This window comes from Zingiber officinale, chromosome 3B (assembly GCF_018446385.1).
Source record: "Zingiber officinale cultivar Zhangliang chromosome 3B, Zo_v1.1, whole genome shotgun sequence".
Taxonomy (NCBI): Eukaryota; Viridiplantae; Streptophyta; class Magnoliopsida; order Zingiberales; family Zingiberaceae; genus Zingiber; species Zingiber officinale.
The window spans coordinates 48,030,274-48,102,362 of NC_055991.1; the positions used below are offsets into that span (position 1 = coordinate 48,030,274).

Sequence of the window (72,089 nt, forward strand, 5' to 3'; positions counted from 1 at the left end):
CAAGAGTAGAGGATTGGTTTCGAAGATCACTCATCGTATTGAGATAAGCATTCCTTTCTATTCTTCTTCTTGATTTGGATCAGAATGTGTTGGATCTTCTTGTCTTCGATTCTTTCCTCATTCTCTATGAAGTAGATCCTTTGTTCTAGGAACGAGGGAGTATTTGTAATGTAAATTGATGTAAGATTCATGGATTTGCCTTCTTCTTGATTCAAGGATATTGTTATGTTTTGTATCGATCAATTTTATATGGATTGTTATGTTTTGTGCCTAATTACCATTCTTGATTGGTTGCTTGTATTTCTTGTGGAATCTTGCCGAGGAATTCGCTAAATCGTATGACTAAGGGGCGTCGTGACAAGGCTGCCCCGCTAATGGACCTTTTAGGGAATCACATTAGGGATAAAGCAAGAGCATACAAAGAAGTAGGATGGATTGATATGCTTAATTCTATATCTTAAGGTGAATTCATTAGTGATGCGTTTCTATGTCATATGATCGAGGGGCGTCGTGATAGGGCTGCCCCGCTAACGGACTTCTTAAGGATCATAACTCTTAGATTACTTAAGGTTTAGATTTGAGTCCTTGACCGGTGTTTTCTGCAGAAGATAACCGGTGACTTCTTACGAATACATTACAATTGAGGACAAGGTTTGTTAGATAGCATTACATTGATGGATATCACAAAGAAATTGATGTGCGTAAATATTATGATCGTTTATGCATCTTTTAACGCACATTCACTTGCTTTATACATATATATTCTTTGCATAATCATCTCTTTTATCGTATACTCATCATATATATTCTATTGTTCAGATATCTACTCTTTGTTTGATTTTGTGTTGACAGGGATAACTTTCGGAGCAAAAACAGTGATTGTAGACGCACCGGAACGATCTAGAGAACACGGCCGTGCAACCTCACATGGTCGTGTGGCCAAACAGCAGAAGAGAAGTGCATGGTCGTGTAACTCTTGTACGGTTATGCTGCGAACTAGAGATAGATCTTTGCATGTCCATGCAATCCTGCACGGTCGTGCCCCCCACGACTAGTAGCCAAGAAATTAACAACCATACAATCCTGCACGGTCATGCCACAGGAGCCGAGCCCCAGATCCACATGGTCGTGCCAATTGGCATGACCATGCAGCACAGCCAGAAGTAGAAGAAGGCACGACCGTGCCGCCGCAACCATACCCTAGCCTATAAATAGGGTTTTTAACCCTTCTCCAAGGGGGGAGAGCCGAGAAGTGAGCCGTCCGTAGGAGAATCACCTTGGTGTCATTCCACGCCATCCAGGACCTCTGTCCAGCGATCTTTCATCACTACATCAACTCTAGAAGCAAAGGATTGGATCCGAAGATCACTCGTCGTCGTTGGATAAGCATACTTCTTCTTTCTCTCTTCTTGTTTGAGGATTATATGCTTAATGACATTATGTCTTCGGGTTTTTCTCGGACTTCTATGGAGTAGATTCCTTGTTCTAGGATTAGGGAGTAGTTATGGATTGGTTTAGATGTAAGACTCACATTTATGCCATTATTCATTGGATGATTTCACTTGCTTTGTTTCAACTATTATCCAAGCTTGTTGCGTATTAATTGATTGTATAGGAATTGCTAATCTCATAGAGAGAGTATCTTAGATCGTACATCCGAGGGGTCTTAGTGATAGGAGTAACCCGTTCACGGACATCTAGGGTACTTCCTTGAAAGGAGAGGCAACTTCTCCTCAAGGAAGTAAGAGACCAAACTAAGCTCCTTATTTCTATCCTTAATGACACCAATTAGAGTTGTGTTCTTATGATCTACCAAGGCGCCCTAGTGACGGGGGTTGACCGTAATAGTATTTCATAGGGATCCTCATTATTTGGCATTTAAGGATAGATGCTTCAACTTTCGGTGAATGCATGTTGATGGATAATGAGTAAAGGATAGGATGTGATACATCAGTACCACCACAATGAAACCGAACTCCTAAAACTATTCATAAACCAAGTTAATTACTTCTTCTTTGCTAGTTCTCGTTTCTGCTTCTCAATATCTTTTCTTTAGATAACTTACAACCATCGGTAGTTTAGCTAATCCTAAGTGGACCATTGCTAGTGCATATAACTAGTTCTCATGGAATCGATAATCTTTATTACTGACGACGAATCCGTGCACTTACGGAATCGTAACAAGTTTTTGGCACCGTTGCCAGGGACCGCGTCTATAACATTAGCGAAAGTCATATTGGATTAGACTATACTTAGTTTCTTTTTCCTTTATCTTTCCTTTTTCTAATATTTTACATTTTAGAGATAAATAATTTTATTTTTTACTTTTCTTTATTTTCTGTATTTTTTTATTAAATATAATATTATTTCACACTCTTCTTTACTATATTCGGTATCTTGTTTTTGCATGCGAAGAGCTAATCTTTCAAAACAACTTCTATCGTTCGATCCAGAGATTGATAAAACTTTCCTGAGAAGAAGAAACCTACAAAAAGTATTTCAAACCGCACAAAAATCTTCAGAAATGGCCAACAAATTGTTGAAGGATTATGCAACACCTTATGCACGAGGGGTTCGATCTAGCATCACTCAACCACCAATCGAAGCCAACAATTTTGAAATCAAGCCTGCAGTGATCCACATGGTTCAGCAGAATCAATTTGGAGGACCGTACGATGATCAAAACCATCACTTAGAGCTTTTCTATGAGATTTACGGTACTATAAAAGTGAATGGGGTCCCTCTAGAATCAGTAAGGCTACTTCTCTTTGGATTCTCCCTGAAAGACAGAGCCAAGCAGTGGCAAAATTCCCTTCCAGCAAATAGCATAACATCTTGGGAGCAGTGTGAGCAAAAATTTCTGGACAAATTCTACCCATCAAGCAAAACTGCCCACATGAGGAATTTGATCGCAAGCTTCAAACATATAGAGTCAGAATCATTATTTGAAGCTTGGGACAAGTTCAAAAGTATGCTGAGACAGTGCCCCCATCATGGCCTTGAGAAATAGTTGGTTCTACACACATTCTACAATGGAATCAACTATCACACGAAGGTATCCCTCAATTCTGCAGCAGGAGGAGCACTAATGAACAAGAGCTTTGATGAAGCTGAAGAGATCATAGAGAATGTGGCACAGAACCACAATCAGTGGGAAACCGAAAGATCTGGTGGTTCTTTCTCAAGGAATCCAATAAAGGCATCAGGAAAATTTGACGTAGATGCAGTCACGCTCATGTCTGCAAAGCTGGACGCTCTAACCAAGAAGCTTGAGGCCATGGGAAACAACATAAACAATGCAATAGTTTGTGTTTGCGAAACTTGTGGAAGTACTAATCACACTCAAGATACTTGCCCCCTAGGGCCAATACAAGCTCAGATAAACCAACTTGAGCAATGCGATGTGATAGTTAATTACAACCAAAAGCAAAACAATCCGTACTCCAACACATACAACCCTAGATGGAGGAACCACCCAAATTTCTCATATCGGGATAATCAGGACCAAGGACCAGCAAAATAAAGTTATCAACCTGGGCAACAGAGCTACCCATCTGGACAATAGACTTATCAACAACAATAACCTTCACAACTATCCAGAATCGAAAAGATGCTTGAAGAAACTCTCTCAGAGCAAAAAGAGATGAAGAATGAGATCAAGCAATTGACTCAAAGACTGGAAAATTTAGTAAAACATCATAAGATGCAAGACAGCCAGATAGCCCAGATAGCTCAGTCTTTCTCAAGAGCGCAGGGAACATTTCCAGGAAAGCCTGATATAAACCCAGTAGAACACTGCAACCGCATCGAGCTGAGGAGCAGACGAACTTTGGGGGACCCCCAGACCACTACTCAGAAAGGACCTGACTCAGAGGTAGAGCACTCTCCCCTGATGCCCAATCAGATCTAGAACAGGGATAGAGAGGAGATCACCAAGAAAGTTGAAGGAACTCTTCAAATTCCTACACAAAGTCAGACAGTTCCTTTCCCTTAGAAACTAATAACAACCCAAAAGGATGAAGAGTTCAATCGATTCCTGAAGAAGATTAAGGAAATTTGCATAGAAGTACTAATGATAGATGCACTGCACCAAATGCTGAAGTTCATAAAATTTTTAAAAGGTATTTTATCTAACAGGAGGCAGAAGGGCGACTTCGAGACTGTACCATTAACAAAAAATTGCAGCACTCTACTTATGGTAAATATTCCACCGAAACTTCAGGATCTAGGGAGTTTTTCCATATCTTGTAAAATTGGGTCTGAACTTATACAGAAAGCTTTCTACGACTTGGGAGCTAGCGTTAGCCTACTTCCGTACTCATTATGTAAGAAGTCGGGACTCCAGAACATTAAACTAACTACTATGGCATTGCAATTAGCTGACCATTCATGTAGATACCTAATGGGAATAGTGGAAGATGTGTCAGTAGATGTAGGCGGATGCGTCATCCCCTCATATTTCATTATCCTAGATATGGAGGAGGATCCCAAGATACCAATCATCCTTGGAAGACCATTCCTTGCCACAGTTGGGGCCCTCATTGATGTGAAAAGTCACAAGTTATCCTTGGAGATCGGTAAAGAAAGGATTGAATTTGATTTATCTGATTCTTCTATCTGTGACCCCTCTTCTCAGGGAAATTCTAGCAAGATGAACATACACAAAGTCAAGGAGTGCAGATTCCAAGAGAGGTCCCCTCCAGTGAGCAATAAGAAGTATATTTGTCCTGCACGAGCAAAATTAAAGTTGTAGACTGGAGCATTAACCCTAGGAGGAGAGCCGTGCTTCCATGGGTTTAGTCCACACTAACTGAAACGGGGTCGAGCTAAAGACCTAAAACAAGCGCTTCTTGGGAGGCAACCCAAGGGTTTTTCATTTTTGTTCATCATTCCATTTATTTTTGAGTACTTGTATTATTTTTGGGTATTAATTTTCAGGATGTGCAGAGTCTCCACAAGCTGGCCGTGAGCATTTCATGGGCATGGAGGCTTCAGAGGAACCAAAATGGTGAAAGACAAGTCACCGTGCGCTTAAAGGAGTCGGTCGTGTGACTCCACACGGTTGTGCGAAGCCGACAGAGGGATAAAGGCCACGGGCCATGCAACTTTGCATGATCGTGTAGCTTGTACAGAGAAGAGAAAGACACCGGCCATGCCAATTGACACGGCCGTGCAAGAGGACCAGTGGAGAAAGAGACACCAGCCGTGCCAATTGGCACGGCCGTGCGATCAATGCAGAGAAGAAGAAGGCACGGGTTGTGCCAATCGGCACGGGCCGTGCAACTTTGGCCGAAGGGAGAAGAGAGGGGACCGTGCCAATTAGCACGGCTGTGCAGAAACCATACCTAACCCGGTCGTGTCTATAAGACACGGTCATGCCCCTACCCATGTGCACCGCCCACCTCTCCAAAAAGCCCTATTTCCATCTTCTTCTCTCCCAAAAGTTTTCTCCTCCCCACTACACCTCATCAAACCCTAATCCCCACCTCTAGAGTTCATCTTTGCTTAGATCTACAACTAGATCTAACACTTCTTCAAGCCACAAATCCGGAAAGAGAGAAGCAACTCCCCTATTTTCCTTCCTTCTCCTCCTCTCCCATCTTCAAGATCCATCTCCACAAGAAATTCCTCAATGCCTTGGACCTCATGTTGTAGATTCTGATGAGACTTTGTCGAGGAAGCGGTGGATCTGGTGAAGGAGATGCGCCGGGAGGTGACAAAGGCAAAGGGAAGGCTTCTTCTTCAAAAGGCAAAGGAAAAAAGGGTGGCACGTGACGAAGGTAACGAAAATGAATTTAATATTTTTTTTAGAAATCATGAACACAAAGCTAGATATGATATCCTTGTCGCTAGAAAAATTATATGCACTAGATACATGGATCCCACTACTTTGGATATGTTAGGAATTAGGGATGACGTAGATTGGATGATTAGTTCTTTAGACTGGAATGATATTATGTATGCTCATTTACCGACTTACCCCCGCCTAGCCCTTGAATTTTTTAGCTCAATTGATGTTAAATTTTCATCTGAGGATGACTTTATAGGGGTCATAACTTTTAGGATCATGAATAAAGAAGTTCGGTGGACTATCAGTGATTTTAATAATTATTTTGGTTTACCTACTGGTGGTGCCCGTAGATTTGATGATGAGATTAAATGGAATAAATTTTGGACTTCAATAACCGGATCAAAGGAACCTTACGAACCCTCTAGAGCTAAGGCATCCCACATGCAAAACCATACATTTAGATACCTCCATCGAGTGATGAGCAAAACGATATTTGGTCGAGGAGAGAGTGATGGGGTGGTTAGAAAGGTAGAGCTTTATTCTTTTTGGGCGATGTTGAACAAAGTGGATTTTGATTCCGGAATTTATTTTTTACATAATTTGTTGAGAGCAGCGAAAGTATTTTTGGGGATGATAGTGTTTGGTGGATTGATCACCCAAATTACATTCAATCTGGGTTGTGAGCTTGATAGATTAGAGGTCATTCATGGTAATGACAAGATCAACATCGATTCTTGTCTTGCAATGAAGATGATTTGTCGGGATGGGAATGAGTTTACCTTCCCTAGGAACAATGGTTTTCCATTACCTCTTCCTTGCCCCGAGCGCACTTCAGTTCGCAACCCCTCGAACTAGGTGATTACTGACTTAATCCTTGAAACTGTCCCCTCCATTATAGAAGAAACTGAGAACCACCAGGAGCCCTCGTCATCAGGATTTCCACACCCTTCCAGATATCCAGAACCTCCTTGGCACTCTTTTGCCTATGGTATGAGACCTTTTAGATTTGATTTGTTTGACTTCCGTGCCTCCTTAGACTCCCTTCATGAGAAGTAAAATACCCAACAACGATTGTTGGAGGGTCGTTTCAAGTTATCTGATGACTAGTTTAGGGAGGTACAGGATTATTTTCAGTTCACTAGGGACTTCCATAGTTAGGTGACAGGGTTCGTTCAGGACTATGAGGTTGACCAAGAAAGAATGAGGAATTTTATGGATGATATGGATATTACTAGACAATAAGTAGATGCCCTTTATCAATATCATCAACACATTGGTCATATTCCTGGTATGCCTAGATTTCCCCCGGCACACATCTGGGACCCCCTTATCCCCCACCTCCGCCACCGTATTGATTTCATCGGGACGTTGAAAAGTCTAAGTCTGGGGGGGTGTTGTGCCTGCACAACTTGAGTCGAGTCGAATTTTCTTTTCTTTCTGCATATTTTATTTTTCTGTTTTACATATTTTATTAGCCTGCTTTGTTTATTCACATTTTATTAGTTTCATATTTCTATTTGCATCTTATTTTATTAGTTTCATAGTTTTGAGGCATATTTGAGAACATCAAACCTTCTACTTTTTTTGCTACTTGTCCGTTAGCAAAATGACTAGCATTTTCTTAGTTCATGTGTTGTCAGGATAGTGTTAGTATGTTTGGTGTATCTCCTTTATCTATCTTTAGTAGCATGAAATAAGCTAAGGATTGTATGGAATTTGGTATAAGTTTCGGCCTAACCTTAAGGATCTTATTTTCACAACACTTAAGTACTTAAGCTTTAAAGTAGAAATTATAGGATTTTTCGGGCCGCAAAAACCGCTTTTTGCGTTGCGGAAACCCTGAAACCCCGCCACCAGATCCGTGCGAAGAAATAAAATTTTCGTAAAACTTCGAGTACGAGTTTCTAACCTAGATCTAAACTAGTTCTACAAAGGAGAAGAGCTTTATGTTAGCTAGAGCCCTAGAGCCAATCATTTGATGATTGTATTTTGGACATATTCTATATAAATAAAGGCATTTGGTTTTTGGTTATTATACTTACTTGTATTAGTGCCAAATAAACTAAGTATAATAACGTCCTTGAGTAGAAGGTTCTTACCTATATCAATCGGTTAGCTGAACCGATAGTGAGATGATATAGGGAACACTACTCTTAATCATTCCTAGTCGAGTATTAACATTTAGGGACAATATTAATGCAATAAGACTAGCATGTAGGTGAACTCGATGACTTGATCTCACAAGTCATGGATATAGAGATATCAAGTTGACACATGGGTATGCATTAGAGAATGTATACTGAATGACCCGCCATAAGAAAGTATCATGGATCGTTATATGAGTGTCATATACTTTCTCATGTGGCTATTAGTATGACTACTAGTCCTTAGACCTGAAATCACCATGGTTCCCTACATAAGGAGTTATGTACTTTCGTTTCGTCAAACGTCACCCGTAACTGGGTGGACTATAAAGGCGATTACTGGGTATGTAACAAATTATGCGGAGGGATGTGAGTGATGTAGATGGGATCTATCCCTCCTATATGACGGGAGAGACATCGGTATTCTTGATAGAGTGAGACCACGAAGTGCATGGCTATGCCCAAATGAGTCAATATGAGATATTGAGCTCATTTGATTTAGTGAGTCTACTTGGAGTTCAAGATTTAGGTTGATCAAAGGATGACACGGTCTATGCCTCACATTGATCAATCTAGATGTCTAGGATAGAAGGACACTTGTCATATATTGTGAGGAGTCACAATTAGTAATCACAAGGTAATGTTGGATCTCAACATTCTTGTAACTTGGGTAGTAATGATGTATTGCTAGATATCGCTCATTACTTATGCATCTAAATGAGTTTAGGGGCATTGCCAATGTTACAAGAACCTATTGGGTCACACACAAAGAATAAGTGGATGGAGATTAGGTTCATATGATGAACCAAGAGGATTAGATTCATGTGATGAATCAAATTGGATTAAGAGTAATCCTAATTGGGCTAATTGAGTTGGACTCAAGTTGATTCATGTGTTCAATGAGTCTAATTTAGATTATGACTCATTGAATAAATTTAATTAAATGAATTAGATTCATTATATTAAATTGGCTTGAATTAAATGGTTGGATTAGATCAACCATGAGAGATTAAGTCAAGTTTGACTTGACTTGAGAGGAAGAGGAAGAGTCAAGTTTGACTTGACTTTATGCCACATCATTTGTGACTTGGCATTAGGAGAACTAATGATGATGTGCCACATCATCACATGTGCCACCTCATGGAGGTTACAACTATTCTCTTTAATGGCCTCCACATTAATTGTGATTAATGTGAAGGGGGTTACACCACTTGATGGAAAAAAGAGAAGTTTTCTTTTAGTGAGTAACTCTTATTCACTTGATCTTCCTCCTCCTAAGCTCTCTTCTTGCTCCTTCTCTTCTCTTGGTCGTGGGTTTCAAGCAAGGGAGAAGAAAGTAGAGTGAATCTAATCCAAGAAGAAAGGTTAGTGAAAGTCACATAGAGATTTTAGAGGAGTGTGTTCTCTTCTTTTCCTTTCTTCTTCTTCCAATCCCATCCGAGAGCATCAAGAAGTGATAGCACACTTGTGGTGTTCTCTTCTCCATCCTTGTGTGTTAGAGAACACATCTTGTTCGTGTGGATACTTCTAGAGAGTTGTCTACTTTGACAACTAGAGATCCGGCATCTCCTTGGACAAGCGGGACTCGCGAAGGGCACGCATCGAAGGTATAAGATTTTCTCCATGTAGATCTAAGTGTAGATCTAGGTAAACTCATACTCGTAATTTCGAATGTTTTTTCTTTGCACGGATCCGTTGGCTAGGGAGTTTCGGGGTTTCCGCGACGCGAAAAAATGGTTTTCGCGGCCCGAAAAACCCAACAGTGGTATCAGAGCCACGCGCGAAGACGAATACGAGTTTATTTTGTTTTTTATGAAAAATAAACATTCTGTGAATTTCTGTAATTTTAAGTTTTTAATGGTTTTTATGAGTATTTTTCTCGTAGAAGGGAAGCACAAGTGTTTCGACACTTGTAGGCTTCGACTACCAAGAAGAATTTTCAAAAACGGCATAGTTTCGCCCCAAAATTTTTTGGGACAGCGGGCTAAGGCACTGTTGGAACACAAAGGAACCCTCGCGATGGTTAGATCGCGGGTAGGGGCACTGCCCCTGGCCCCGCAAGGGGATTCATTCCGCGATTGCGCCCGAAATCGCTAATTGGGACCGCCGAGAAAATTTTACTCATAAAAATTTGTAAAAATTATGAAAAATTACAAAAAAATTATGAAAATATATAATTTAGAATTATATATTATTTTTGTGATAGTAATGGCCCAAAAAGACCCAATATGATTGGATTTGTGTTATAATTTATAATACGGCCTGCGTGCCGTCATGTGTTTGTGTGTGCTGTATTTGATACGCGACCTGCGCGTCGTGCCTCCCTATTTATATTCTGGTTGTAAATTAGATTTAGACTCGAATGTAACTTGAGTTTCAAAATGTAATGTAAATTTTGAAGCGGTGGAAGGTCCACTCAAGACGGAGTTACGAGGAAGGCGCGAGCAACACAAGGTGGTCAAAAGGAAGGCGCTTGTGAAGCAGTTGACCTTAGGTTGACCATCCGATCTTCTCATTGGCTTGAGAAGATCGTAGTAGGGCCATGACTTAATCACAAAATTATTTAATTAATTGCTTTTGTGTGTATGTGATGCATGCTAGTTAATTAAGTAATTAATTAGTGGCTAACGATTAGATTAGATCTAAGTCGTGCACATGATGCACCCTTTGATTAGATAAGATCTATCGAGTATATGATATGCATCATCGTTTAGATTAGATCTAAATCACGACAACTCGTAATGCCTACCATGCCGTGATACCTACCACTACCTCGATCGCATGTTGTTGTTGAATTTGCCAAAGCAGAGCAACACATACTATCTTAGTAGGGTACGGAGGGACAATCTTGGTCCCTCCTATCAACGCATGGGTGAGTACAACTCAATTAGATTGAGTAACTAGTTAACTCAATTGGATCGAGTTTAACTATAGGCATTATCCAATGGTTGGTAGATCGGTCAAAATCACGTTTATATTAACTCTTGGGCATATTAGCCAAAGCTAACTCGAGTTTTAATATAAATGCGGATTTTTGATCCTATAAACAAGAGTTGCATAGAGATGTAATTGGTAATCGTTACCTACCGATCATACTAAGTCTTGGGCGTATTAGCCAAAGCTAACTCAAGGGTTATTATGATGTGGATCTTGTCCCACATGAATTATAGAATTCAGTGTGAGCATCATTTAGTTAAAGGCCTAATTAAATGATTAAAAGAATATGATATTTATTTTCTATATTTTTCTGTTGTAGATAACCATGATGTCAAATACGAACACTTTCTCTTTGCGATCTGTTCTTGAGAAGGACAAGCTCAACGGAGCAAATTTCCTGGACTGGTACAGGAACCTGAGAATAGTTCTCACCCAAGAACGTAAACAGTACATTCTGGAGCAGCCCATTCCGGAGGCTCCTCCTGCCACTGCCACGCGAGCAGACTGAGATGCTTACAAGAAGCATCAAGATGACGCATTAGATGTGTCCTGTCTTATTCTCGCGACCATGAACTCTGAGCTTCAGAAGCAACATGAGTTGATGGGTGCTTACGATATAGTTGAACATCTTTTTCACCTATATCAAGGACAAGCAAGGCACTGGAAGAGGAACTCCAAAGAATACCTGGAAGATCTTAAGAAGAAGAGAAATAAGATTTCTACTTCAGGTATACATGTTATAGAAGTCAACCTCTCTGTTTCTTCATCGTGGGTATTAGATACCGGATGTGCTTCGCACATTTGTACTAATGTACAAGCGCTGAGAAATAGCAGGGCATTGACGAAGGGTGAGGTAGACCTACGAGTAGGCAATGGAGCACGGGTTGCTGCTTTTGCTGTAGGAACTTACTATCTATCTCTACCCTCTAGGCTTGTACTAGAATTAGATGATTGTTGTTATGTGCCTGCCTTGACTAAGAACATAATTTCAGTTTCTTGTTTGGACAAGAAAGGATTTTCATTTACAATAAAGAACAAATGTTGTTCTGTCTATTTAAACGATATGTTCTATTGTAGTGCACCTCTGATGAACGGACTCTATATTCTAGACCTTGAGAGCCCTATCTATAACATAAATACCTAGAGATTCAAGTCAAATAACATGAACCAAACCTACCTCTGGCACTGTCGCTTAGGTCATATAAATGACAAGCGCTTATCCCAGCTCCATAAGGATGGTTTGCTTGACTCATTTGATTTTGAATCATATGAGATATGCGAGTCATGCCTACGAGGCAAGATGACCAAGACTCCCTTTAGTGGGCACAGTGAGAGAGCGACCGATTTGTTAGGACTTATACATAGTGATGTATGTGGCCCTTTCAATGTCGCTACTAGAGGCGGTTAAAGGTACTTCATCACATTTACTGATGACTTCAGTAGATATGGTTATGTGTACTTGATGACACATAAGTCAGAATCCTTTGAAAAGTTCAAAGAATTCAAGAATGAAGTATAGAACCAGCTTGGCAAGAGTATTAAGATACTTCGATCAAATCGAGGTGGAGAATACCTTAGCCATGAGTTTCGTGACTATCTAGCTGAGTGTGGGATTCTATCCCAACTCACTCCTCCTGGAACACCACAATGGAATGGTGTATCCGAAAGGAGGAATCGTACCCTATTAGATATGGTACGATTTATGATGAGTCACACAGATCTTCCGACATACCTTTGGGGTTATGCTCTAGACACGACAACTTTTATACTCAACCGAGTTCCATCCAAGGCCGTGATAAAGACACCATATAGGATATGGACTGGGAGAGATGCCCAGGTGTCTTTCATGAGGATTTGGGGTTGTGAGGCTTACGTTAGACGTCAAGTCTCAGACAAATTAGGACCCAAATCTGACAAGTGCTATTTCATTGGATATCCCAAGGAAACTAAGGGATATTACTTCTACATTTCCAGTCAGCACAAGATAGTTATGGCAAAGACTGGAGTCTTTCTAGAAAGGGACTTTGTTTCTAGAAAGACTAGTGGGAGTACATTCGATCTTGAAGAAGTTCAAGATGCGGATCCTAGCACTGAAGCCTCGATGGAAGTTGAACTGGAACCACAAAGTGTTGTGGATGATGTTGTTCCACAAAGAGTTGAGGAAGAACAACCAGTTCAAGTAGACATACCTCTTCGCAGGTCTGATAGGGTACATCGTCAGCCTGAGAGATACTCATTTCTCTTGTCTGACCATGATGATGTTGTGCTCATAGAGGATGAGCCTACCACCTATCAGGAAGCTGTGATGAGACCAGATTCTGAGAAATGGCTAGAAGCCATGAGATCCGAAATGGAATCCATGTACACCAACCAAGTATGGACTTTGGTTGATCCACCTGAAGGGGTAAAACCCATAGGGTGTAAGTGGGTCTTTAAGAGAAAGACTGACATGGATTGACTTATCTATAAGGGTCGCTTGGTAGCTAAAGGTTTCAAGCAGATTCATAGTATTGACTATGATGAAACCTCTTCACCAGTAGCGATGTTTAAGTCCATTCGGATCATGCTTGCTATTGCAGCTTTCCACGATTACGAGATCTGACAGATGGATGTCAAAACCGCGTTTCTGAATGGAAACCTACTCGAGGATGTGTACATGACACAACCTGAGGGTTTTGTAGATCCAAAGCATACTAGCCGAGTATGCAAGATGCATAAGTCCATTTATGGACTAAAGCAAGCTTCTCGAAGCTGGAATATTCGATTCGATGATGCAATCAAACAGTTTGGTTTCATCAAGAATGAAGATGAACCTTGTGTCTACAAGAAGGTTGTAGGGGATATAGTTGTCTTCCTCATATTGTATGTGGATGACATACTACTCATTGGGAAGGACATCCCTATGCTTCAGTCTGTCAAGACCTGGCTAGGGTGTTGCTTCTCAATGAAGGACTTAGGTGAGGCATCTCGCATCCTAGGGATACAGATCTATAGAGATAGATCTAAGAGATTGCTTGGCCTAAGTCAGAGTACATATATTGACAAGGTACTCCTTCGGTTTGCCATGTAGAACTCCAAGAAGGGATTTCTACCGATGTCACATGGCGTGAGTCTTTCGAAGACTTAGGGTCCCTCTTCTAGAGAGGAGAGAGACCGCATGGATCAGATCCCTTATGCTTCAGCCATAGGATCGATCATGTATGCTGATCCTGTCTGAGAAGCTGGACAAGATGGAGAGCCGGGAGAAGAAACCCACTGCTAATGGAGAATAGTGCTGCTAGCGAAGAATAATGCCTAGAGAATACTGATTCGAGAAACCCAAAGCAGATCGGGAAGAATAGAGTCACCAAATGCCTCCTTCTTACAAAGATCCCATGCCGAGAAAGAAATCCAATTGAAGAACAACCCCGCTCCAGAGCTTCCAGGACCTCCTGCGCACAAGAGATCAGCCAACACTATCGTCAGTGACCTAAGACCGAGGTGGGAATCCCTAGCTAAGCCCTCTGACGCTCAAGTCAGTGATCTCTCTTAGTGTGGAAGAAAGAGGGAGACGATGAACAGTAGCTGGAAATTAGGGTTATGAATATGTGCAATGATGTGAACTTGTGAACTTACCTAGCCAACGGAGAGGATTCCCCCTTTTATACCACTTCATATAACCTCCGTAGTCATGAAGTGGACCCCGGTTTGTTAGAGTTTGTTATGAGATGACGTCAGCTGTGTACTTGTGGTGAATCACTTTTAAGGAATCTTTTTTGTACCCCAGATGTACCATCCTTTGTCGTTTAGCACCTGCAAAATAATATGAAAACACATTTCCCTCCAAAATATATATTTTCTGTCATATAGTTATATACTATAAATATCTCCATTAATCATCATTTCACCCCTCTTATTGTAATTAATTCTATCTATCAATGTTCCTTATATCAATCGAAGTCACTATATTCTTTCAAGTGTCTTTCCCAATCATGGGTCAATCGACCGATCTTGACTTCTCCTGGAAGGCAGGTCCCGACCGATATTAGCCTAACTTCCCCTGGGAGGTATGTCCCGGCCGGTATTATCCTACCTCCTTTGAGGTATATGTCAGTTAATGCAAATCTTACTCTTGAGAAGTATGTTTCGGCCGATATACACCTGATTCCTCCTAGAGGCATGTCTCGGCCGATATTAGCCTAACTCTGCCTGGGGAGTATGTTTAGGCTGATATTAACCTAACTTTATCTGAGAGGTATGTCTCGGTCGATACAGACCTAACTCCGCCTGGGAGGTATGTCTTGGCAGATATTAACCTAACTCCGCCTGGAAGGCAGGTCCCGACCGATATTAGCCTAACTCTGCCTGGGGAGTATGTCTTGGCCGATATTAACATAACTCTGCCTGGAAGGCAGGTCCCGACCGATATTAGCCTAACTCTGCCTGGGAAGTATGTTTCGGCCGATATTAACCTAACTTTGTCTGAGAGGTATGTCCTGGTCGATATAGACCTAACTCCGCCTGGGAGGTATGTCTTGGCAGATATTAACCTAACTCCGCTTGGAAGGCATGTCCCGACCGATATTAGCCTAACTCTACCTGGGGAGTGTGTCTCGGACGATATTAACCTAACTCCACCTGGAAGGCAGGTCCCGACCGATATTAGCCTAACTCTGCCTGGGGAGTATGTTTCGGTCGATATTAACCTAACTTTGTCTGAGAGGTATGTCCTGGTCGATATAGACCTAACTCCGCCTGGGAGGTATATCTTGGCAGATATTAACTTAACTCCGCCTGGAAAGCAGGTCCCGACCGATATTAGCCTAACTTTGCTTGAGGAGTATGTCTCGGTCGATATTAACCTAACTCCGCCTGGAAGGCAAGTCCCGACCGATATTATCCTAACTCTGCCTGGGGAGTATGTATCGGCCGATATTAGCCTAACTCCGCCTGGGAGGTATGTCTCGACCGATATTAGCCTATCTTCTTAATTTCCTTACCCCCCTTTTATCTTCTTATCAGGTACCTATAAAACCTTACCCATATCACTAACCTTCCCTTCAAGTCTAGTCGAAGGAGGTGTAGACGACTGACTAGACATAAGTCTGGTTTTGTCTTTTCCTACCCGTGACTCTGCTCCAAATATTGAAATGACCTCACAGATTTTATGTACAACTGTCCCTCTAACTCAAGTATAGCACTCCTGTGAACCTTTTACTCCTTTAAATAGGGCTACAACCTTCTCTTCATCCACAACCCATCTCAGCTCTTTTCCTTCCTTGCCACCTTTTATTGCTAAGGCCATGGTTGTGGATTCTCCTCTTTGGGGGCAACTTTTGTCGGACAAGGTGAGATCTATATATGAGTTTATTGGTATTTTTGCTTCGGCTACATCAGGGGTTCAAGGGATCGTCTTAAGAAAGGAAGCTTCACAGTTCAGATTTTTCATCCAAAGACACGGATGCTCTGAAGGACTCAAGGGACTTCAGAGAGATTTTTGCTACTCATAGAGGGGCAGCCAAATGACCCAGGGGTGCTGTGTGAAGGGCACAACACACGTTACCTTTGGGCTATACTTGGTTGCTTCACTGGCCGAGCTCTAGGGCTTGAGAGGGGAAGTGGTTTTTACATTTACTTTTCCATCATGGAATGAATAAATGTTTCCCTGTCTCGTCGCCCTTGAGCTTTTCTGTTTTTGTTGCTTTCTTCGTCCCGGGCAAAATATTGCCACTTATGAGCCTTGACAAGCCTGGGCGAAGTGAGATATTTCCATCTCTGCTCCATGGTAAGTTTGAATCCGGTGGGACTGAAATTTTCTAAGTGTTGTGAGAACTTGTGTTTGTAAACTTTGTTATTTGTCTGAGGCTTACTGTTCTGAGGGAAAATGTATCGTTACGTATTTGATCAGATTCTAAGTGTAACAATGGACTCTTGTATTGAATTAAATGATTCTATGGAATCCTTCTGTAATTTACAAGAGTAAATGTAATGCTGTATTCTACATATGTATCATTTATCATGACCGAGGCTGTCTTAACTATTGGCATACTTTTATATCATGACTAATTTTATAATTAAAATCATATCGGCTAATATAACAATATTTCGATCAATATTAGTTTGTATTTCATAAGGACGTTAATTTGAAATCTGTCATTCGCCTAAATCTTCATCCTTAAATGTTTTTGTCCTTAGCTTGGACTTTAATCAAGAAAATCGGACTTTTCACTTTTTCATGTCTGGTTAATCACGCCTTCTTCCGAAACTTCCTAGCAAGTGATTGGTTCCCCTCTAGGTGAGAGAGTGTTAGAAACGTACCCCGAGACACTACCAACCCCAGTGTGATCCGACCTATCACATCCGATGTGAATGTTTTTATGATGGTATGGCCCATACTTTTTCCTGACCGCCACGTCACGTAGGTCTTTTGCCTTTCTATTGCGATCCTCAGCGTCTGCTGAGATACCAGTGTCTTGATCTGACGACAGTTGTGCACTTTTCAAACCCTAAACCCTTCGTCTCCTTTTTAAACCTTGTCCTTGCTTTTTTCTTCTCTAGAGTTCTTTTCTTGTTGCTGCCTTCAACCATATCCTTGGGTTCATCGTTTCTCGACGATCTCTTTTCTTGTCCTCAGTAAGTAACCTGTTGTTTCACTAGACTATACTTTTGTCCATGGCTGCGGAAATAATTGCTCCTTGGTATGTCCATATGTCTTCTACCTTTGATAAGAATGCTAGATTATCCATCCATCGTCAATATGAAATTCCTAGGGAATATAGAATCATACTCCCCACACCGAATGATCGACCTCATCATCCCCCTGATAACTGCGTGACTTTTTTCAGGGACCAGTTGATAGGGGGCTTAAGGTTCCCCATTCCTCCTTTCTTGATTGAGATAAGTCGGTATTTTGATATTCCTTTGCAGCAGTTCGCCCCTAATGCATTTCGTTATCTATGCGGTACTTACATGTTGTTTCTGTTGGTGCAGGAAGCATCCGACGATCGAACTCGTGTTTTGATAATGGCAAAGAATTCAAAGTTAAGATGTTTTGTATCTAACATGTTGAATGAGTGTTTCAGGAAAGTCCTAACTGTGGTTAGGCAAAGGGATAAACCCTAGGGGGTGGTAACCCTATGCGGAAAGTCTTGGCAGGTCGATGACTTCAGGCAAAAAGTCCTAGGGGGTGGTAACCCTAGGTGAAAAGTCTTGGTGTCGCGAACCAGGTGAAAGACTGGACTAGCCGGGAAGCGGATGTCCAGCAGAAAGTCCGGAAGCGTCGAGTGCTGAGCAAAAGTCCAGTCAATCTGGAGAATCGCACTGGCAACAGGTAAATCTCCTGAGTGGAGTATGTGAGGACGCGTTCCCCGTAGAACGAACAGTAGGCGTCGGGTCGACCTAGGGTTTCCGGGCGGAAACCCGAAGTCAGACTCGGACAGTCCAGAGACTGTCATTATCACCTCTATTATGTTTTATGTGCTAACTTTGTGCTGCAGGGTATATTTGGGGTTAATGTATCTTGCAGGGACCAAAGTGCAAAGATTAACCTCGGATGAACAGTGTCCGAGGCGCCTCCATGGAGCTTGGAGGCGCCTCGGGTGCAAAACCTAAGCTGGCTGCGAAGCAAGCTTCAAGGCGCCTTGGATAGGCTTAAGGCGCCTTGAACAAGATTATGAAGGCGCCTTGGAGAGGTTGGAGGTGCCTTAAACAGGATAGAATTCGACCAGGTCGATTCTGATCCACGCGGGTGATGCGGCCAGCCTGGAGGCACCTTGGAGGGGTTTAAGGCGCCTTGAACACTGTTTATAAAGGGGATTCGACCAGCAGCTTGAAAATATAACATTCAAGTCTTCCTTCTGCATTTAGCTGCTAACGAACTCGTCCCGAAGTGCTGCAACTCGACACCGATAACTCGAAGCTTCAACTTAGTATTTTTCCATTGTCGGTATAAGATTATTTACTGCATTACTTGTAAATCATCTTTGTATACTTTCGAACATATAGTTGTTGCCCACCGGAAGCGATCAAGGATCGCGGGCCTTCGAGTAGGAGTCGCCTTAGGCTCCGAACGAAGTAAAATCCTCCTGTCTCTGTGTGCTTGTTCTCTGTTTATTCCGCTGCGTTTTTACTTGAGTATTTTACGAATCGAACGAAATAGCCACGAGCGCTATTCACCCCCCCTCTAGCTCTTCTCGATCCAACAATTGGTATCAGAGCGGGGTCGTTTTGAATCAGTGCAACCACCATTCAAGACAATTTTCTCGTGGAATTTTTAGATTTTTTCGGAGTAAATTAGAATTTAGCCTCATAGCTATATTCTAATTCTTTTTCTCGAATCGATTTTCTGCTCGGAGTTGGTGCAACACCACTCGAGTTCGTGAGTCTTTTATATACTTCCCACACTACTAATCCAGGACCAAGTCCTGGGATTTTCTTGTCATTCTTTTTCTTCATAGTTATTTTAAAATGGCTCTACAAGAAGGCTACAGTACAGCCTGGCCCCCACTCTTCACCGGAGAAGACTTTGGTTACTGGAAGGGCAGAATGGAAAACTTTCTGAAGATCCAGTTCGAGACGTGGATGATCGTCAAGACTGGTTTGGATCTGCCAATAGATAAAGATGGCAATCCTACTCCTTGCGAGGATTGGGAACCAGCACTGATCAAGAAAGTGGAAGCAAATGCCAGAGCAACTTGTACCCTCCAGTGCGGACTAACAAAGGAGGAGCTAAACCGGGTTAGTCCGTTCTCAAGTGCCAAGAAGCTATGGGAGAAGCTGATCGAGCTTCATGAAGGGACCACCGATACCAAAGTAAGTAAGCGTGATCTATTATTCAATAAATTGTATAATCTAAAAATGAAGGAAGGTGAAACGGCAAGTTCACTACACGCGCGCATTCAAGACATCCTCAATTCTCTCCACGGAATCGGACAAAAGGTAGAGAATCGGGACGTCATAAGGTACGCACTAAATTCGTTTCCGAGGAGCACATTGTGGGCATCAATGGTAGATGCCTACAAAGTCTCCAAGGACTTATCTACTTTAAAGTTAGATGAATTGTTTAGTGAATTTGAACTTCAAGAACAAACTAATGCACAGCCATCCGAGAAAGGTGTAGCTTTGCTTGCAGGGACAAGTAAAACGCGTGAATCGAGATCCCGGCGAAAAATCGAACCGGAATCAGAAGACGAACCCGACTCAGAAGACTCAGAAGACGAACTGACCAACGAACTTGTGAACCTCGTAAAGAGGCTCTACAAGAAGAAGAAGGGCTTCAACAAGAAAGATCTGAAGAAGGCAGTTCAATTCAAGGAGGCCCAACCTAGTCCGAAAACAAAATTTGAAGTTACCTGTTATGGGTGCAACCAGAAAGGGCATATCAAAGCCAACTGTCCCAACCAAAAGGAGGCCAAAAAGCAAAGAAGAAAGAAGGCCCTGAAAGCAACGTGGGACGAATCTTCTTCGGAGGATAACGACGACGAACTCGATCAGACGAGTTTGCTCACAATGATGGCCCGAGACCAAATCATCGAATCTGAGAGCGAGTCGGAGGCCGAGTCCGAGTGAAGCCACGGATCCACATCCATTTCCGAAGGGCCAGACTCCGCTGTAAGTATTCCTAGACTTAATAATTTAGTTAATTATTTACTTCGCAAATTAGCTAAATCGAACCTTAAGATTAAGTCACTTCTAAAGGAAATTTTTGTCCATAAAGAAGTGACTATCTCTGAATCCTTACCTAATCAAGTTCAGACTGAAGATTCAACTCAAGTTCAAAAACTTGAGGAAGAAAATTCAAGTTTGAAACATCAAGTCAAGGATTTAAAAGATATCTTAGAACGGTTTTCTTTAGGTTCCAAGAATCTTGACCTAATTCTTGGGACACAAAGAGCCGTTTACAACAAAACTGGGCTGGGATATAAAAGCAAGAAGAAATATAGATCTTATCTATCCTTAATAAACAAACGAAATAGTAAATCAGTCCAAGCATGGGTCCCCAAGTCCAAATTGATCAATCAAGTTGGACTTGGCCAATACTGGGTTCCGAAGGATCAAATACACTACCTCAATAGACCATATCAAGGATATGATCTAGGGAAAGTCAAATTAAAAATTTGAAATTAAAATATAAATTATAAATTTAAATTTCAAAATTCAAAATCAAATTAAATATTCGAAATTAAATTATAAATTCAAAATTCAAAATTCAAAATCAAATTAAAAATTCGAAATTAAATTATAAATTTAAAATTCAAAATTCAAAATCAAATTAAAAATTCGAAATTAAAATATAAATTATAAATTTAAAATTTAAAATTCAAAATCAAATTAAAAATTCAAAATTAAATTATAAATTTAAAATTCAAAATTCAAAATCAAATTAAAAATTCGAAATTAAATTATAAATTTAAAATTCAAAATTCAAAATCAAATTAAAAATTCGAAATTAAATTATAAATTCAAAATTCAAAATTCAAAATCAAATTAAATTATAAATTTAAAATTCAAAATCAAATTAAAAATTTAAAATTAAATTATAAAATTCAAAAATAGATGCCAGATCCAAACTAGCTGGCACCTCCAACTGAACTACCCGACAGGGTAACTGAACCTAATTTACCCGAAATGGGTAAAACAAGAATAGATTACCCGGCAGCGTAATTTAGGCTAGTTTGAGAACGGGTTGAGTTTAACTTGAACCACAGTACCGGTGAAGTTTTTGGATGATAGTACGTTAGGGAAACTTGGGCATCGCATGTCTAGGAAGATATGGCTTCGACCTGGTGCATTTGGCCAAGTGGAACTGACCGAAGCTACCCTTAAATGGATCCTAACTAGTTAGACCAAGGATTAGTATTAAGTTCAATGGGTAGGACTATTTGGAAAACCTCGAAGGCATGATTACTTTAATAATCTCCGAGTGACTCACCATAGCCCAGAAGTTTATCCAAAGAATAGTTACTTGTTGAACCCAAAGCTAATCCTGAATCTAACACAAAGTTAAACCAGACCCTTAAATTCAACAATTCATCTCACAATAATTATAGGATTCCTTGATTGACAATCTAGATCGGGTGAGATAACTAAGAAATTAAAATTAAATTAATTAAATTATTTGAACTTTCAAATTGTTTTAAAAAACTTAAATTTCAAAATTATTTTAAAAACTTAAATTTCAAAATTATTTTAAAAAACCTAAATTTCAAAATTATTTTAAACCTAAATTTCAAAATTCTTTTAAACTTAAATTTCAAAATTATTTTAAACTTAAATTTCAAAATTATTTTAAAAACCTAAATTTCAAAATTATTTTAAACCTAAATTTCAAAATTATTTTAAACTTAAATTTCAAAATTATTTTAAAAACCTAAATTTCAAAATTATTTTAAACTTAAATTTCAAAATTATTTTAAAAACCTAAATTTCAAAATTATTTTAAACCTAAATTTCAAAATTATTTTAAACCTAAATTTCAAAATTATTTTAAACTTAAATTCCAAAATTATTTTAAAAACTTAAATTTCAAAATTATTTTAAAAACTTAAATTTCAAAATTATTTTAAAATCTTAAATTTCAAAATTATTTTAAAAACTTAAATTTCAAAATTATTTTAAAACTTAAATTTCAAAATTATTTTAAAACTTAAATTTCAAAATTATTTTAAAAACTTAAATTTCAAAATTATTTTAATCTTAAATTTCAAAATTATTTTAAAAACTTAAATTTCAAAATTCTTTTAAACTTAAATTTTAAAATTATTTTAAAAACCTAAATTTCAAAATTATTTTAAACCTAAATTTTAAAATTATTTTAAATACTTAAATTTCAAAATTATTTTAAAATCCTAAATTTCAAAATTATTTTAAAAACTTAAATTTCAAAATTATTTTAAAATCTTAAATTTCAAAATTATTTTAAAATCTTAAATTTCAAAATTATTTTAAAAACTTAAATTTGAAAATTATTTAAAAAAAAAAAACTTAAATTTCAAAACGTTAATAACCATAAGTTTAAGTGTTTGCTAAATTACCTTGAATACAATAGAATAAAATAGAAAATCTAAGGAGTCTACTTCAATCACACTATTTTTAAATCCATTAAAAGGAAACCAATTCAACTATTTCATGTGTAGGAATTGGATCAATGGATATTGGATAGTGGATGCTCCAGACATATGACTGGAGATAAGTTGATGTAACACCCGAAAATTCTCAAAACTATTTTAGGAATATTTTATGATTTTTCTGGAATTATTAGATATTTTTCCGGAATTTTCCGAGTAGCGGAAGTAGCAAAAATTATTAGAAAAGTAAAATGGCTTAAGCGGGAATCGAACCCGGGACCTCTCGGGTCCGCTAAACCTTTAGTTAGCCTTAGTAACCAGTGAACCCAGCAGGGTCGTGCTGAGAGAAAGGAGAATCAAACATATTTATAATTGAGTTGGGCCAAAATACCCACTTAATATAAATAGGAAAACATAAGTTGGTTTGGGTTTATTTTTTGTTCGGCAAAAACCCTCTCCACCGAGACCTCACGCCGCCCCTCTCCTCCCTCTTCCTCTCGGCGCCCAAACAAACCACAAGGAGACCTAGGGTTCTCTCCCTAGGGCCCCAAGGACATCTTCCGGCGATAACTCCGGCACGAGGACGTTCCCCTCCGCGAGTAGAGCACGTGGACGCGAGTGAATCGTCGAGAAGTCATCTCCACCGGAATTTCTAGCGATTAGATTTGTAAGAAATCTAGCACACAAGGTAAGAAACCCCTCACCTGCAGTATAAGTAGCTCTCGCGTGTTTTCTTTTATGCAGTAGATTAGTTTATTGAATTTTGTCAGCATATAGGGTGTATTTTAACTCTTCTCACAGATTTAGGGATTAGTGAGCATCTCTAGATGGGCCGAGCACGTGTATCCTCTGTAGATAGGGGTTTAGACGATGCTGGGTGCCTAGAGGTGGTCTCCTTGATCGAGAGGAGGGTTGGAGAGTGCCAAATGCTCGACAAAATGCCTAGCACAGCCTTGTGATACAGTGGGCATTTAGTTAAATGCCATAGAACATGTTAGTTAGCATGATTAGTTTTTATTTCAGCTTTTACGAGACTAGATGTCCAAATGGGTGGGCTCCCATAGTCGCCTCTAGGTTCAGACAACCTAGTTCTAGGTTCAGATAACCTAGATTCAGCAAAATAGTATTAGCTATTTAAGTATTTTACTTTTCAGTGGCACTGTACTGGATTAGATATCCATTGGGTTGGGCTCCCATAGTCGTCCCTAGGTTTAGCTAACCTAGTAAACCCTACTAGATTCGGAACTTGCAATCCCGGGTCTAGTTAGGGATGCGCGCACAGCAATCAGCAGCATGTTTAGTATTTTCACTTATTATATGTATATGGTTTCCAACCTTTCACAAATTAGTTCGTGAATTCAGTACAGTCCTAGCAGTAGCTCAATTTTTAGTATCAGCTTAGTTCTTTATTGATACCATGTGATTGATATCATGTTCAGCTCTAGATATGCCATGATTGTATGCTTATATGCCATGTCATATTTAGTTTATTCAGTATACTTAGCATATCCTTTCAAACAGCATGATTTAAAATCATATTTACATCGTATGCATGTTTTAGTGAGGTAGATGGTTTCTTACTAAGCTTTTTAGCTTACAGATACTATTTTCCTTATACTGCAGATACAGGTAAAAGGAAAATGGACTAGCAATGGAGGCTGGAGGTCAATGCAGATCAAGATGTGTGTGGAAGGAACTGGAATAAAGATCCTAGGGATCTAGTTTTATTTTATTATGCATTAGAACGTGTTCAGTATGCATTAGTACTTATAGCAAGCGTTACCTTATGTTTCTGTTAGTTAGCAAGAAAACAGTTTAAAGCCTTGTTAGCTTTGGTTTCCATATGTTTACATGCCATGGATTAGTATTCTATGCCTCAATCATGTTTAGTATGTTAGCCATTACCTAGTAGAATATTTCTCTTAGCTTTCATAGTGTTGTGTAATGACTTTGGCACGGATCAGTGCTGATATCAGGGGCCTGATACGAAATCAGAAACCCCTGATCGATCAGCAGACCAATCAGGGAGTCTCTGATCGGTCGGTAGACCGATCAGGGACCTGGTTTCTGCGAACAGAACTTTTTGTTCGTTCCCTGATCGATCCATGGATCGATCAGGAGCTGGGTCGTGAAAAAAAGAAAAGTGGCTCACTGATCGGTCAGCAGACCGATCAGTAAGCCACTGATCGGTCTCATTGACTGATCAGGGACCAGCTGGATCGGTCGGCAGACCGATCTAGTAGCGTACAGGATTGCGGTGTAGTTTATGGATCGATCGGTTGAACGATCCGGAGTTTCCTACCGTGCCAGTATCAGTAGATCGGTCTGTGAATCGATCCGAAGTTTATTACCAGTTGTAAACACCTCCCCTAGCATGTGTACAACTCCTAGGTACACCCAGAACACTAAGTTAAACTTTACAGCATTTAGTTCAGTAAAATTTTAAATTAGCTAGTTTTCATTCCGCATTAATAGTCCAGCACAGCATAACTGTAGCGACCGGCCTCGCAGCCTAGTCAGTAGGAGGCGGGTCGTTACAGTTGAAGTTTACCAAACTCAAGTACAAGAGTCTAGGATCAGTTGCATTCGACAACGACGATAAACTTAAAGTAATCAGAAAAGGTAATATTGAACTTAGTTCCGATTTCATTATTCTAAATGTTTTATTGGTTGAAAATTTTAACTTTAATTTACTAAGTATAAGTCAATTGTGTGACAGCGGATACCTAGTCAATTTTGATAAATCTGGATGTCTAGTTAAAAATATTGAAAACCCAGAAATTAAACTTAAAGGACTTAGAAAAAATAACATCTCACTACAAGAAAAAAGCCTTACAACAACACTCAAACGATAACGGTTTTATACCAAACCGTTGTCTTTTTGCCTTTTAACAACGGTTTTAACAATAACCGTTGTCTTTTAGCAATTTTTTTGGCCTACGACAACGGTTTTTAAAAATCGTTGTCTATTTATGTTTTTTTAAGACTACAACAACGGTTTTTAAATGCTACAACAACAGTTTTTGAAAACTGTTGTCTATGTGGGCTTTCTTTTGGGATTACGTCAACAGTTTTTAAAAGCCGTTGTCGATTAAGTGATGTTGAATACTGGTGTTTTTTTTCCTTCGCCGTTTTTTCCCCTTCGCCAATTTTTGCCCCGTTTTTTTCTTTCCCTCTCCCCGAAAGTTTTTTGCCGCCGCATTCCACCCATTTATCTTCTCAATCCGTCCCTCTTTTCTCTTTTCTCACAATCTCTCGCTCACCGGAGCCGCGCAGGAGTAGCAGCAGTCCACGAGTCCATTAAGGACGCCCTCACCGGCAAGACCTCCGACATGAAATCCACTAACAGTAAGTGTCCTCTACTTCTTCCTCCTGCATCTTCTCGTCGAAAACCCTAGATGCTCCACTGCCTTCCATCCTAGATGGGCCTCAGGTTCGCTTCTTCCATATGCGTCGCTGCCGCCTCAACTAAAAGGCCTCTATATCATGCACTCTTCAACATGCGACTCAGTGATCAAACACAAACCCTAATGAAAACGAACCTGCGATGGAGGAAGAGATCTCTGCTGCTCTTGGACAAACTTCTTCTCTGCGTACTCGCCACTGTCACTGACACCCTTCGCCTCCCCGCCTCCCTCATTTTCAAATCATTTGAGGGGTTTTGTTCCTTACATATTTTTTATGCTTATTTCTGCCCAAATAGAGTCCTTTTTGTGACCTATTTCTGCGTAAATTTTTAGTCACAAAATCTTCAATTTTTTGACTGATTTCAGGTCGATTCTTAGGGCTTCCAGTCGTGAGATGTTGGTGTTCAAGCTTAGTAGAGTTTTGAATCTACTCATCCCTTTTTCAATGATTTCCAGCATCAATTTGGATTTTTCTGGTGAGTATAGCCTCCTGCTCTATTCCAGCTTTCAGTATATCAAGTTTAAAGATTTTTAAGAGCTCGATTTCAACCTCTAGTGTGAAATTGCAGATGGGTTTCGTGAGGTATACAGGCTGCCAAAATGGGAATTTTACCTACTTCGATTTAAATCTATTCACTGCAATGATTTAGCTCATGATCAAAGTAAACTTAAAGGATTAATCCAGAGCCTATGGGAACTTTCTGAATTCATTTTATTTAAGGTATTCTTTCCTTTAATGATCATCCCTTTAGTTTTCTTTGTATCAGTATATTGTTATGTTACATATCTTTTTTTTGTGGGAATACTGAAGCTAGTTACATGATTATTTGTCATATTGCAAATAAAACTAAATTTTTATGTTTGGGGTGTTTTCTGTTGTCAGTCTTATTATTGGGGTACTTTCTGAATTATTTTTAGAGTTCAACCATGTGGAAGGAAATACATTTGGTAAATATATATACAACACGACAGAATATGTTGCTTGTTCTTGTGTTGGATTTATTATTAATTATGTTTTTTTTCATGGTGTTAAAATATATTCTAGTTTGCATTTTACTGCTTCACATCAACATATATATCTATATATATATTGACTTAAATTTTCTTGCAGCATCATTATATCAGAAGACTGAAGCAAGGCAATTCCACTTATAACACTAACCCACTTATGCAGTCTAAATTACCAGAAGACAGGGAATCATGGTGTTGGAAAGGAGATAAAAAAGATTAAAAAATAGCATTTATAAATAGTGTGGTTGAGATGACTCCTTTTCTATCTTTGACTACAACTTTTTTTTTGTTTTCTATTTTTTTTTCCTTTCCCATAGATTCATCATTTGGAAATTCATGAGGTTGAGAGGATATTAACTATTGTCTGAATGAGAAGTCTGAGAAAACAATAAGTGGACACAAACAAATGAAGCTCTTGCTAATATGGGTTCTTAGGTGGCAGCAAGCTGATATGACTATCATTGTTTTTCCAGAAAAAATTGATATTCATTCTATCCATTTTAGTCATAACATAAGTTACTTTAGCAATCATATATTTCCTATAGGTCCTCCCACCTCCAAACGTGACAGGTGCTCTTCACATAGGTCATGGTCTTACTGCTGCTATACAGGTGACTTTTATATTACGTTTTCCTTGTTACTTTCTATCTCGTGTTACTGTGTCTGTATCTGCCCTTTTATTTCTTTGTTTTATTTGGCATTTATATGGCTTGTTGTGCAATCTTAGGATACAATTATTCGTTGGCGGAGAATGTCTGGCTATAATGTCCTATGGGTGATAGGAATGGGCCTTGCTGGTATAGCAATCCAGGTAGTAGTTCTTTTCATAATGCTCATGAACTATATCTAGGCTTGATTTTGTTCCATCTTGTTTACTCTGTAGGGCATGACTTTTTAGTTATGCAACATAAAAAATGATGAGTGAGGTGTCAATGCATCAATGCAATTGATAGCAGAGTGCACATGTTTTCAGTTAAAACAGTAGGGCTTTGCAAGTTGTGTCTGTCAACTTTTAAGTTTGAGCAAAACCACCATTGGGTTCATTCTCAAGCTGTATGTAGTATGCTGAAACTGATTTTGATGACCGCAATATCTTTTAGTAGTGTTGCTATTTGCCTGATCCGATCTTAAATTCTTTCTTATTTGCCATCATTTTCTATTATATTGGCTTCTGTGACAGTGATTTATAACCAAAGTTAGCTCCAAGGAGCAGCCTGGTATGCTTCTTTTTTTTGTGTTTTTGTTTTCATTCCTTCTGAAGAGGATTGTGGCCAGCCTTCAAAATTTCAGTGACTAGAAGTTTTAATTTGGACACTTCAGGTTGCATGGTGTCTGCAACGAGAATCCATTGGCATCTTGGATTGGAAGACTTGGTCTACCAATTTATCGAACTTCTGGTGACAATTCTGTCTTGTATGATCATGACTTGGAGAGGTAATGGTTAACTGAATAACTAACAGATATCACTGATCATGGAGACTATAATCTTATGGAGACAAATTTACTTCTATTTTTCAGCTACGCACTCTTTGATGGTGATGGACATCAAGTGCCTCAAGATCTAGTGGAAAAAGTTGGTAAGGTGTTTGAAACCATTCTGGAAGAGGCAAGTTCTTTATTAACCTTATATCTGCAGTGCTGATAACTTGGAAATATTTCTCTTGTGAAATGACTGTTCAACGTTTACAGGCTAACAAACTCAGGTATGAAACAAATGAAGACATGTCTATAGCACAGGCTATTAAGCTAGTCATGGAGAGGCATTCAATATGATGCATTATTAATGAATTAAGTCTACTTTATGAGATTTCAGATTTTTTTATTATTCATAGGCATTTAGTTTAGATCAAGTGACATTTCTTTATCTTCTTCTTACAGGTGGAGTTTGAAGGATTAGGAGAATTAAGAAGCAAGGATGAAGAAGATGAAGGATTAGGAGAATTAAGAAGCAAGGATGAAGAAGATGAAGGCATTTAGTTTATCTTCTTTCTTTATCGACTTGGTCCACTTCGATCCAAGTACGATGCAAACATGGCAAGGATGAAGAAGATAAAGGATTAGGAGAATTAAGAAGCAGTGTTTTGTTACTCTTCTAGTGTTGTACATGGTAAAAGTAGTTCAAATGATCCAACTCTTCAAAATTGGATATCAAGATTAGGATGTTGTGTTACTCTTCTAGGATTAGGATGTTGTGTTGTTCTACCTTTGTTTTAATAGTGTCGTTGTCATTTTGTTGGCTGCTTTTGAAATTTCTTCGGAATGTTGTAAATATTATTTTTGAATGTTAGAAAATTATATGTTAAATTTTATTTACAAATTCAGTATTTTGAATGATTTATAATACTAGAAAATTGTATAATAAATTTTAATATTTTTTTTATTTTTTATCAAAAAAAGACAACGGTTTTTCACTGTTGTCGTAAATAGTTTAAAACTGTTGTTGAAGACCCTGTTATTAGAGGTAGACGCTCAAAGACAACGGTGAAAAACTGTTGTCTTTGAAGGAAAAGACAACAGTTTTTCACCGTTGTAAAAACTGATGTCTTTGTCTTCAAAGACAACGTTTAAAAATTGTTGTCTTTGAGTACCCCCTTTAACAACACAGCCTTTAACAACAGTCCGAAAGGGGCTACGACAACGGTGAAAAACCGTTGTTGTAAGGCTTTTTTCTTGTAGTGTCTACACAATTGACTTATCAATATCCTCAATAAAGTGTCTCCTGACACAACAAGAGGAAACCCAACTGTGGCACAGAAGGCTGGGTCACACTCACACTAGACTCATTTCAAAAATGAGTCAAAATGGTCTAGTTAGAGGTTTGCCCAAATTAAAATTTATCGAAAACTCAATCTGTGATGCATGTCAAAAAGGAAAACAAACCAAGTCAACCCAAAAGTCAACCAACCTAGAAAGATCCAACACCATATGTGAGCTCCTTCATATTGACCTATTTGATTCACATGGAGCCAAATCACTAAGCAAGAACCAATATTGTTTAGTGATAATTGATGACTACTCTAGATACACGTGGGTAAAATTCCTAAAAACAAAAGATGAAACCTATGAAATATTTAGTAATTTTTGCAAATTAACGGAAAATGAGAAAATTACTAAAATCAAAAGAATAAGAAGTGATCACGGGGGAGAATTTGAAAATCATAGGTTTACCCAATTTTGTAAAATAAATGGATACCAACATGAATTTTTATGTCCTAGAATCCCCCAACAAAATGGTCTAGTAGAACGTAAAAATAGAACACTACAACAAGCCGCTAGGACTATGTTGAACGAATATAATTTAAACCATCAATTTTGGGCTAAAGCAATAAATACTATAAATTATATTCAAAATAGAATCTTAATAAACAAATCTCACAATAAAACACCATATGAACTCTATTATCATAAAATTCCCAACTTAAACTATTTAAAATTCTTTGGCTGTAAAGTTCACATTTTAAATACTAAAGATTACATAGGAAAATTTACACCTAAGTCTAACCAAGGAATATTTTTAGGATACTCCTCAACCAGTAGAGCCTTTAGAGTATATAATCAAAACACCTTGAAAGTTGAAGAAACAACTAATGTAATATTTGATGAAGAAAACAATTTACCTAATCTAAATGAAAATATTAACATTAATCCAAGAGCTATAGAAGATGATGAAATCCTACCTAACTTTAATAAGTCAGAAGAACTAGTGACTGACCCACAGATAAGACCAACTAGAGTAAGTACCTCTCATCCATCTGACCAAATTCTGGGTGACCCAAACCTAGGAGTCAGAACTAGATCATCCTACAGAAACCTAAGTCAAATTGCTCTTATCTCTAAGATTGAACCCAAGACTATAGAAGAAGCCCTACCTGATCCAGATTGGATCATTGCAATGCAAGAAGAATTAGCACAATTTGAGAGAAACCAAGTCTGGGACCTTGTACCTAAACCCTTAGATAAATCAATAATAGACACCAAATGGGTTTTTAGGAACAAGTTAGACGATCAGGGTGAGATAATAAGAAACAAAGCTAGACTAGTAGCCAAAGGGTTTAGTCAAGTTGAAGGCCTAGATTATGATGAAACCTATACTCCGGTAGCCAGACTCGAATCCATTAGAATGTTATTAGCATATGCAGCAAATAAAGGGTTTAAATTATACCAAATGGATGTTAAGTCAGCCTTTTTAAATGGGTTTATTAAGGAGGATGTTTACGTAAGTCAACCTCTAGGATTTGAAGACTTAGACTCCCCAAACCATGTATTCAAATTAAAAAAGGCATTATATGGACTAAAACAAGCCCCCAGGGCATGGTATGAAAGATTATCTAACTACTTAATATCCAAAGGCTTTAACCAAGGATAAGTAGATCCAACCTTATTTGTAAAAACTATAGAAAAAGACATCTTTATAGCCCAAATCTATGTTGATGACATAATTTTGGCTCAACTAACTCTATGTTCTTAAAAGAATTTGTTAAGTTAATGGAAAATGAATTCGAAATGAGTATGGTTGGGGAACTTAACTTTTTCTTAGGCTTACAAATTAAACAAACCAAAGATGGAATCTACATTTATCAAACTAAATATGCTAAAGAGTTAATTTAAAAATTCTGCATGGAAAATTCAAAAATTATAAATACTCCAATGGCAGCCAACACTAATATTGACTCTGACCCTGAAGGAAAACCAGTAGACCCAAAATACTATAGGAGTGCCATAGGTAGCTTACTTTACCTAACTGCAAGTTGACCCGACATATTGTTTGCAGTAGGTATGTGCGCGAGATACCAATCATGCGCAAAAGAGTCACACCTAACATATGTCAAAAGAATACTTAGGTATATTAAAGGAACTTTAAATGTAAGACTTTGGTACCCAAGAACTTGCACCTTTGACCTGTATGGCTATTCTGATTCAGACTATGCCGGGTGCAAGTTAGACAGAAAAAGTACAAGTGGTAGCTGCCAGATTCTAGGTCAGTGCCTAGTAAGTTGGTCAAGCAGAAAGTAACATTGTGTTGCTCTATCCACTACAGAAGCTGAATACATAGCTCTAGGAGAATGTGCATCTCAACTGTTGTGGATGATGCATACCTTAAAAGACTTTCAACTAGAATATAAAAATACAAAAATCTTTATTGATAATATCAGCTCAATTAATTTGACCAAAAATCCTATACACCATTCTAGAACTAAACACATAGAGGTAAAACACCATTTCGTAAGGGATCATGTAGCTAAGGGTGAAATTGCACTCAACTATGTTGAGTCCAAATCAAACCTAGCTGACATTTTTACAAAACCCATACCTGAACTTGAATTCAGTGCAGTTAGAAGACAAATAGGAATGTGTTGGGTAGAGTAGGCGCCTAATTTTACTTAATTATTTTGTTTCCTTTCAAAATCAAGGAAAAATAATTTTCAAAATTCCCAATTTCCTAGATTTTTCAAAATTTTGGAATTAGCCTAAGTTTTCCCCCTAGAAATCATGTTCCCCTAGAATTAAGCCAAGAGCATCTCACAAACACCTAGGTTTACCTTGATTGTGTTTGAAAAATATAGAACGGCGTGAGATGCATAGGGTTCAGCCTGGACTCAAGAATGCTTATTTCTGTGCATCGATATGAGTCTGGGCGTTAAACATGCAATAAACATCAATCAAGTCAAGTCTTCCAGCTCTAGTCAAATCTAACTGGACCAAATTGACTTGACTTAACTAACCATGCGAAAGTTGTTTCCCTATAGGCAGTCAGCAAGTAGCTAAAGGTTAGACAGTAGGAAAAGTACACTCAGTTTTCTGCTTAAGCATGTTTTGATCCTTAGGGTTCTGATACCTAGTCAGTTAATTGAATATAACTCATGCTTGGACTTAAGGACTAACTGAACCTGAATGAATAAACTAAACCAAAACTAAAATATTGTTCAAACTTAAGTTTACTTTTAACCCAAATTTTAAAATTCAATACATCTAAAGATCTAAGCTAAGTTACAATCTTAATGCTCAAATCCTTGCTGAGCCTAGCTAACTTTGAAATCTAACATTGTAAATTCCTACAAAGTTATTTTTTACCCTCTAAGATTACTTTTCTCCTAGCCTTTAAAAATTTATCAAAAAGATACCTCTTTTCATAAGAAATGAATATTAAGTATCTAGTTATTCAAAAGTCTATTATTGTTTTTGATATATGGCAAAGGGGGAGAGTAGCAAAATTCAAATTTAAATTACTACAAAAGGGGGAGCAATAGTTAAGGGGGAGCATATAGTTTAGCAAATTTGCCTGTGTTAAATGGTTATCTATTCGTTCTGGTTACTTAACTTTGAATTTGAGCTGCCATAATCAAAAAGGGGGAGATTGTTGGTGCAGGAAGCATCTGATGATCGAACTCGTGTTTTGATAATGGCAAAGAATTCAAAGTTAAGATGTTTTGTATCTAACATGTTGAATGAGTGTTTCAAGAAAGTCCTAACTGCGGTTAGGCAAAGGGATAAACCCTAGGGGGTGGTAACCCTAGGTCATAGGGGGTGGTAACCCTATGCGGAAAGTCTTGGCAGGTCGATGACTTCTGGCAAAAAGTCCTAGGGGGTGGTAACCCTAGGTGAAATGTCCTGGTGTCGCGAACCAGGTGAAAGACTGGACTAGCCGGGAAGCGGATGTCCAGCAGAAAGTCCGGAAGCGTCGAGTGCTGAGAAAAAGTCCAGTCAATCTGGAGGATCGCACTGGCAACAAGTAAATCTCCTGAGTGGAGTAGGTGAGGACACGTTCCCCGTAGAGGGAACAGTAGGCGTCAGGTCGACCTAGGGTTTCCGGGCGGAAACCCGAAGTCAGACTCGGACAATCCAGAGACTGTCATTATCACCTCTATTATGTTTTATGTGCTAACTTTGTACTGCAGGGTATATTTGGGATTAATGTATCTTGCAGGGACCAAAGTGCAAAGATTAACCTCGGATGAACAGTGTCCGAGGCGCCTCCATGGAGCTTGGAGGCGCCTTGGGTGCAAAACCTAAGATGGCTGCGAAGCAAGCTTCAAGGCGCCTTGGATAGGCTTAAGGCACCTTGAACAAGTTGATGAAGGCGCCTTGGAGAGGTTGGAGGTGCCTTGAACAGGATAGAATTCGACCAGGTCGATTCTGATCCACGCGGGTGATGCAGCCAGCCTAGAGGCGCCTTGGAGGGGTTTAAGGCGCCTTGAACACTGTTTATAAAGGGGATTCGACCAGCAGCTTGAAAATATAACATTCAAGTCTTCCTTCTGCATTTAGCTGCTAACGAACTCGTCCCGAAGTGCTGCAACTCGACACCGACAACCCAAAGCTTCAACTTAGTATTTTTCCATTGTCGGTATAAGATTATTTACTGCATTACTTGTAAATCATCTTTGTATACTTTCAAACTTATAGTTGTTGCCCACCGGAAGCGATCAAGGATCGCGGGCCTTCGAGTATGAGTCGCCTTAGGCTCTGAACGAAGTAAAATCCTCCTGTCTTTGTGTGCTTGTTCTCTGTTTATTCCGCTGCATTTTTACTTGAGTATTTTACGAATCGAACGAAATAGCCACGAGCGCTATTCACCCCCCCCCCCTCTAGCGCTTCTCGATCCAACAGTTTCGTCTACGGGATATTCCTCCTACTCCTCAAAATTTCTTCATGTTTTCCTATCCCAAATGCTCGGAACCTGGTGTTTTCTTATTCCAGTCGCGAACTAAAATGGTCCTTTTTGGAGATATGTCGTCGTCTCTCAAAGCCTGGAAATCTCTTTTTTTATTTTTAAAGTTTCCGGGACCTATTCCTTGGTCTCATGCTTGGAAATCTTTCTTGCCTCCCTTGCCTGACGTTAGAGAGTTTCATCTTCTTCCCTCTTTTCCTATTTATTGTGAGAAGTTATTAGGTCACCGACTCTCGATCCCGAAATGGTTGAAGGTCGAGCTTTTATGCCTATTTAGTTTAAGCCCCGTCAAACCTGATACCCATATTTCTTTAGGTAACATCTTGTTCCTTTCTTCTTGCTTTTAACTGCCTAAACTATTTTTATTTTCTATATAGTGGAGAGCTTTTATGATGCCTTGATCGACGAAGAAATACGCGTGGAAGAGGACCTGCTCCGCGCCAAGGAAGCCGAGTTTCTGGCCACTATCACCCCTCCACCCTCAATCGAAGAGCAGGCTCCTTTAATCGAAGTACCTAGCTTTTCAGGGGTTCGTGAGGCTCCTGAAGGTTCTCCTGGGGATCCTGCTGCAGAGATCCTTCCCAATTCTGTACCCACTATTACCTCTCCAGTGGCTGCTGCTGTCTCCTCATCTGCCTCTCTTCCTCTCATTGAGCTCACATCTCCTGGTAGCTCTGGTAAATTGATACCTGAAATTTCCACGGGCAAGCGTCCAGGATGCAAACTAACCAGGGCTCCTCCCTCAAAAAGGAGGCTCATTCTTCCTGCTGACAAGTTAGTTTCAGAAGGCTTTGCTTCGGCTGACCTTCCTTCTGATGAGCCGACGCTGGCGGAGCTTTATCCTTCTCTTAATTTTCCTGCCTCACCTTTCTCCAGTGCCAGCGCCTCTGGGGATGTTTCTTTTACTTTTCCACTATCTATACCAACTTCTGGATCTTTACCTTCCTCGCCTTCTTCTTACTTAATCTTTGCTCCCCCCTCTATTACTACTTCTTCCTTCTCGGCTGGTTCCTTTGCCATTCCTGTTCTCCCCATATTATTAGTGTAGCGCCCGCCCTCCTTGCTACTCAAGGGATGGGGCTACTTACTTACTTAACTATTCCAGGATACATGCATATTTAAAATTTCTTTCTTATAACATAAAGCAGTGGAAATGTCATAAAGTTATACTAGAATGTAACATAATTACAAATGGTTCATGTCAAACATAACAAAATATTATAGCAGGTCTTATTTGTCTCAGCCGAGCCACTGCCACACACACCTCCTTGCCTCTCCTGCAGCTCCCTTAGGTCATCCATCCCTTTCCTTTATCTGTGGTACAAGGAAGTAAGCTATGAGCACACGAGCTCAGTAAGATTCTTTCCTACTCACAAAAACTGTATCTCAAGCATAATCATATAAGCATATCCTCATTGAAAACATAATCATCTATCAATATGTAATGTGAGCATAGTTCCTGATCATAACATATCCTTATGAACCATGTTTCTAACATATCATAAATAAAGGGATCATATGAGGTGAGTCATGAGAAACATAACATATCATCTGATTCCATGAAACATAAAAGAACATATCATACATGAATGGGTGCATTATGCAAAATGTCCTTTTTAAAACATATGCCATGTCGAGTGCAAGATGTCTTAAAACATATCTTTTAATACTTAAACATAATAGCATCATCATGAGGGCCCGGCTTGTACCACATATATACATAAATGCGCGCAATCCCTAGGATAGGGTAGCTAGCCCCGAACCTACTAGGGATCTAGACTCGTTCATAGTCCATCTGCCTAGGGGCGTACTAAGGAGTCCATCCCTTTTTACTAGACCCATTCATAGTCCGTCGGTCTAGGGGCGCTTATGGAGCCCACCCTTGGTACAAGCCATACAAAGTAAAGTACATGGCATTCATATCATATCATCATAACTGTCATATCATATCATCATAGATGTCATGCTCTTGTCTTAACATGAAGAGTGCTCTTAATCCCAACTTAAGGGAAGCAACTCTTTGCCATTTTCTTATCATATCATAAGGCATACATTCTTGGCACATAGCCATCATATAAAAACATTATCATGCTTGGTTCATAAGTTACATAAATGAGCATGCAACATATTTGAAATCATACATGCTTGAGTACTTAGTCATCTTATAAATCATATCATGCATAATTCATAACATACATAAATAAACATGTTACTGGTCTTGTCATAAAGCATGTATACTTAAACATAAAACATATCATAAGGGTCATCATCATGCATAATTCATGAGCATCCTTAATTAAGTACATAAATTATCGTAGGCAACCATAATCTTACATGGAAAATATTTACTAGCATCTCCTAGTTCATATTCTAGTATGTGAGACACCTAGCAAAGTCATGATTGGGTCTCTAACCCTAGCTTCATATGGTGGCCGAGAGTCACCATGCTAAGTTTTAGGTTACAACTACATATAAGCATGTGAACCTTAAATCAAATTCATGTCATAAGCTAATAAGAATATCATGAGCATAGGTAGTAGGTTCTAAGCTTCCTAGCCTTTTTAACTTAGTTGTGGCTGAACCCCTAAGAGCATGGAATTAAGTTCTACATGAGCATAAAAATAACAACTACCTTCATATCATATCATAAGGAAAATTCATGGGCTTGCTAAGTTTAAGTTTAAACTTTCTTGAATCCTAGATTATAGTTATGGCCGAGAGTTCATAAAAAAAATAACTTCTAAGCAACATACAACATGCATACTTAGCTAATTTCATAACATATCATAAGAAGTCTATGAACATACTAAATTAGGTTTGAGCTTCATGAACCCTAAGAATTCATCATGGCCGAAACTTCATCAATAGGAAATGAACTTCTAAGCAACATATAAGCATGAATTTCTAGCAAATTTTATAACATATCATAAGAAAGTCTATGAGCATACTAACTTAGGTTTTGAGCTTCATGAACCCTAAGAATTCATCATGGCCGAAACTTCATCAAATATGAAATGAACTTCTAAGCAACATATAAGCATGAATTTCTAGCAAATTTTATTACATATCATAAGAAAGTCTATGAGCATACTAACTTAGGTTTTGAGCTTCATGAACCCTAAGAATTCATCATGGCTGAAACTTCATCAAATAGGAAATGAACTTCTAAGCAACATATAAGCATGAATTTCTAGCAAATTTTATAACATATCATAAGAAAGTCTATGAGCATACTAACTTAGGTTTTGAGCTTCATGAACCCTAAAAAGTTATCATGGCCGAAACATCATACAACAAGAAGTAGACTTCTAAGCAACCTATGAACATGAATACCTAGCAAATTTGATAACATATCACAAAGAAGCCTATGAACATGCTAAATTAGGTTTGGAGCTTTATGAAACCCTAAAACTCTATCTTGGCCGAAACTTCATAAGCTAAGAAGTAAACTTCTAAGCAAAATGTAAACATGAATCTCTAGCTAATTTCATAACATACCTTAAGAAAATCCATGAGCATGGTAAATTAGGTTTTAAGCTTCATGAACCCTAAAATTTCATCATGGCCGAAACTTCCTCAAGCAAGAAATAACTTCCAAACAACATATAAACATGAATCTCTAGCAAATTTCATAACACATCATAAATAAATCCGTGAGCATGTTAAATTAGATTTTAAGCTTTATGAACCCTAAATTTTCATCATGGCCGAACCTTATAAAAAGAGAAGGTCAATAACATATTAATAAGAAGATCAAACTTAAACATCATACAACATAATTTCTTTAACTAAATTCATATCATAACCTACTAAGATTTATGAGCATGGTTTCTTCTCTTTTTATTTTTATTTTCAAGAGTTCAAATCTTTCAAAAATACCGTAAGTGACTTGTACCACAGGTGAGGGAATACTTACTTCCTTATTTGATTTACTTAAGGGGAAATATCTTGCTTGTGGAGCCTTCCTAGAGAGGGGTCCTCCTTTGTTTTTGGATTTCGGCAAGGAGAGGTGAGGAGAGATCTTGGTCACGGTAAGGAGGAGGAGGGAGGAGGAAGAGGAGAAAATGAGTTTTCCTCTTTAATTTCCCTTTTATTCATCATGAGAGAAGGAAGGGAAAATGTACTTTTCCTTCTCCTTTCTTTTATTTCTCCTTAATGAAAAGAGGAAGCAAGAATCCTCTTTTCTTTTGAGAGGGAGAAGGCAACTCTAACTTCTCCTTCTCAATGAAAAAGCTCTTTTCTTACTCTTAACTATATTGTTACTTCTCTCTTTAATAATAACTTCTCTTGGTCTATTGGTTAACACCTACCTATATCTAGTAAGAGGTCCAAGGTTCAAGCCTTGGTCATCTCTTTTTGGTTCTATTTTATTTTACTATTTTTGCACATTTACACAATAGGCCTATTTTTATTCATGATAAAAAAATATATCTAAATCTTGCTAAGTACTCCATGGGTGTTACAGTCCCCCATACCTCATAAAAGTTTGTCCTCAAACTTAAAATAGCTCCGGGTACTTTTGCCTCATATCGTCTTCTCGCTCCCATGTGGCTTCTTCGAACCGTTGATTTTGCCACAGGACATTTACTAATGGTACCTCTTTGTTCCTTAGTCTTTTGATACTTCGATCCAATATCTGTACCGGTTGACTTACATAACTTAGATCCTCTTGCACTTGTACAGTTTGTGGTTCGATCACCTGGTCCGTGTTCGGGATACATTTCTTTAAGATCGAAACATGGAACACATTGTGGATAGCTGACATCTCCTGAGGTAGTGCTAGTTCGTAGGCCACCTTGCCCACTCTTTTCAGAACTTGATATGGGCCTACATAACGCGGGCTTAGTTTTCCTTTCTTTCTGAACCTCATCACTCCTTTCATAGGAGCTACCTTAAGGAACACTGCATTTCTGACACTAAATTCTAAGGGCCTTCATCTTTTATCTGCATAACTCTTTTGTCCGCTCTGAGCTGTTTCTATTCTTTGGCGGATGTTCTATATAGCATGGGTGGTGTTGTCAATAAATTCTATTTGAACTCCCATCTCCTTCTTTTCACCACCTTCGTACCAGCATATAGGGGACCTACATTTCCTTCCATACAGAGCCTCGTAGGGTGCCATTCCAATAGTAGCCTGATAACTATTGTTGTAGGCAAATTCCGCTAAACTTAAATATCGGCACCAACTCCCTTTGAAATTTAAGGCGCAAGCCCGTAGCATGTCTTCTAGTACTTGATTTACCCTTTTTGTTTGTCCGTCGGTCTGAGGGTGGAAAGCAGTGCTGCACAATAGCTTGGTGCCAAGGGCTTTTTGAACACATTCCCAGAAATATGAAATAAAACGACCATCTCGGTCAGAAATAATGGTCTTAGGAATCCCATGTAATCTGACAATTTCTCTGACGTATAATTGAGCTAATTGCTCAACAGAATAGGTCATCTTAATTGCCAGAAAGTGGCTAGATTTTGTCAATCTGTCCACAATTACCCATATAGCGTCGTAACCATTTGTCGTCTTGGGTAGACCCAAGATGAAATCCATAGAGATATCTTCCCACTTCCATTCTGGAATTCGAATTGGCTGCAGTAATCCTCCAGGTCTCTGGTGTTCTGCTTTAACCTGCTGGCAGGTCAATCAGGTACTGACATACTGAGCCACATCTCTTTTCATACCGGACCACTAGAATTTCTTTTTCAGATCTTGGTACATCTTAGTGGAACCCGGATGCATCACATAGGGTGTTGCATGGGCTTCTTCCACTATCTTCTTTCGCAGCTCTGGATCCTCAAGAATACATAATCGGTCCCTGAGATATAATATTCCACTATCTGCGATACGGAACCCGTCATTCTTTCCCTCTAAGGTTTCTTGCTTAATTCTTTGGAGGCTTTGGTCACTAGTTTGCTTCTCTATTATATTGTCGAATAATGTCGGTGCTAAGGTCAAGGTGGAAAGTTGCCTGGACATATTTTCTACCCAGTGACGCGTAATGTTTCTCGGCTTCCCAATAATTTTGACCATCGATTCGCCTTCAGTATTAGATAACGATTTACTTTCAATATCAGACAAGACTTTAGTATACTGATTAAAGTTAGGCAGCTGACCTGTGATGACCGTAGAAGCATTGGCCGCATCCTCCTTGGTGATGGAGAAAATTCTGGCATCCGTCACTACTGGCGGAGCTTCCAGTCTTCCTTGGCTTATTTGCGGGCCTTCTATTGCAGCTTGCATCAGGTGTAACTGTGGAAGCGCACCTTTGTTCTGGACCTGCGGAGGGATAGGTGTCTGGATCTGAGTAGGGCAGTTTCGAGCCATATGTCCTTCCATTCCATAGTTGTAGCACCTATTAGTACCTATACGGCATGCCCCCGGGTGCTTCTTTCCGCAAGTAGTACATTGAGGGAACATGAGTTGCTTGCTTGCTGGACCACTCTTGGAATCACTCCATTGCTTCCTCTTGCCACTGTGATTTCTTTTCCAGCTGGTTCGGTTACTTTGTGATTTTTGTCCCCCTGACTGAGTCTGATTCTTGCCCTCATTCATTGCCTTTTGATAGTGTTCCATGATCAGAGCGCTGCTGATTAATTCTTCGGCGGTCTGCGGTCTATTAACTCTGCCGGCCACGTTCAGGGCTATCTCAGGTCTGAGCATCTTCAGCATAAGTATGACCCTTTCTCTCTCTGTACTGACCAACTCTGGGCACAGGCGTGCTAGGCGGTTGAATTTCTTAACGGCTTCATTAACTGATAGATCACCTTGCCGGAACTCGGTGAATTCATCATAGTGTTTATTTGTGACTCGCATATGGAAAAATTCTTCGAAAAATTCTGTCTCGAAGTCTATCCACGTCATCTAATTTACTTGTCTTTTTGCCTTCACTCTGTCCCACCACATCCTGGCATCTCCGGTAAGGCAGAATGATGCACATTTGACTTTCTCGTGTTCAGGCCAATCCAGTAACTCCACTATGCTCTTCACAGTCTTGAACCAGGCCTGTGCGTCCCATGGTTCACAGTTTCCGGAGAAAGCTTCTGGCTTCAGTCTCTGCCACTGAATCAGATATGCCTCCTGATGAACCACTGGGGCTGGGCCTACCGGTGGTGCAGGTGTCGGTGGTACTGGTACAGCTGTAGGTATTACTGGTACTACATTCTGGTGTCCTGGCGGGGTAACAAGATTCCCCTGTTGATTCAGCAGAGCAGTGATCATTTGCTGTTGTTCCGTAACTTGACGCTGGAGTTCGGTAACTACATGCATCAGATCAGGTGGAGGTGCTGTTTCCTCTGCCCTGGTATTACGTCTTCTAGCCATCCTTATCTTCATTAATGACAACAGAGCTAGCGTAAGTTATTATCATTCCTAACTAGACTAACGAAAGGTTAACGTCATTTCTAACTATTTATAAGTTTGTTGTGTTATCATCCCTAACCTACCATCATGCAACCTAAACTAAAACTGTGACTTAAAAGAATAAAGTAAGCATGTATATTACTAAAGCATCATATATAAAATAATTAAATAAACTGAGCATAAACATCATAAATAAAATGAAACAACTGAGCATAAGCATCATAAATAAAATAAGTAAACTGAGCATAAACATCATAAATAAAATAAATAAACAACCTAAGCGTAAGCATCATAAAAGAAATATACTAAGCATAAAAATTTTCTTACTTGGAGCGGCAGAAAGAGACTCGATGTGTGTGCAGTGGGAAGGCTAAACCTCGCTCTGATACCAAACTGTAACGCCCTCCCTGCTACTCAAGGGACGAGGCTACTTACTTACTTAACTATTCCAGGATACATGCATATTTAAAATTTCTTTCTTATAACATAAAGCAGCGGAAATGTCATAAAGTTATACTGGAATGTAACATAATTACAAATGGTTTATGTCAAACATAACAAAATATTAAAGCAGGTCTTATTTGTCTCAGCCGAGCCACTGCCACACACACCTCCTTGCCTCTCCTGCAGCTCCCTTTGGTCATCCATCCCTTTCCTTTATCTATGGTATAAAGAAGTAAGCTATGAGCACACGAGCTCAGTAAAATTCTTTCCTACTCACAAAAACCGTATCTCGAGCATAATCATATAAGCATATCCTCATTGAAAACATAATCATCTATCAATATATAATGTGAGCATAGTTCCTGATCATAACATATCCTTATGAACCATGTTTCTAACATATCATAAATAAAGGGATCATATGAGGTGAGTCATGAGAAACATAACATATCATCAGATTCCATGAAACATAAAAGAACATATCATACATGAATGGGTGCATTATGCAAAATGTCCTTTTTAAAACATATGTCATGTCGAGTGCAAGATGTCTTTAAACATATCTTTTAATACTTAAACATAATAGCATCATCATGAGGGCCCGGCTTGTACCACATATATACATAAATGCGCGCAATCCCTAGGACAGGGTAGCTAGCCCCGAACCTACTAGGGATCTAGACCCGTTCATAGTCCGTCGGCCTAGGGGCGTACTAAGGAGCCCAACCCTTTTTACTAGACCCGTTCATAGTCCGTCGGTCTAGGGGCGCTTATGGAGCCCACCCTTGGTACAAGCCATACAAAGTAAAGTACATGTCATGCATATCATATCATCATAACTGTCATATCATATCATCATAGATGTCATGCTCTTGTCTTAACATGAAGAGTGCTCTTAATCCCAACTTAAGGGAAGCAACTCTTTGCCATTTTCTTATCATATCATAAGGCATACATTCTTGGCACATAGCCATCATATAAAACCATTATCATGCTTGGTTCATCAGCTTACATAAATGAGCAAGCAACATATTTGAAATCATACATGCTTGAGTACATAGTCATCTTAAAAATCATATCATGCATAATTCATAACATACATAAATAAACATGTTACTGGTCTTATCATAATGCATGCATACTTAAACATAAAACATATCATAAGGGTCATCATCATGCATAATTCATGAGCATCCTTAATTAAGTACATAAATTATCGTAGGCAACCATAATCATACATGGAAAACATTTACTAGCATCTCCTAGTTCATATTCTAGTATGTGAGACACCTAGCAAAGTCATGATTGGGTCTCTAACCCTAGCTTCATATGGTGGTCGAGAGTCACCATGCTATGTTTTAGGTTACAACTACATATAAGCATGTGAAACTTAAATCAAATTCATGTCATAAGCTAATAAGAATATCATGAGCATAGGTAGTAGGTTCTAAGCTTCCTAGCCTTTTTAACTTAGTTGTGGCCGAACCCCTAAGAGCATGGAATTAAGTTCTACATGAGCATAAAAATAACAACTACCTTCATATCATATCATAAGGAAAATTCATGGGCTTGCTAAGTTTAAGTTTAAACTTTCTTGAATCCTAGATTATAGTTATGGACGAGAGTTCATAAAAAAAATAACTTCTAAGCAACATACAACATGCATACTTAGCTAATTTCATAACATATCATAAGAAGTCTATGAACATACTAAATTAGGTTTGAGCTTCATGAACCCTAAGAATTCATCATGGCCGAAACTTCATCAATAGGAAATGAACTTCTAAGCAACATATAAGCATGAATTTCTAGCAAATTTTATAACATATCATAAGAAAGTCTATGAGCATACTAACTTAGGTTTTGAGCTTCATGAACCCTAAGAATTCATCATGGCCGAAACTTCATCAAATACAAAATGAACTTCTAAGCAACATATAAGCATGAATTTCTAGCAACTTTTATTACATATCATAAGAAAGTCTATGAGCATTCTAACTTAGGTTTTGAGCTTCATGAACCCTAAGAATTCATCATGGCCGAAACTTCATCAAATAGGAAATGAACTTCTAAGCAACATATAAGCATGAATTTCTAGCAAATTTTATAACATATCATAAGAAAGTCTATGAGCATACTAACTTAGGTTTTGAGCTTCATGAACCCTAAAAAGTTATCATGGCCGAAACATCATACAACAAGAAGTAGACTTCTAAGCAACCTATGAACATGAATACCTAGCAAATTTGATAACATATCACAAAGAAGCCTATGAACATGCTAAATTAGGTTTGGAGCTTTATGAAACCCTAAAACTCTATCATGGCCGAAACCTCATAAGCTAAGAAGTAAACTTCTAAGCAACATGTAAACATGAATCTCTAGCTAATTTCATAACATATCTTAAGAAAATCCATGAGCATGGTAAATTAGGTTTTAAGCTTCATGAACCCTAAAATTTCATCATGGCCGAAACTTCCTCAAGCAAGAAATAACTTTCAAACAACATATAAACATGAATCTCTAGCAAATTTCATAACACATCATAAATAAATCCATGAGCATGTTAAATTAGATTTTAAGCTTTATGAACCCCTAAATTTTCATCATGGTCGAACCTTATAAAAAGAGAAGGTCAATAACATATTAATAAGAAGATCAAACTTAAACATCATACAACATAATTTCTTTAACTAAATTCATATCATAACCTACTAAGATTCATGAGCATGGTTTCTTCTCTTTTTATTTTTATTTTCAAGAGTTCAAACCTTTCGAAAATACCGTAAGTGACTTGTACCACAGGTGAGGGAATACTTACTTCCTTATTTGATTTACTTAAGGGGAAATATCTTGCTTGTGGAGCCTTCCTCGAGAGGGGTCCTCCTTTGTTTTTGGATTTCGGCAAGGAGAGGTGAGGAGAGATCTTGGTCACGGTAAGGAGGAGGAGGGAGGAGGAAGAGGAGAAAATGAGTTTTCCTCTTTAATTTCCCTTTTATTCATCATGAGAGAAGGAAGGGAAAATGTACTTTTCCTTCTCCTTTCTTTTATTTCTCCTTAATGAAAAGAGGAAGCAAGAATCCTCTTTTCTTTTGAGAGGGAGAAGGCAACTCTAACTTCTCCTTCTCAATGAAAAAGCTCTTTCTTACTCTTAACTATATTGTTACTTCTCTCTTTAATAATAACTTCTCTTGGTCTATTGGTTAACACCTACCTATATCTAGTAAGGGGTCTAAGGTTCAAGCCTTGGTCATCTCTTTTTGGTTCTATTTTATTTTATTATTTTCGCACATTTACACAATAGGCCTATTTTTATTCATGATAAAAAAATATATATAAATCTTGCTAAGTACTCCATGGGTGTTACAATTAGGGGGTTCTTTTGCCAGCTCTTGGGATGAAGTTTGTCCCCTTTTTGAAGAGCTCTCTATTCCTGAGGCAATTGATCGCTTCTCTCACAAGGAGAATCAGGTATGCTTATTAACACCTATTTTCTATTTCTCAACTATTATCTTATGGCTTTTCATTATATTTCCAACGATGGATAGAAAATATGAGTTTCTCTCGACTACTACACAACTGATACACTGAGAACAAGAGGTTGAGATCGGAGAATGATAAGCTAAAGCAAGAGGTTGTTGAATTACCTTTTTGAAGAGCTCTCTATTCCTGAGGCAATTGATCGCTTCTCTCACAAGGAGAATCAGGTATGCTTATTAACACCTATTTTCTATTTCTCAACTATTATCTTATGGCTTTTCATTATATTTCCAACGATGGATAGAAAATATGGGTTTCTCTCGACTACTACACAACTGATACACTGAGAACAAGAGGTTGAGATCGGAGAATGATAAGCTAAAGCAAGAGGTTGTTGAATTATCTTCTACTGCGTTTTCTGCTGACGCCAAGGAACAATTCGAAGTACAAATTGAAAGTCTTCAGACAAAATTTAAATCAGTTACGGACCTCAACCAAGAATTGACTTCCAAACTTGGCGAGCTGAAGGATAATTATGAAGCGGAATTGACTGAGATGCTCAAAGCCTTGCAACTGAAAGAGGATGAGGTAGCATCTCTGACCACCTCCCTTGATTCGGCTAAAGCCGAGGCTTCTGCCAAAGAAGATGAATTAAAGACCTCTCAGATGGCGTTGGTAGTCTACAAGGGGAACGAGGATATTCGTTACAAGGAACGATCCACGACCATGATTGAGTCTCCCGAATTCAACAGACCGATCGTGAGATCCATTCTATATGCCTTTACTGCAGGAGCTCAAGGGGAAATTCAATAATTCAGGGAAGAGAGTTACTTATCTCGTGACCCTCCTCCTAATTTCTTAAATAGGCGCAGACTGATTGAGAACAAACCCCCTGATATGTACCCTAGGCTGACTCTAACTTAAATTCAAGTTATCGAGATTCTGTAATGATGATCCGATAAGCTCGTGTGACTTTGATTATCCCTTTTGGGTTGTGAATCTTACTCTTTCTCAGGATAACTATCTGTTTTATGTAAATGTATCTAATGTAATTTTGGTTTATCATAACGCGACATTTCCCCACGGGTCTTTTCTTGATGATCGATCGGTATATATTAAGATTGATAAATACCGCCCGATATTTCATAGTTTAGTCATATCTCGCCCGATTTAACACAGCTTTATTATGCTATCCTTAATATTGGTCGATTTATTTTACTCGACCGGTTTACCCTTGTGTTTTCATATGTCTTTTTTTTCACATAGTAATTGAGTCTCACGGGGTTTTATTATAGTGTATATTATTTGCCTTATTATAATAAGCCTTTGGTCAATATGTTTTGAGTGATCTTTATCTCGGCCGATTCATCAAAACCGTCTGATTTTTATCTATGGATCTCATCTATTAACTAATATCTGATGCTCTACTTCCATTTTATTACACCCACGCCTTAAACTTATAGTTACTGTACTAATTTCTTGTAACGCCCGCCCTCCCTGCTAACCCTAAGGGCCGCGGCTACGATACTCCATGTACAGATTTTTCTTTTTAAAACAGCGGAAGACTTAAAATAATTTTCTTAGTTTAATAAAAACTTTTCTTTTGTTTTTCTTTTCATTAGATCCGAACTACACTATCACGGCATCAATAACATGATATCAAAATTAGTAGAAACATAACATCAAGTCACACATACGGTACTACAATTCATGATACCAAAGCATAGTTCTTTAAAAGTTTTTAAAGCAGGTTCTTATTTGGTTGCCTAGCCACTGCCACACACATCTCCTGGCCTCTCCTGCTGCTCCTTTAGCTCATCCAGCTTTTTCCTTTATCTGTGGTACAAGGAAAGTAAGTTATGAGCACTCATGGCTCAGTAAGTTCCTTTCCTACTCACTAAAACCAAAAATCATCACATGATCAAAGAATGTCTCAACATAACATGATCTCAACTAGTCATGGCATAACATATCATACTCTTTAAGCATATCATGCAACATAACAAAATCATAACTAGTCATGGCATATCATCTCTTAAAGCATAGCATGAAACATAACATAATCATATCTAATCATGGCATATCATAGTATCATCATAAGGTGGCATGGCATATCAAGCTCTTAAAGCATAGCATGAAACATAACGTAATCATATCTAATCATGGCATATCATAGTATCATCATAAGGTGGCATGGCATATCAAGCTCTTAAAGCATAGCATAAAACATAACATAATCATATCTAATCATGGCATATCATAAATCATAGCATCATCACAACATGATCATAAGGTATATGCAATATGATTTTGAAAACATGTATCCGAAAAACATGTGTATGTCTCATGATCTTTAAAACCATTTCTTCTTACATATATACTTGAACATAATATCAACATAATCAGGGCCCCGGCTTGTACCACACATAGATAAATCACGTAGATATGCATGCTTCCTAAGTATATCCAAGGTAGCAAGTCTTGAATCATACTAGGAACTAGGTCCGGATCACACAGCCATAGACCTAGGGGCGTACTAAGGAGCTCATCCCTTTGTTTTTACTAGCATGGATCACACAGCCAAAGGCCTAGGGGCTGATTAGGAGCCCATCCTTGGTACAAGCCTTACAAAGTAAAGTAGCATGTATAAAAATGCATCATTTAGTCACATAGCATATCATAGAAGTATGCATCACTTAGGCATACATTATGTCATAAAAGTATGCATCACTTAGGCATACATCATATCATAAATAGTATGCATCACTTAGGCATACATCATGTCATAAAAAGTATGCATCACTTAGGCATACATCATGTCATAAAAAGTATGCATCACTTAGGCATACATCATATCATAAATAGTATGCATCACTTAGGCATACATCATGTCATAAAAAGTATGCATCACTTAGGCATACATCATGTCATAAAAAGTATGCATCACTTAGGCATACATCATGTCATAAAAGCATGCATATTTTCACCACATAGCATATCATGAGAGCATGCATATTTTAGGCACATAGCATATCATCAAAGCATGCATATTTCTATCCACATAGCATATCATAAAAGCATGCATATTTTAAGCACATAGCATATCATCAAAGCATGCATATTTCTATCCACATAGCATATCATGAAAGCATGTATTTTTTTATCCACATAGCATATCATGAAAGCATGCATATTTTAAGCACATAGCATATCATCAAAGCATGCATATTTCTATCCACATAGCATATCATGAAAGCATGCATTTTTTTTAAGCACATAGCATATCATCAAAGCATGCATATTTCTAAGCACATATCATATCATGGAAAGTATAAATCACAAGCATACATGTTTAAGCATAAGGGTGTATCATGTGATTATACTATCATAAGAAACATGGTAACATAGTTAGCTTGGGTTCTAAGCTTCCTAATCCCTTGGGTTCTTATCATGGCCGAACCCCCCCTTAGATCTCAATTTAGGTAAAAACAACCTCCAAGCATGTGGAACCTAAATTATCTGTTGGAGGATCGGTGGCCGGCTTGAAGGGGGGTTGGATATCTAGGCCACCCCCAAATCGATTTCTTCTCTACAATACGTTAGTTTGCGCAAGCGGAAATATAGAAACTAAAAACAAAGAAACACAAACGAGAATACAAACGCTAACACGCTCGATGTAACGTAGTTCGGAGATTGCTTGCTCCTACTCCACGACGTGTCCTTGAGGTGGACGAGCCCTTGATCCTTTGGTGGATCAGTCCCCGGCAATCTCCGGCTAAAGCTTCTCCTTATCGGTGGAGCAAACCTCTCACAAAGTTCTCTTCCTCTTTACAAGATGAAACTTAGGGTTAGAAGGAAGAGAGTTGGCTTGGAAGCTTTGGGCAAGATTCAGAAGGTTTACAATGAGTATGAGTAACCCCTTCAATGCCCCAAAGCTCCCCTTAAATAAGAGGAAAGAGTTGATCACCAATCAACTCAAACCCTGACACCAGTCGACTGGTCCATGCACCAGTCGACTGGTGCTAGCTGTTAGGCAACACCAACGGCTCTCTTTAGAGCCCGTTTTCTGCCAACGGTCATGTATCAGTCGACTGGTCTTAGGACCAGTCAACTGGTCCCCTTAGTAGACAAGCACAGAATGCTTCTGTGCATTCTGTGAAGCTGGATCAGTCGACTGGTCTCATGACCAGTCGACTGGTCCCAGTACATTCACTCCTCTCATCCTTTCCGGAGTCGCCTTTGAAGTCCTCTTCCTCGGCCTTCGTCCCTCAGATGCACCCGAGCCCGCGGCTCCTCTCCGTGCCATCCTTCACGCTGCCTTGAAGTCCACTTCCTTTGGCTCCACTCCATTGCTCCTCGTCCGCGCGGTCCTTCGGATGTCTTCCACACCATCCTTCACCGACTCAACGATCCGAGCCCTTGGATGAGCTTCCCGAACTTGGTCACACCAAGTCCTTATGTGTTCATCCAAGTCCTGCATGACTCAAACACATATCAAATACATATGAAAGCCTAACTTAAACTCTTTGACACACACATTAAAACCTAGGTCGATTGCACCAACAATCTCCCCCTTTTTGATGTGTGGCAATATGTTTAAGTTAGGCACCAATAACAACTTTGAAAAGTACAAGCAATATGTAAATATGAAGCATAAAACCCAAGCTCCCCCTTAACACATGCTCTTAATCTTAATTTTCAAAGATTTGCACCCAAGTAGATTTCTAACTTTAAACCTACCCATTTCTCCCCCTTTGACACCATCAAAAATATTGTACCAGACACGTACACATACTATGGTATCAGTTCCAACAAAATTTGAACCGAAAATTTGATTTTAAAGACCAACAGAATGCTGAAAGGCTTGTACCAGTCGACTGGTATCTGCACCAGTCGACTGGCACAAACTGAACATCAATTTCAGCCTACGGCAGCGAACTTCAGAAATCCATAAAAAATTCCAAAAAATTCGAAAAATCATGAAATTTTGAACACATATTTCTTATAATATTCTTTAACTAAGAAAAATATGTTTTCATGAAAAGTCATCATATTTTTGAAGTTTTGATAAAAACTCAAACACTTTAAAAATCAATCAAGTTTGTATCAATTTCAAGCTCAGTTTTTCAATCATATGTTTTAATATAGCTATACCATAGTAAATAAAACATAGAATTATTTTCAAAACATTTAAAATATCCAACTATGATCTATGGGCAAGATGTCCATTAATTAAGCATTTGCTTTCCCCATAGTTGGCCTATGATCACTAAACATTGATACACTTCATAACTCATCAAAATGCCATAAGCATAAGTGAATTATTTGTATCATCCTAATATCTCACATTCATGGTTAGAAAATAATCATTGTGAGATAAAGGTAACCTCTACTTAGCCCTCTTGATCATAAATCTCTATCAAGGCTAAGCCCTCCCCCTTAAGGTCTCAAGTCAACCATATAGGAAAAATTTGAATTATTGACTTCCATGGTTGACTTGCCATAAAATCCTCTAACCCTTGAGGATTGATTTTGGCACCCAATAGAAATTCTTTCTAATTGGGTTGACCAAGTACTCTTTGGGGATCCATTTCCTATCTATGGTCTTTATCTTGGATTGCCCCCTAGCAAGTAGACAATGATAGGTCTTTTCATTATTTTGTTCATTGTATCCTATTCCATTTTTCTTAAAACTTGCCCTTTGGCTCCCAATGATCATATTTAGGGTTTTAGAGCCAATTTCAAATTTCTTAAGGGCATTGGTAAGGTATTCTATCTTTTCCCTTAATTCCCTATTTTCTTCTTCTAAACATGATACATTTGAACTTGAGGAAGAAAAAACATGCTTATTGTAGTCCTTAGAGCACATGGATTCTAATTTTTCTTCAAGCATGCTAATATCATGTTTCAAAGACTTGTTTTTCCTTTTTACCTTGAACAAGTCATCATTTGTTCTTGAAATAATTTTAATTAAAATATGAGGAGGAAGATTATGTACCTCACTTACCGAGAAGTCCGAATCCGATGATTGACCTCCCCCTTCACTTGAGCTACCCTCTTCATCTTCACTTGAGCTCCTTCCTTCATCTTGTTCGGATGAGGTGGAGGCTACTTCATCAATCCCCATGAGAGCAAAATTGACTATGTGATGCTCTTCTTCCTCCGATGATGATGAAGGATCATCCCATGTTGCTTTTAGGTTTTGAGCCTTCTTCCCCTTTTCTTTTGTCTTTTCCTTCTTCTTCTTCCCTTCCTTCTTTTTCAAGAGAGGACAATCATCTCTTATGTGTCCTTCTCCTTGGCAATTGTAGCAAATTATCTTCCTTGTCCTACTTTTGCTTCTTGAGCTTTTCCTAGCATGAGATTTGTTAGATGAAAATTTTCTAAAAGCTCTTCTCATTTTCCTTACCATATACGCCTCTTGATCACTATCCATTGAGGCGCTTGATTCTTCGGAGTCGGAGGATGGTGGGGATGAAGACTTCTTCTTCTTACCCTTTCCCTTGTTTGCCACAAGGGCTACTCCTCTTGATCTATTTGCTTCTCCCTCTAATCCTTCAACCCTTGTTTCATGAAGCTCCATGGTTGAGAAGAATTCATCTAGAGAGCTCTTTTCAAGATCCTTTGAGATATAGAACGAATCTACAATGGAGCTCCATGTTGAGGATCTTGGGAAGGCATTGATAGCCTTCATTATGATGTCCCGGTTGGAGAGTTTCTCACCTACACTTGTTAGTCCACTTAAAATTTCTTTAATTTTAGCATGAAGTGTAGATACCTTATCTCCCTTCTCAAGCTTTACATTGTTGAGTTGAGTTCGAAGGAGGTCCCTTCTTGCCAATTTAGCCTCCGATGTGCCTTCATGAAGCTCCACTAGCTTCTACCATAACTCCTTGGCACTTGAGTAGGTTCCAACTCTTGTTACTTCTTGTTGGGGAAGAACATGTAGTAGATGATGGATGGCTTTCGAATTTGCTAGATGTTCTTCCCTTTGTTTCTTGCTCCACCTTGTTTTCTCAAGTGTCTTGTTGTCTTGATCCCTAGGCACTTCGAAACCATTTTCCATGATTAGCATAATATCAAAATCGGTTTCAAAGAATACCTCCATTCTCTTCTTCCACCAAGAGAAGTCCCCTTCGAATTTGGGTGGATGAATGTTTGAGCCGGCCATTGATGATGTTGTTCTTCTTGGCGATTAGTCCGTTGAAGAGCGTCCTTGCTCTGATACCAATTGTTGGAGGATCGGTGGCCGGCTTGAAGGGGGGTTGGATAGCTAGGCCACCCCCAAATCGATTTCTTCTCTACAATACGTTAGTTTGCGCAAGCGGAAATATAGAAACTAAAAACAAAGAAACACAAACGAGAATACAAACGCTAACACGCTCGATGTAACGTGGTTCGGAGATTGCTTGCTCCTACTCCACGACGTGTCCTTGAGGTGGGCGAGCCCTTGATCCTTTGGTGGATCAGTCCCCGGCAATCTCCGGCTAAAGCTTCTCCTTCTCGGTGGAGCAAACCTCTCACAAAGTTCTCTTCCTCTTTACAAGATGAAACTTAGGGTTAGAAGGAAGAGAGTTGGCTTGGAAGCTTTGGGCAAGATTCAGAAGGTTTACAATGAGTATGAGTAACCCCTTCAATGCCCCAAAGCTCCCCTTAAATAAGAGGAAAGAGTTGATCACCAATCAACTCAAACCCTGACACCAGTCAACTGGCCCATGCACCAGTCGACTGGTGCTAGCCGTTAGGCAACACCAACGGCTCTCTTTAGAGCCCATTTTCTGCCAACGGTCATGTATCAGTCGACTGGTCTTAGGACCAGTCGACTGGTCCCCTTAGTCGACAAGCATAGAATGCTTCTGTGCATTCTGTGAAGCTGGATCACTCGACTGGTCTCATGACCAGTCGACTGGTCCCAGTACATTCACTCCTCTCATCCTTTCCGGAGTCGCCTTTGAAGTCCTCTTCCTCGGCCTTCGTCCCTCAGATGCACCCGAGCCTGCGGCTCCTCTCCGTGCCATCCTTCACGCTGCCTTGAAGTCCACTTCCTTTTGCTCCACTCCATTGCTCCTCGTCCGCGCGGTCCTTCGGATGTCTTCCACACCATCCTTCACCGACTCAACGATCCGAGCCCTTGGATGAGCTTCCTGAACTTGGTCACACCAAGTCCTTATGTGTTCCACCAAGTCCTGCATGACTCAAACACATATCAAATACATATGAAAGCCTAACTTAAACTCTTTGACACACACATCAAAACCTAGGTCGATTGCACCAACATTATCATCACATCAATTTCATAGGAAGCATTATAAGCATGATTAACTTGGTTTCTAAGTTCTCCAAGGCCCTAAACTTCATGTGGCCGAACCCTATCAGGTGTGAAACAAGGTCCCAAATGTCATGAAAGCATGGAAACCTTAAACCATATTTATAGCATTTTTTTCCAAGTAACATAGTAAGCATATTTGAGCTAGTTCCTAAGTTCTTCAAGCCCTTAACATATGTCATGGCCGAAATTTAACAAGTATTCATTAGGGCTAAAAGAAAGCATACAAGCATGTGAACTTGAACTAACATCATGTATAAATTCATAATAAGGCATCATACAATGTGTATGACCGAAACTTACCCTAGCCTCATTTTAGGTCATTAAACAACATATAGCATGAGAACTTTGGCTTTCTACTTATCATATTTCATGTAAAGTGACATGAGCATATTTAATTTTTGTTCTAGGGTTTCTAGGGCATCTATCCCTTCATGGCCGAAACATACAATGGTCCATTTAGGTCATGGAAAAATTATACAAGCATGTGACACAATCAAAATATTATCATATTTCCATAAGAAGCATTTTTAACACATTTGGTTTCAATTCTAAGGCCTCTAGGTCATTTAAACCCTACTTGGCCGAGACTCATCAGTGTTTAAATTTTCTTCAAATAGCCTAAAACCATAGGAAGTCATACAAGTTTCATAGCATGTATAAAGACAAGCATAATAAACATACAAGTGAATTGTGTCTTAGGCTTCCTAGGTTTCTTTCCTTTTTCTTTTATTTTTCCTCATGGCCGAAACCTACCAATCTCTAAACTAGGTTTTAAGTGGCCTAAAGCATGGAAAACCTAAGTAAGTTTCATGGCAAAAATTACTAAGAACATCATATACAAATTTGGTTCATAAACAAGCTAGGACCCTTGTGATCTTACATGTCATATATCATGTAACTAAATTCTCTATACCCTAATTAAGCATGAGAGCATTAAACAACTTTCATATCTTAATATCACAGAGTTCTTGAGCATGTTAAAAAAATTTTTAAGCTTTTCTAAGCTATCTATCTTATCATGGCCGAAAATCTTAATGAAGAGTTCATGAATTTCTAGCAATATTCGACATGCAATTCTTTAAGAGAACTCTATATTCTATCATATAAACATGGTTACCTAAATTTAAAGGTCTTCCTAACCCTAAGCTCTTTTCTTGTCCGAAACATATGAGTGGATTTCTTTTGGTTCCAAGTAACTTTCAAGCAAGAAAAACCAATAAAAGACCCTTAGTAAATCATGGAGGGAATCTTGTACTAGTTTGGTTAAACAATAATTTCCCTAACCTCTTTAAAATATTTTTGGCCGAAATTCTAGGGTTAGATACTCCTCTGACCAAGCATCATATAGGTATAAAAACATGAAGGAAAACCTTCCTACATAGCATAGAAAAATATCATGAAATGAGGACTTGTTTAAACCTTCCTAGATTTGAAAACTCTTCTTTGGCCGAATTTTTCTTAAATTCTATTCTAGGTTTTCTAATCCTCATAAAATCCGAAAAGTACATAAAACGCCTTGTACCACAGGTGAGGGGAAGCTTACATCCTTTTCGCTTGTGGATCTAAGCTGTGGTGATGGAAGAAGTAGCCTCTTCTTCTAGTTCCCTTCCCTTGATTCCCTTGCTAGGTCCTCCTTGTATCTTAGGCTTTCTTAGGAGAAAATCTTGGCTTGGGGCCGAAGATGGAGGAGAGGGGACTGAGGGTTCGGTGAGGGAGAGGGAGGATGAGGGAAAATGAGAGAAAAATAGAATTTTCCCTTTACATCATCTCTTTTTTTATATATATATATTAAGGGGGAAGAGGTAGCAAAATTGGTTTTTTGCTTTCCTTCTCCTTTAACCCATTTTCTATTTTCTTTTATTTATTTTATTTTCTAATTTATTCTCATCATTTATGATGAGAACAAGGGGGAATGAATCCCCTTCATTCTCCATTTAATGTCACGGCAAGAGAGGGAAAATAGAGAGAAAGGGAGGAAGGCAAGTTGCCTTTCTCTTGCTCTTTTCTTGCTTTCTCTTTTTAGATCTTTACTCCTATCTTTATCATGCATTCCCTTTCCTTGCTATCAATATCTTCTCTCTATCCCAATTGTTTCTACTAATTAATTCTATAAATTATAATATAAGAGGTTCAAGGTTCAATCCTTGACTACTCCCTATTTTTATTTCTTTTTATTTCTTTTTGGTTCAACATTCTACTAATATTTTTCTAAGGCAAATTCATCATTCTCTTATTCATCTTAAAAGCTTAGTGGGTGTTACAGTACCCCGTACCTCATAAAAAGTTCGTCCTCGAACTTTAAAATAGCTCCGGGTACTTTTGTTTCATATCGTCCTCGCGTTCCCAGGTGGCTTCTTCAAATCGTTGATTCAGCCATAGAACCTTTACTAAGGGTATTTCTTTGTTCCTTAATCTCTTGACTTCTCGGTCCAAGATCTGAATAGGTCTATTTTCGTAACTTAGGTTCTCTTGAACCTGTATCGACTGTGGCTCAATTACTTGATCTGTGCTGGGAGTACACTTCTTGAGCATCGATACATGGAACACATTGTGAATGGCTGCCATGTCTGGAGGTAGTTCTAGTCTGTATGCGACTTGGCCCACTCTTTCTACAATCCGGTACGGTCCTACGTATCGTGGGTTTAACTTGCTCCTCTTTCCGAACCTCATTATCCCTTTCATGGGGGATACCTTAAGGAATACCAAATCTCCGATGTTGAATTCTAGCGGCCTGCGCCGTTTATCGGCATAATTCTTCTGCCGACTCTGAGCAGTTTCTATTCGTTGGCGAATCTTCTGTATAGCTCGGGTGGTTTCATCAATAAGTTACGTTCGGAACCCCATTTCCTTCTTTTCACCACTTTCATACCAGCATATAGGGGATCTACATTTCCTCCCATAAAGAGCTTCGTAAGGTGCCATTTTAATAGTAGCTTGGTAACTATTATTGTAGGCGAATTCTGCCAGGTATAAATATCGGCACCAGCTTCCCTTGAAGTCCAGGGCACAAGCTCTTAACATATCTTCTAATATTTGGTTCACTCTTTCAGTTTGCCCATCGGTCTGAGGGTGGAAAGTTGTGCTAAATAACAACTTCGTGCCGAGGGTCTTCTGAACGCACTCCCAAAAGTGTGAAACAAAGTGACCGTCTCTATCAGAAATAATGGTCTTAGGAATACCATGTAGCCGAATGATTTCCTTAACATATAACTGAGCTAGCTGTTCAGTTGAATAAGTCATTTTGATCGCCAAAAAGTGTGCAGACTTCGTCAATCTGTCCACGATCACCCATATAGCATCATATCCATTTGTCGTCCTGGGTAGACCTGAAATGAAATCCATGGAGATTTCTTCCCATTTCCATTCTAGAATTTGGACAGGTTGTAGTAATCTGCCGGGTCTCTGGTGTTCAGCTTTTACCCTTTGGAAGGTCAGACAAGTACTGACGTACTGAGCCACTTCTCTTTTCATACCGGACCACCAAAATTTCTTTTTCAGGTCCTGGTACATCTTAGTGGAGCCCGGGTGCATTGCATAAGGCGTTGTATGGGCTTCTTCCAGTATTTTCTTTCGCAACTCTGGATCCTCTGGAATGCATAACCGATCCCTGAGGTATAATATCCCGTTGTCCGTGATACGGAACCCGTCATTCTTTCCTTCCAAAGTCTCTTGTTTGATTCTCTGGAGGTTTTGGTCACTGGTTTGCTTTTCCAGTATACTCTCAAATAATGTCGGTGTTATGGTGAGGGTAGAAAGTCGCCCGGACATAGTTTCGACCCAAGGATACAAAACACGTCTCGGTTCCTCGATGGATTCCCATATTGGTTCGTTTCCAGCATTAAGTAAAACTTTAGCATGTTGATTGAAATTAGGTAGCTGACCTGAGACGATGGCAGAGGCGTTCGCCACGTCATCCTGAGCGAGAGAGTAGACTCTGGCATTGGTCATAGTGGGAGGGGCCTCCAATCTTCCTTGGCTGATTGAAGTCCCTTCTATGACAGTATGCATCTGGTGAAGCTGTGCAGGGGTGCTCCTATTCTGGTTGTTCTGCGGAGGTAGTGCCTGAGACTGAGTAGGGCAATTTCTTGCCAAATGACCTTCCTTTCCGCAGTTGTAGCACTTTCTGGTGCTTAGGAGACATACTCCAGAATGCATCTTTCCACATGTGGCACACTGAGGGTACTTGGTTTGCTTATTGGCCGGACCACCTTTTGTGTTGTTCCACTGTTTCCTCTTTCCACCTGAGTTTCCTTTCCAGTCGATTCTGGTATTGTGCGATCTTTGTCCTCCGGTCAGTGCTTGGTTCTTGCCCTTGTTCATTGCTTTCTGGTAGTGCTCGGTAATCAGGGCACTGCTGACTAGCTCCTCTGCAGTCCGCGGTCTATTAACTCCGCCGGCTACGTTCAGAGCGATCTCGGGTCGGAGCATCTTTAACATTAATCGGACCCTTTCTTTTTCGGTACGGATCAGTTCTGGGCACAGACGTGCTAGGCGGTTGAACTTCTTGACGGCTTCGTTAACTGACAGATCACCTTGCCGGAACTCAGTGAACTCGTCATAGTGCTTGTTGGTCACTTGCATATGGAAGAATTCTTCTAAGAACTCTGTCTCAAAATCTGTCCACTGTATCTGGTTTATTTGTCTTTTCGCCTTTACTCGGTCCCACCACATCCGGGCATCTTCGGTAAGGTAGAACGACGCGCATTTGACCTTCTCGTGTTCAGGCCAGTCCAGTAGTTCCATTATTCTCTCCACGGTCTTGAGCCAGGCTTGTGCATCCCATGGTTCGCAGTTTCCCGAGAATGCTTCCGGCTTAAGCCTTTGCCACTGAATCAGATAGGCCTCTTGTCGGACCATCGGAATAGGGGCTGCTGTAGGTATAACCGGTAGTGTATTCTGATTTGCCGGTGGGGTAACCTGGTTGCCTTGCTGACCCATTAAGGTAGTGATCAGTTGCTGTTGTTCTGTGATCTGATGCTGGAGGTCTGCGACTACCTGTGTCAGGTCTGGTGGAGTCACTGTCCCTTCGGTTCGGCCATTGTGTAACGACCACCCTTCTTACTACTACTACACTCTAAGGATGACCGTTACTTGACTACTAACCCTACTTAACCGGTATGATAAAAAAATCACATGGAAACCCTACCGAAAAATTTCGGCAGAGTTTCCCCTGTACCGGTGACCATATCCATAAATACATACAGAGTATACTCAGCCACAGGCGGCTGGAACATATATTTCCACAACCACGCAGTTTAATAAATCAAATCATGCAAGTAATGAAAAGCGGAAATATAACTTCCTACTACAAAATTTTCTTATCAACTTAATAAGAAATTAAGCTAAACAAATTCTTAAACTAAGTGAGTTCTTTAGCTAAGTCTCAAGGATCTCCATAGTCCACACATCACACACCGTCACAGCATCTCCTTGTCGCCTTCTTCCTTATACTTTAGCTTTTCCTTTATCTGCAGTAGGAGGAAAATAGTATCTATAAGCTAAAAGCTTAGTGAGCGCTATCCTACTCACAAAAACTTGATATGCATGTATATAAATAAAAACATGCTAAAACTGAATTCTGACATGTAAAGCTACTCATGCTCATAAATAGCAAAGAAATCAACTAACTGAAAAGCTAACATGTATAGCTACTCATGCTCATAAATAGCAAAGGAATCATGCTAACTGAAATACTAAACATGTATAGATAATCATGCTCATAAATAGCAAAGGAATCATACTAACTGAAATACTAAACATGTACAGCTAATCATAGAACTATCATGTGTATCAATAGGAAACTGAACTGATACATTAGCTGAACTAATTAATGCTAAACTGAGTCTAACTTGTATTCACATAACTAATTTGTGAAGTTTTGAAAACTATTTACATAATAGATCAAAATAGTAATCATGCTACTGATGGGCCTGGCAATTGTACTTGCTGTGTGCGCATCCCTAACTAAACCCGGGATTGCAAGTTCTGAGTCTAGTAGGGTTTACTAGGTTATCTAAACCTAGGGACGACTGTGGGAGCCCAACCCAATGGATATCTAATCCAGTACAGTGCCACTGCTGAAAATAAAATACTGATTTCATAGCTAATTTTCTTACCTTGCTTTAACTAGGTTATCTGAACCTAGAACTAGGTTATCTGAACCTAGAGGCGACTGTGGGAGCCCACCCATTGGACCGTAGTCCCATATAAGCTGAAGCAAGACTAAATAAGTTATTTTAAATGCTTCTACTGCATTAACTGAGCTATTAAAATGCCTACTGTGGCATTATATTGAGCTAAGCATTTTATCAAGCACTTGGTGTGCACTAGAACACACCCTACGTACTGAAAATCTGTATACAAAGCTTAACATAAATCTACATGCAAAGCTTAACAAAAATCTGCATATTAAGCCTATCAAAATCTGCATACTTTACTTATAAAAATCTGCATGCTATAAAAATAGAACTGCTCATGTTATTCCAATAGCAAATAGGAAACTAGAACAACTTAAGCATGCTGTGAAAGTAAAACCAATTCAACTACTAGGCATGCAATAGGATCTAGAAAATAAAGGAATCGTTGCTGCATGGAATTAACAGAATATCATGCTTCATCAGGAAATACTAAACAGCAATGAAAACTAAAACTGCTCATGCTTGAAAACAGCAAAAGAAAAGAACCCGAAATCAATAGCAAATGGGAACTAAAAGATCTACTCATGTATATCTATATAAACTAAATTCACAATGCTGTGAACATCTAATCAACTTATTCATTTCCAAAAGATACAGAATTAATAACTTGCTTTAGATACCCAAGGAATTAAGTACAGTCAATCCTGTACATTGCTCTAAATAAATCCATTAATCTATCATTAAGGAAACCAACAGATTAAACTAACTCATAATACTCAATGTGCATATATATGTATATACATCAAAACTGAAACTTAAATGCTTAATAAACACATGCTGGTCCAGTAAGCTATAAAGGAAATCAAATTGGCATGTCTAATTAAGCTACAAATGAATAAGTCTACTAAGGAACATAAACAACCTTGAATCCGATCCATAATTTGCTCACAAGATAATCTGCATACTACCAATGAATTTCTGCATATAGGCTTGCTAAAAATTGCCATTTACCAAAATAATTCTGCTGCTATCTAAAGTTGATACGTGGATATGATGATACACTAGGACCTACAAGGAACCAAAGCATGATTGCTCTTCTTGTTATGTGCCAAGGCAACAAACTAAACGGAAATCACTGCTGTACGGCATGCTTCAAATTCAAGGGAAACAAGATCCGAAACTTACTATGCTAACCAAAACCTCAACAAGACTTAAGCTGAATACCAAAGCTTTAGATCTGAAAACTAGGGTTCTATGGCTACTTCAACCTTTAGAGCAATAAGGAAGAAAATCACGGAAAACAAGAATCCGAAAGCCATGAAAATGAATCAAAGCTCGGAACAACTCCTACTGCAGGTGAGTAGCAACTCACAGCGGTTTCTTGGACTCACAGCTGAAGGGGAAGGCTCTAGAGTTTCCAGAGAAGTGAAGATCTCGACTCCTCTTCGTGTCCACGAAATCTCCTCGACGAGGGGATTGTGATAGTGAAGAAAATCCCTTGGAGAACCTTGGTCGGCCGTCGAAAGAAGCCCTAGCTTCTCTTCGTCTTCCGCCCGTGCAGAGGACGACGCCGCGCGAGATAAGGGAGGGGGAAGAAAATTAGGTCTCGGGAAAAATTAATCCCTAGGTTCTCTCTTATAACTCAATATTCGGTTAACTTCTTTAAATAATTTTACTATCTATTCTAAAACAAAACTGCCCGCAGCACACTTGGTTAGCTAGATTTTAACCAAGTCAGAGATCTTGGCTTCGATTCCTCAGCCGCGCACTTTTATTTCCAATTTATTTTACTGTTCCTAACTACTACTTAAATATATATCGCTCCATATATGATTAACAAATTGAGCGCAGCTTGGTTGGTTGGGCCGGTTTTGCTTGGGTCCGGGGTGCTGGGTTCGAAACCCAGCTTCTACAACCCTTTTTTTATTTTAGTTTATTTTTAAAACTTATTCTCCTTGGTAAAAATACCAAACGAACTCCAAAAATTATATAAAAATACTCTAAAAATTTCTAAAAATCTCTAGAATTTTTCTATAGCATTTCTAAATATTTTTGAATTATTTTTGGGGCTCAAAATGAGGAAATTTGGGTCGTTACACATTGCGTGTCCTAACCATGTTTATCTAAATAGTGACAAATAGACTAGTGTAAGTGGTTATCGTTTTTAGCCAATCTAACGTACTGTTTTGTTTCTATCTATTTGTTCTGGTATTATTCCTAACCTACTAATATGTAATCCTAATCTAAATTATAACTAAAAGCATAGAATAAAGCATCAAACATAAGCAAGCAGAACATGAAACTAAAGCATAAGCATCATAAGGAAAAATAAAGAATAGAGTGACAAGCAATATAACATAAAGAAATAAAGCATAAGCAATATAGCAAAGAAAATAAAACATAGACAATATAACAAGGAAGAAAAATAAAGCATAAGTCATATCACGTGAAACTAAGCATAAGCATATAACAAGAAAATTAAGCATAAACATTCTTACTTGGAGCGGCAGGTCGGAGGCTTGATGTGTGTATAGTGAGCTGGCAAAAACTTGGCTCTGATACCAACCTGTAATGCCCGCCCTCCCTGCTAACCCTAAGGGACGGGGCTACGATACTCCATGTACAGATTTTTCTTTTTAAAACAGCGGAAGACTTAAAATAATTTTCTTAGTTTAATAAAAACTTTTCTTTTGTTTTTCTTTTCATCAGATCCGAACTACACTATCACGGCATCAATAACATGATATCAAAATTAGTAGAAACATAACATCAAGTCACACATACGGTACTACAATTCATGATACCAAAGCATAGTTCTTTAAAAGTTTTTAAAGCAGGTTCTTATTTGGTTGCCTAGCCACTGCCACACACATCTCCTGGCCTCTCCTGCTGCTCCTTTAGCTCATCCAGCTTTTTCCTTTATCTGTGGTACAAGGAAAGTAAGCTATGAGCACTCATGGCTCAGTAAGTTCCTTTCCTACTCACTAAGAAAATCATCACATGATCAAAGAATGTCTCAACATAACATGATCTCAACTAGTCATGGCATAACATATCATACTCTTTAAGCATATAATGCAACATAACAAAATCATAACTAGTCATGGCATATCATCTCTTAAAGCATAGCATGAAACATAACATAATCATATCTAATCATGGCATATCATAGTATCATCATAAGGTGGCATGGCATATCAAGCTCTTAAAGCATAGCATGAAACATAACGTAATCATATCTAATCATGGCATATCATAGTATCATCATAAGGTGTCATGGCATATCAAGCTCTTAAAGCATAGCATGAAACATAACATAATCATATCTAATCATGACATATCATAAATCATAGCATCATCACAACATGATCATAAGGTATATGCAATATGATTTTGAAAACATGTATCCGAAAAACATGTGTATGCCTTTCGTTTTTTCCCTCCAAAACTGTTTTTGAAAATTTAATTTTCATCTTTTCACCATTGGTTGGAATTAACGAAATATTGCGTTTTCAAAAATTTGTGGTAATATTTTTTTAATATTATTTTAATAATATTTTAATAATATTTTATTATTTTTTCTCTAAATTCCTGAATTACTATCTTTATTTCTCTCCCGCACTACTAATCCAAGACTAAGTCTTGGAACAAGTTTTATTGAGTTTATTTTTGCAAGATTGTCTTTCTAAAATGGCCCATCAAGAAGGCTACAACACTGCACGCTCACCGCTCTTCTCCGGAGATGATTTCAGAGATTGGAAGGGTCGGATGGAGGCGTATCTCCAGACTCACTTTGAAGTCTGGATGATCGTCAAAACCGGGTTTCAACTACCAACTGACGGCGCCGGCAAGCCACTACCGTACGAGAACTGGGACGCGAACCTTATCAAAAAGGTAGAAGCAAACGCAAAAGCAACGTATACATTTCAGTGTGGCTTAACGAATAAGGAGCTAAATCGCGCCGGCCCATTCTCAAGCGCCAAGGAGCTGTGGGAGAATTTGATGGAACTACACGAGGGCACTTCCGACGCTCAAATAAGTAAGCATAATTTAATAAATGATTTATTTGAATTAGATGAGCAGAATAATACTACTTCGGCCGAGGAAGGTATTACGATGGTTGCAGGTACAAGTAAGACCGAGGAAAAGATATGGTCCAAGTCTTCAGATGAATCCGGGTCCGACGAAGAAGAACCGACGAGCTTCCTCGCTCTACCAGTACTAGCAACCGTGGCGGAAACTGAGTCCGAGTATGAGTCAGAAACCGAGGGCGAATCCGAGACTGAGTCTGATCGAAGCCACGAATCCGCATTCGTTTCCGAAGGACCAAAACCCACTGTAAGTTCACTACTCGCAGAATTTCAATTAGATAACTTGCATGAATTATTACCTTACTTAGTAAAAAAGTTGGCTAAATCCAACATCCGAGTTAAGTCGCTCCAAAAGGAGGTAACAGCCCTTAAAGAAGCGACTGACTCGAGCTCTTTAACTGAGTCAGTTCAAATTGGAAGTTCAACTCAAGTCCAACAACTTGAGGAAGAAAATTCCAATTTGAAAGCTCAAATTAAAGAACTCAAGGACACGTTGGAACGGTTCACCTTGGGCTCCAAGAATCTGGATCTGATTCTTGGAAAACAGCGAGCCGTTTACAACAAAACTGGACTTGGATTTAAAACTAAAATAAAATACAAATCATATTTATCGCTAGTTAATAGAAATAATAGAAAAATTATCCAAGCATGGGTGCCAAAATCCAACTTGTTTAATCAAGTTGGAACTGGTCACTATTGGGTCCCCAAGGATCAAGTCTATTACCTTGATAGACCATATCGAGGCTATGATCCAAGGGGAGCTAATAGAAAAACAATATTAAGAACATAATTCAAATTAATATTTAAATTCAAAATTCGAAATTAAATTAAAATTCAAAAATTCAAAATTCAAAAATTCATCAAATTCAAAATTCATCAAATTCAAAATTAAAATTCAAAATTCATCAAACTCAAAATTAAAATTCAAAATTCGAAATTAAATTAAAATTCAAAAATTCAAATTACAAATTCAAAATTCAAATTACAAAATTCAAAAATTCAAATTACAAATTCAAAATTTAAATTAAAATTCGAAATTAAATTAAAATTCAAAATTCAAAAAATTCAAAATTCAAAAATTCAAAATTAAAATTCAAAATTCATCAAATTCAAAATTAAAATTCAAAATTCGAAATTAAATTAAAATTCAAAATTCAAAAATTCAAATTACAAATTCAAATTACAAAATTCAAAAATTCAAATTACAAATTCAAAATTCAAATTACAAATTCAAAAATTCAAAATTCAAATTACAAATTCAAAATTCGAAATTAAATTAAAATTCAAAAATTAAAAATTCAAATTACAAATTCAAAATTCAAAATTAAATTAAATTCAAAATTCAAAATTCAATTAAAAATTAGAAATTAAATTAAATTCGAAATTCAATTCGAAATTAATTAAAAGTAAATTTCAACTTAAGTTAAATAAAAATAGATGGAGGATCCAGACTCGCTGGCACCCCCAACTGAACTACCCGATAGGGTAACTGAACCTAATCTACCCGAAATGGGTAAAACAAGAGTAGATTATCCGGCAGGGTAATTAAGGTTAGATAAAATGAGCTAGGTTTAACTTGACCCAGGGTACTGGTGAAGTTTTTGGATGATAGTATGTTAGGGAAGCTTGGGAATCGCATGTCTAGGAAGATATTGCTTTGACCTGGTGCTTTGGCCAAGTGGAACTGACCGAAGCTACCCTTAAATGGATCCAAACTAGTTAGACCAAGGTTTAGTATTAAATTCAATGGGTAGGACTATTTGGAAAACCTCGAAGGCATGGTTACTTTAATGAGTTCCTTGTGACTCACCATAGCCCAGAAGTTTATCCAAAGAATGCTTACTTGTTGAACCCAAAGCTAAACCTGAATCTAACATAAAGTTAAACAAAACCCTTAAATTGAACCTCAATTCATCTCACAACAATCTTAGGATTACCTGATTGAAAATTTAGATCGGGTGAGATGACTAAGGAATTTAAAATTCAAATTCAGAATTAAACTCGTAACTATAATTAATTCAAAAATAGATTCATAACTAATATTATTTTTTCAAATAAAACTTAATTTCATTATTTGAAAAATCTTTTCAAAAATATTTTCAAAATCAATTTCAAAATTATTTAAAAATCCTTTCAAAATTAATTTCAAAATTATTTAAAAATATTTTCAAAATTACTTAAAAATCCTTTCAAAATTAATTTCAAAATTATTTAAAATTCTTTTCAAAATATTTTCAAAATTACTTAAAAAATCTTTTCAAAATATTTTCAAAATTACTTAAACTTTTTTTTTCAAAATTAATTTCAAAATTATTTAAAAATCTTTTCAAAATATTTTAAAAATTACTTAAAAAATATTTTCAAAATTATTTAAAAATCTTTTCAAAATTATTTAAAAATCTTTTCAAAATATTTTCAAAATTACTTAAAAAATCTTTTCAAAATCAATTTCAAAATTATTTAAAAATCTTTTCAAAATCTTTTCAAAATTACTTAAAAAATCTTTTCTAAATCAATTTCAAAATCATTTAAAAATATTTTCAAAATCATTTAAAAATCTTTTCAAAATTAATTTCAAAATTATTTAAAAATCTTTTCAAAATCAATTTCAAAATCATTTAAAAATATTTTCAAAATCAATTTCAAAATTATTTAAAAATCTTTTCAAAATATTTTCAAAACTACTTAAAAAATCTTTTCTAAATCAATTTCAAAATCATTTAAAAATCTTTTCAAAATTATTTAAAAATCTTTTCAAAATTACTTAAAAATCTTTTCAAAATTACTTAAAAATCTTTTCAAAATCATTTAAAAATCTTTTCAAAATTATTTAAAAATATTTTCAAAATTACTTAAAAATCTTTTCAAAATCTTTTCAAAATTATTTAAAAATCTTTTCAAAATCATTTCAAAATTATTAAAAATCTTTTGAAAAATGATTTCAAAATCATTTTAAATCTTTTCAGAATTTAATGTCAAAATCATTTTAAAATCTTTTCAAAACTTAATTTCAAAAATATTTTAAAAATCTTTAAAAAAAAATTTATTTGAAATTCAAAACTTATGTTTTATATCAACTGCAAAGTAAACTCCATCTCACACTCACTCATATGCTAAACATGCTTGTTAATCTAGAATGAGTGAGATGGAAAGATAGGAAAATAATTTATTTTCCTCTCATGCTTGGACTCCTGAACTCAAAGAATTTATTAAAAGGCATTAATTAAGGGGGAGTGATTTTGAGTTGGTTTTAAAATTAGTTTTTCTTTAAAATAAAATTTTGACTTGACCTCAAAATTAAAAACTATATTTACTTATCTTCAAAAATTCAGGTTATTTTTAACTTAACTTTAAAATTAAAATTATTTATGACCTGGCTTTTAAATTACAACTCTTCTAGAATGTTTTCAAAGCCTAGTACTTAATCAAATCTTCTTTAACTAAGCTTAGTTAGACTATACTCTAAACTTAGCTATTTGGCAAGAAGTTCTCTCAAGGCAATCATTTTTAAACTGAATATTTAACTAAGTATTTTCAAATCTAGCTAAGTACTTTTTAAAGTTTTCAAAAGTAAAAATCTTAGCTAAACTCCCTCTTTAAAAACTAAGAATCTAAAGAGTTGTGATATCACTTAGTTACTTGTTAAAGACAAAAATAACCTTATCTTTGCTAAAAGTATCTCTCAAACTAAAGGAAATGGAAATATTAAGATTAAGATTACTTGTACTTTAGGGCTCTGATACCTTATCAACACCAATTAGACATGCTTGGACTTAAGGACCAACTAAATAAATAACCTAAAATATTAGCTACTCTCTCTCTTCAACCTAAAAATTAACAAGTTCTTTTTCAAAAATAAGTATTCAAAATTAAGCTAAGTCCCTTTTCACTTAAGCTATATTTTCAAAATTCAATGTTTGCAAAAGGCTTAGCTAAGTGATTCAAAGAGCAACTTTCTCAAACTTAGCCACCTTTATAAATATTCCTTTTTAACTTAGGAGAAAAATATTCCTTGTTAAGTCCTTTTTCTCCCTTAACTAACAACTTTTCAGTAAAATTTTATTATAAGTGTTACACAAGCATTTTTTTTTTCAGAGACTAAATCTGTTTTTTCTAAAAAACTTAAAACTTGCCTTCAACTGGCGTATTTTTTTGATATATGGCAAAGGGGGAGAGTAGAAAATTCAAAAGTAAAAAATTCAAAAAGAAAGCCCTTTATTAAGGGGGAGCGTCACAAAGTTTAAGTGTTAGCTTAAGTTATGCTTTTATTTGAATTTATATACTTAAGCTTGATCACTTAAAATCTTTTAATATATCTTATACATTTGTTTTACTTAACTTTGAATTTGGGTTGCCATAATCAAAAAGGGTGAAATTGTTGGTGCGGGAAGCATCCGACGATCGAACCCAAGTTTTGATAATGGCAAATGTCACGCCCCCAAAGGAGTCCCTGCCAGACAAAAATCCGACAGCATCTCCCCTGTACCAGTGACAATATGAAGCATCACTACAAACAAAATATACATCAGCCACATGCGGCTGGAATATTTATATACACAACCACGCAGTTATAATAACAGCCCACTCGGCTGGAATGAAACAATCACAACCACGCAGTTATATATAAAACAGCACACACGGCTGTACTAAAACACAGCGGAAAAACGAAGGAAAGCCCACACAACACAAATAAATACAATGCATGCCGGCACGGCTTAAACACAAATACAACACCAAAATCATAAGATAGCCACATGGCTATACACAAATACAATGCCAAAAATAAGAAAAGAAAACACAAAAAAAAACAAGCACGATCTTCGGATGTGACGTAGGACCCGGCAGACAGGATACTCCGAGCGACACCAACCATCTACAAGCTACCTGAAAACATAAATGTATACATGCGGTGGTGAGTATAGGTAACTCAGCGGGTAATAGAAAAGATAGTGCATGGTCTACAATAAAACATGGAGATCACAAGTATACAGTCTCAGTTGGGAATAAGAACATGATCATACTATCATAATCAATGCATCTGAACATACCTGACATAATAACCTGACATATAAACTGTACAAAGCACAACTAACATAAGGACAGATACATACCCAATCTGGAATCGACACATAGTACAATGATCAGTACTCACCGGATCTGCAACAGATATACCCGTGACACCTGTGCAATATAAATACGACTGCATATACATGTAAAATAAATGACATGTATGCAGCATGGCAACTAAATGCAACAACCATATCTCAAACAAGTGCAACAACGACAATCACATGCAACTAGTATCTACTAGGCATGTATGCAAATGCAGATGCACCGCGCATCAAATGCAAGAATAATAACTGCGTATGCATGCTCCATGGTCACCCCCGCCACCTCTCCAGACACCACGACTCCTGTATGGCCGAGAGGCTTGGGTCTGTGACGACTGTACTACCCTCCAGCCCACTATATAGTGGTCGAGGCGGACAGTCCACTAGTAACTATCTAGCTACATAGTGTCAGGGTCTCTGACTGCTCACAACGCCGGATCTCACTAAACCTCGTGACCGGGTGGCACGACAGGACATAGCTCCACTCCCAGCTACCACTCTCCAGCAGTGGTAGAGTGGACAGCTATAAAAACTGACAACTCTCTCAACTACAAAGGAGACGATAGTCGTCAGTATGCAATGAATGATGAACATGATATATATATATATATATATATATATATAATCATGATACAGACATCGTCATCATCCATGCAAACTCTAACTCCACATAAGCACTCCACAACATGAATATAATCGTCATGATAAATCCAAACATCCCACCAAACACATATACACAACTATACGCTTATAATCAACCAAAAATCTCCAATAATCCACTGGACACATATGCACCGAACGTAAGTACAATCAACATGTATCCTCCAATAATAACCACATCAGACACGTGTATAAACCATAAACATACAATCAACACAACTCCTCCAAAAATACATAACCAAACACGTGTGTACATACAACATGCAAATGTAGGGTCAACATGATGACTCCTAAAATACATACCAAGCTACATACAATCAACATTATATGCATAAATCAGTATGATAAATCCAACAACTCGACAATCCCCACTATACATACTCTACACGCGTAATCCCAGCAGAGTAGATATCAAAAATTGAGACTGTATATGATTAAACTAGATCATCTCTAAGCTCAAGCAAAATATCAAGCAGGGAAAACAGCAAACGAACACGATATAGGGTAAAACAACCTAATCCGTCAAACAACAACCATGCACTAAGCTCAAAGAAAATACATAGAGGCAAAGGAAGAAATACCCGCCTTTATCTGTCAATTGCGTCAGATGAATCAATTCCACTTCAAGACGCTCGTCCCGAATCCAAGTCCTGCGAATCACATGGTATATATATAATGTTTAGCTAATAACATAATCAACAATAAACTAAACCCGAAACCTAATCCTACGTCGATTAGGTAACCCTGTTTAGTTTCAACCCAATGATCCAAACCAAAGTAGATGATAGGTCCATCCTTAAACTCTACTCTTTCTAAATCCAACCATAATCCATAATCTATTAATCAATCCAAAACTCATTAATCAACACATCTTAAATCCAACTCACATAATTCATCATCAATCAAACACTAATCCAAACTCATCATAAATCCTTCAAATCATAAACTAAACACCCCACATCTAATAATCAATCTAATGATCCCAATGACAAATGTGAAATCATGATATTCATCCACCCTACATAATCCATCAACAACTAATCAACCAAAACACAACAACTTACAACTAGAAGTAAAACCCTAAACCTTCTTTCAACCTTCCATGATCACCCAAAACAGAGAAAACCTAATAAGAAACTAGTGGTAAACACTTACCTTGAGGCATAGCCACCATTCAAGAGCTCACAACCCCTACTCCCACTGTCCAAAATCTACAAAAATGCCTACACACCAATTCCTTCCAAAATCAATCCACAACCTAGCTGTAGAGCAATTAGTTTGCTAAAACCCCAAAATACAGAGTCTTACTCACCTCAAACAGGCCTCCACCTCTACACCGGAACCTTAACAGTTGTAAGAATTGAAGAAGATGAAGCTCTGCTTAGGGGAGGTCCATCACTAGGTTGATCCGAAGCTTCCCCTAACCCAAAACAGAATGATATCAACATTAGAACCCATAGAAACTGAAACCTTGAATCCACAA

At 38.1% G+C, this 72,089-nt stretch overlaps 1 protein-coding gene across 1 annotated transcript; it reads left to right on the forward strand.

The window, feature by feature from the left end:
- Window positions 1-28,118: 28,118 nt before the first annotated feature.
- On the forward strand, window positions 28,119-29,251 carry LOC122054867 (polyamine oxidase 3-like). The gene is made up of 5 exons (XM_042616292.1): window positions 28,119-28,145; window positions 28,535-28,551; window positions 28,655-28,768; window positions 28,853-28,940; window positions 29,024-29,251. The coding sequence occupies exons 1-5, from the start codon at window positions 28,119-28,121 to the stop codon at window positions 29,105-29,107; spliced, it is 330 nt and encodes a 109-aa protein (XP_042472226.1). The 3' UTR covers window positions 29,108-29,251.
- The last annotated feature ends 42,838 nt before the right edge of the window (window positions 29,252-72,089 follow it).

Coding starts and splice junctions, on each gene's coding strand:
- LOC122054867 (XM_042616292.1), top strand. CDS start 28,119: ATGGGCCTTGCTGGTATAGCAATCCAG. Junction 28,769..28,852: donor TATGATCATGACTTGGAGAG/GTAATGGTTAAC, acceptor TCTATTTTTCAG/CTACGCACTCTTTGATGGTG. Junction 28,941..29,023: donor TTGAAACCATTCTGGAAGAG/GCAAGTTCTTTA, acceptor CAACGTTTACAG/GCTAACAAACTCAGGTATGA.